This window comes from Electrona antarctica (assembly GCF_951216825.1).
Source record: "Electrona antarctica genome assembly, chromosome: 15".
In the NCBI taxonomy this organism is placed as follows: Eukaryota; Metazoa; Chordata; class Actinopteri; order Myctophiformes; family Myctophidae; genus Electrona; species Electrona antarctica.
Window position 1 is genome coordinate 3875080 of NC_136796.1, and position 72089 is coordinate 3947168.

Sequence of the window (72089 nt, forward strand, 5' to 3'; positions counted from 1 at the left end):
GGCCCTAGCAGCTCTCTCCCTGGGCTGTCAACATGTTGCCTGCCCAAGCATAACTGACTAGCTCTGCCTGCAGTCTCCCTTTTATACTAGGCAAGACTATACCAAGGAACAGTTCTGTAATTGGTAACCCACTTAACTCAACATCTGGCTAACCATGGCCCATGAGTTAACTTACACAATTACCTACTCAAAACAATTCGAATACATTTCAGATACATTACACAACATCAAGATAAATAGAAACCATAACATAAGAGCTCTTGTAAACCAGACAGACACCCCTCCTGCTCTATAGCACTTGGTACCTTCCTCCACTCAGTCAAGAGGATCACCAGTACTGCAGGAGAGCCAGGTGCCAACCAATCATAATTAAACCCAAATGACACCAAACATATACTGTGACAATATTTGCAAAGTACATACTTGTTCTCTTTTACAATTCACTGTGAGCTACAATAATAAAAATAAGCACTCATGTCCATTAACACAGTCTTCCAAGCCGGCCGGCAAAGTTAGGGATGCAACTGTGTAATTTAGGTATGAGCATTGTTCTCCATCAATGTATGTTTATAGGGCGCGGGTTGCCCCGTGACAGGTTTGAATGGGGTTTCTATAGGTGTAAGTATGTAGGACTAGTAGCATGCCAAAGTTTGTGCTATTGCCATTGAGAATGCATTGGGCGTTTAAGTTAAATAACTCAGAAACTACAAATCATTTCAAAGTAAAAAGTTCCAGCATGTGTCTCCACAGTAAGCTGAATTATAAAATGTGTGAATAGAGTTTCTAGGTGAAAGATTCTTTTGACGTGCCATAGAGCTGCCATTGAGCCCCATTATACATTTCTCAAATTTGAAAGCACTATATTTCTAAAACTATGAAACATTTCAAAGATTTATTTTCAGGCAAACATGTCCACCGTAAGATGAACCTAAATAGGTTTGAATGGGGTTTCTAGGTGTAAGTATGTAGGACTAGTAGCATGCCAAAGTTTGTGCTATTGCCATTGAGAATGCATTGGGCGTTTAAGTTAAATACGGGGAGGAAATATGACAGCAAACTGCCTGTCATATTTTCTCCCTATTCCAAAGCCCCCCCAGGTAGGCCTACATTATATATTTAAACTATTTTCAGCAATGGTACACTTATTTTTTCAGTGGGTAGATCTTGTTGAGCTGGTCATTTTGAAAGTAGATCTCACGTCATAAATGTGTGGGCACCCCTGGTATAGAGGGAGGGCGGGGGGTCTGAAGGTTCGGGGACCCCATTTTCGACCTTTGTGGGAGGAGCTATCGCGCGTCAAAGTCTAACCCTAGTTTTCTGAACCACATGACCGTGTGTGGAGGATTCCTCTAAATACACTTCCCCCCCTATGTCAAGTAAGGGAAATCTAATGGTGTTAGATGTCTAGAAGACTTAGAAATGGGTGAAATTGCTGTTTGAAAGTTAAAAAAAAACATATTTTCTCGAATGTTAGTCATTTTGCTCCAAAACTCCTTCTACCCCCACTAAATCAATGGCGCTGAATCAGAATATGTATATCTCAATCCGACAACCAGAAGTGCCTTAATTGACCCCTAGTTGGCTAATTATAGAGTTTGCGTAGAAATGTCGTAGAGAAACGATTGTTCATCTCGACGAGCTCTATAACATATCCAAAGATGGGCTTCTAATATCATTTCCCCATGGAGATATAGCCCCTAGAAGAAAACGGTTGAGAAATGACAGAGTTACCATGTGGGGGTCCCTGGGGTTCGCCAGGGGTCCCCGAACCTTGAGACCCCCAAAAACGCCCCCAGCAGGGTGACACGATTCCAACGAACCCACCCCCGTCCAAAATGCGCGTGCGTGTGTGTGCATACCCCGCGGACCCCCACCTGGGCACGAGACCACCGGGAGCGCGTCCGGGACGGCAGCCCGGTTCGAACGAGATGCCCCCCGTCCGAAGCGGCCGAGGGACGGCCGAGATACCCCGCGGACCCCCACCTGGGCACGAGACCCCCGGGAGCGCGTCCGGGATGGTGGCCCGGTTCGAACGAGATTCCCCCTGTCCGAAACGGCCTAGGGACGGCCGAGATACCCTGCGGACCCCCGTGGACCCCCACCTGGGCACGAGACCCCCGGGAGCGCGTCCGGGACGGCGGCCCGGTTCGAACGAGATTCCCCCCGTCCGAAACGGCCCAGGGACGGCCGAGATACTCCTCGGACCCCCGCGGACCCCCACCTGGGCACGAGACCCCCGGGAGCGCGTCCGGGACGGCGGCCCGGTTCGAACGAGATTCTCCCCGTCCGAAACGGCCCAGGGACGGCCGAGATACTCCGCGGACCCCCGCGGACCCCCACCTGGGCACGAGACCCCCGGGAGCGCGTCCGGGACGGCGGCCCGGTTCGAACGAGATTCCCCCCGTCCGAAACGGCCCAGGGACGGCCGAGATACTCCGCGGACCCCCGCGGACCCCCACCTGGGCACGAGACCCCCGGGAGCGCGTCCGGGACGGCGGCCCGGTTCTAACGAGATTCCCCCCGTCCGAAACGGCCCAGGGACGGCCGAGATACTCCGCGGACCCCCGCGGACCCCCACCTGGGCACGAGACCCCCGGGAGCGCGTCCGGGACGGCGGCCCGGTTCGAACGAGATTCTCCCCGTCCGAAACGGCCCAGTGACGGCCGAGATACTCCGCGGACCCCCACCTGGGCACGAGACCCCCGGGAGCGCGTCCGGGACGGCGGCCCGGTTCGAACGAGATTCTCCCCGTCCGAAACGGCCCAGGGACGGCCGAGATACTCCGCGGACCCCCGCGGACCCTCACCTGGGCACGAGACCCCCGGGAGCGCGTCCGGGACGGCGGCCCGGTTCTAACGAGATTCCCCCCGTCCGAAACGGCCCAGGGACGGCCGAGATACTCCGCGGACCCCCGCGGACCCTCACCTGGGCACGAGACCCCCGGGAGCGCGTCCGGGACGGCGGCCCGGTTCTAACGAGATTCCCCCCGTCCGAAACGGCCCAGGGACGGCCGAGATACTCCGCGGACCCCCACCTGGGCACGAGACCCCCGGGAGCGCGTCCGGGACGGCGGCCCGGTTCGAACGAGATTCTCCCCGTCCGAAACGGCCCAGGGACGGCCGAGATACTCCGCGGACCCCCGCGGACCCCCACCTGGGCACGAGACCCCCGGGAGCGCGTCCGGGACGGCGGCCCGGTTCTAACGAGATTCCCCCCGTCCGAAACGGCCCAGGGACGGCCGAGATACTCCGCGGACCCCCGCGGACCCCCACCTGGGCACGAGACCCCCGGGAGCGCGTCCGGGACGGCGGCCCGGTTCGAACGAGATTCTCCCCGTCCGAAACGGCCAAGGGACGGCCGAGATACCCCGCGGACCCCCGCGGACCCCCACCTGGGCACGAGACCCCCAGGAGTCGGCTTCTCAGTGATCTGTTGCTTTGGTTTGAATGGGTGTTAAATGTAGACCCCGCCCATGAACCCGCCCCATTCCTGTTGATTGACAGACGGCGATGTCGACCATTATTCGGTAAATGGAAGCCATTCTTATGAAAAAGCCATGATTATGAAAAGTCAGCATGAAATAAAAAACACAATGATATATATAACACAGTTAAATAAAAAACTCTATGAAATAAGTAAAGACACAATGATATAAATAAAAAGCACAATTAAATTAAAAACACAACAAAAATAAATAAATGTATTTATTTATTAAATTGCATTTTGTATTTATTTCATTGCGTTTTTTATTCATTTCATTGCAATATTTATTTTTAAATTTTTGGGCCTATGGACTTGATTAAATAGCTAAAAGTGGCATCATGTAATATATATAAGTGGACATTAAAAGTCACAATGAAATAAATAAGAAACACAATGAAATAAATAAGAAACACAAAGAAATAAATAGAAACCCCAATGATATAAAAAACATTACACAATAAATAAATACATTTATTTATAAAATGTATTTTTTATTTATTTAATTGTATTTTGTATTTATATAATTATGTTTTTAATTTATTTCATTGTGGTATTTATTTTTTAATTATTGGGCCTATGGACTTCCATAATTTATAGCAATCCTGTTTGTTCATTATACCGTAAGGTTTCTATAGGGACTTAATTGTCCAATCTAGCTCAATGGTTATGCTTGAATAGCAAGATGGAGGTGAGAGAGACTTAGTCATACAATAGAGTTGTTTAAATGTAATGCAAATGTAAATCACAACAGGACATGCATAATAGTTAGAACCTTTCCCCCATGTCTGTAGCAAAGGCTCAATGTCTGACTTACAGTGTCTTGGTGCCAAAGGATCACTGCATATCAATTATTATTAGAGGGGATGATTGTCCTCCTCTTTGAGGACATTTACACCTGTATTATGATATGCCACTTTTGATCACCCAGGATGCAAATGGTGCACCGGCCCATCGACACCTAGGATGTATTGAAATGTAAAGCCTGCCCAGGTCTATGAAGACGTCTGTTCTGTACAAAACAGTCCTGTGCAGAACCACACCACTGTATTCTAGGTAGGACTAAAAGTGAAATAAATGTAACTATTAGACGTACATTGCAACTTTATTATTATTGTTTTAATTAAATATACGGTAGCCTGTGTACAAATTCTAGATGCAAAGGTTGGTGTTAGTGTACCAGACTGTGTTCATAATTGTCAGGGGGTGGGTGGCAGTTTGTGTCTTGGAAAATAACCAAACAAACTGGTACTTGTTTATTTAATTGCATTGTATTTTGGTATTTTTACATACATATACATATTCAAAGGTTTTGAGGGAAGCTAGCCCCTCCTATATACAGCTTTTTGACCCACACGTCTCAATATTTGCCACTGTGATTGGTGGAGAGATGGTTCTTTGTTCTCTTAGGCCAATCATATCAAAGCAGTTAGTGGTTCCACCTCAGAGTCTCTGGTATAAGAAGACTTGGTCTGTGTCATTTCTCCACAACTCCTCCAGGATATCAATCATTGTTGATCACATCTGACTGTGGACTCCAGACTTCAAGTGAAGATGAACTCTCTTGACCCCACATGGGAAATTTCTGCTGAACAGGAGGAACCCAAAGACCTTGGTATGTTACTTGGTTGTTTTGCCTTAATATTCTCAATAGTCATTATATAATTAATTGCATTCTGAATCTGACCTGCTTTGCTGTAGTGTAGAATCTTTCAGCTTTGCATCACAGCAACAACCAAATATTAACTGTAATGCAAGTGATCCTAGTATTACTTATTACTTGTTTAAAGTAGTATGTTTGTAGTTATATGACATGGATTTGTTGCACAACAACTACTTTTAGTAATGTATGTATTTCTACCTTTCAATAATCTTTCCTTTGTATTGTTTCCAATCCAGTGTTCCAGTCTGACTGCCCTTACCTACCAGAGGTGAATGAACAAAGAAGCTTGGCAAAGAAAAAAACACATTGCTGTGATCAGTGTGGAAAACACTTTTCTCAATTGTGCAACCTTAAAAGCCACCAGAGAATTCACACTGGAGAGAAACCCTATGGATGTGACAAGTGTGGACAACACTTCTCTCATTTTGCCCACCTTAAAAACCACCAGAGAACTCACACTGGAGAGAAACCCTATGGATGTGACGAGTGTGGACAAAACTTTTCTCAATTGTGCAACCTTAAAAGCCACCAGAGAATTCACACTGGAGAGAAACCCTATGGATGTGACAAGTGTGGACAACACTTCTCTCAAATGTCCACCCTTAAAAGCCACCAGAGAATTCACACTGGAGAGAAACCCCATAGATGTGATCAGTGTGGACAACACTTCTCTCGATTGGGCAACCTTAAAAGCCACCAGAGAATTCACACTGGAGAGAAACCCCATGGATGTGATCAGTGCGGACAACACTTCTCTCAAATTGATAGCCTTAAAAGCCACCAGATAATTCACACTGGAGAGAAACCCTATGGATGTGATCAGTGTGGACAACACTTCTCTCAAATATCCACCCTTAAAAGCCACCAGAGAATTCACACTGGAGAGAAACCCCATAGATGTGATCAGTGCGGACAACACTTCTCTCAAATTGATAGCCTTGAATGCCACCTGAGAATTCACACGGCAGAGAAAAGCTGTGAGGGTACACTTGGGAGTCTCTTAGACTTGTTCCAGCTATGTTAAGTTTCTTGTCATTTCAGCGTGATATTTTAACTTTTTTGGATAATGCCAAAACGAATGGTTTCATTTCCAAATGACTTCCGATATTGCCGTCATCCAATAAGCTAATACAATCATTACATAATTTCTGAGGATTGTGGAAATAATACAAAATAATACAAAAATCCCCCCATTTTGTGTTTGTAATTATGAAAAAAATCATTAACAAGATTTTTCAGACCTCTAGTTCTAGGAAACACAGAATGGGGGAACTTTTTTATTATTTCCACACAACAGCTCTAAGGTATATTAATGACATAGTAAAATGTTGAAAATGAGTGGAATGCCCCTTTAAGACAACACTTTTCTCAAATGGCCATCCTTAAAAGCCACCAGAGAATTCACATTGGAGAGCAACCCTATGGATGTGACGAGTGTGGACAGCACTTTTCTCAATTGCCCCACCTTAAACGCCACCAGAGAACTCACACTGGAGAGAAACCATATGAATGTGACAAGTGTGGACAATGATACATCTCTTCACTTAATTGATGGAGTCCATGTCAGAGAGAGAGAGAGATTTATATACCACAGGCCTAGTAATACAAAAATATTTAGGCCTATAGTAAACAGTAGACCAAATAGCAGAGCAGCATACAGTAGAGCAGATGATCATCCTCTTTGAAGGCATTTACACCTGTAAATGGTCAACCTGCCCATCAACACCTAGGATGTATTGAAATGCAAAGCAAAGTGTGACCTGCAGGTCTATGTAGACGGATGGCTGTTCTGAACAAAACAACGACAGCAGGACAGAAGCACCACTGTCATCTAGGTACAAAAACTAGGGGGTTGGTGTCAGTTTGTGTATTGGAAAACATGTATTTGTGTTGTTGTCTTGGTTTTTAATACATATTCAAAGGGAAGATGTTTTTCTCCTGTGGTTTATAGCAATCCTGTTTGTTCATTATAACTTACGGTTTCTATATGGACTTAATTGTCCAATCTAGCTCAATGGTTCTGCTTGAATAGCAAGATGGAGGTGAGAGAGACTTAGTCATACAATAGAGTTGTTTAAATGTAATGCAAATGTAAATCACAACAGGACATGCATAATAGTTAGAACCTTTCCCCCATGTCTGTAGCAAAGGCTCAATGTCTGACTTACAGTGTCTTGGTGCCAAAGGATCACTGCATAACAAACATTCTACCACTATAGAACATAATATTTGTGCCAAAATAAAGAAAATACAGTTCTATAAGATGCTGTCCCACACATGAATAGTGTTGTTTATTGTACATGTACATTGCAGCAGGACATGGAGAGTGGATAGCAGTGACCTTTACAGAAAAATGTGTCATGTGCATCATTCATGATTTAAACCATTTCACTATGACCTGTGTGGGGATTTCACATGTGTGAACCCATGACATGTCAGAGTGGTGTCTTTACTTTACTTTTTGAGACCTCAAAGGCCATAAAGTGAAATTTCCGTTGGCAAAATAAACTGTAGATCTTCACTTCATTGATGGTGTCCATGCGTTTCAGAAGCTACTGGAGTCTATACCTTTTAGTAATAACATGGTTACAAAACAAAATGTTTAAGTATATTAGACATCCTCTCTCTCCTATATTAGAGGGGATGATTGTCCTCCTCTCTGATGACATTTACACCTGTATTATGATATGCCACTTTTGATCACCCAGGATGCAAATGGTGCACCGGCCCATCGACACCTAGGATGTATTGAAATGTAAATTCACACTGCAGATAAAAGCTATGAGGGTACACTTGGGAGTCTTTTAGACTTGTTCCAGCTATGTTAATTTTCTTGTCATTTCAGCGTGATATTTTAACTTTTTTGGATAATGCCAAAACGAATAGTTTCTGTTAAGATATGCTCTTAATTGTATCTTCTATTATGTACAGAGGCAAACTATTATTGTTTTGATGCATGTTTATGCGTAATTGAACACTGATCAGTGCCACCTGCGGTGGGCGTGTATGTGATTATGGGTGTGTCGTGTGTTCAATAAAAAGCCTCACTTGCTGTGAGGACAGCGTCCTGTGGAGCTGTGAACCTAAGCTGTCTGTGTCCGTCTACATTTATTTGATTTCCCTCGTCAGTGTGGTGCTATTACAGTGGTGGTCTACAATGCTGGGGCTGTGATGAACTTTGTTTAACAGTTTAATTTCCAAATGACTTCCGATATTGCCAACATCCAATAAGCTAATACGCTACTACAATCATTAGGGATTCTACATTTTATTAACATAATTTCTGAGGATTCTGATCTACCAGAGGACACTTGGTTACTTGTTGGTTACTAGGCTGATATTGCTGATATGATTGATGAAGTTACCATAAACACAGTTTACATGTTACATAGCGTTACATAGTAGCCTACCCATCAACTGAAATGTCTGATGGCAAAATAAATGATACATCTTCACTTCATTGATGGAGTCCATGTCAGAGAGAGAGAGAGAGAGAGATTTATATACCACAGGCCTAGTAATACAAAAAAAATGTAGGCCTATAGTAAACAGTAGACCAAATAGCAGAGCAGCATACAGTAGAGCAGATGATCATCCTCTTTGAACGCATTTACACCTGTAAATGGTCAACCTGCCCATCAACACCTAGGATGTATTGAAATGCAAAGCAAAGTGTGACCTGCAGGTCTATGTAGACGGATGGCTGTTCTGAACAAAACAACGATAGCAGGACAGAAGCACCACTGTCATCTAGGTACAAAAACTAGGGGGTTGGTGTCAGTTTGTGTATTGGAAAACATGTATCTGTGTTGTTGTCTTGGTTTTTAATACATATTCAAATGGAAGAGTTTTTTTTCTCCTGTGGTTTATAGCAATCCTGTTTGTTCATTTTACCGTAAGGTTTCTATAGGGACTTAATTGTCCAATCTAGCTCAATGGTTATGCTTGAATAGCAAGATGGAGGTGAGAGAGACTTAGTCATACAATAGAGTTGTTTAAATGTAATGCAAATGTGAATCACAACAGGACATGCATAATAGTTAGAACCTTTCCCCCATGTCTGTAGCAAAGGCTCAATGTCTGACTTACAGTGTCTTGGTGCCAAAGGATCACTGCATATCAATTATTATTAGAGGGGATGATTGTCCTCCTCTTTGAGGACATTTACACCTGTATTATGATATGCCACTTTTGATCACCCAGGATGCAAATGGTGCACCGGCCCATCGACACCTAGGATGTATTGAAATGTAAAGCCTGCCCAGGTCTATGAAGACGTCTGTTCTGTACAAAACAGTCCTGTGCAGAACCACACCACTGTATTCTAGGTAGGACTAAAAGTGAAATAAATGTAACTATTAGACGTACATTGCAACTTTATTATTATTGTTTTAATTAAATATACGGTAGCCTGTGTACAAATTCTAGATGCAAAGGTTGGTGTTAGTGTACCAGACTGTGTTCATAATTGTCAGGGGGTGGGTGGCAGTTTGTGTCTTGGAAAATAACCAAACAAACTGGTACTTGTTTATTTAATTGCATTGTATTTTGGTATTTTTACATACATATACATATTCAAAGGTTTTGAGGGAAGCTAGCCCCTCCTATATACAGCTTTTTGACCCACACGTCTCAATATTTGCCACTGTGATTGGTGGAGAGATGGTTCTTTGTTCTCTTAGGCCAATCATATCAAAGCAGTTAGTGGTTCCACCTCAGAGTCTCTGGTATAAGAAGACTTGGTCTGTGTCATTTCTCCACAACTCCTCCAGGATATCAATCATTGTTGATCACATCTGACTGTGGACTCCAGACTTCAAGTGAAGATGAACTCTCTTGACCCCACATGGGAAATTTCTGCTGAACAGGAGGAACCCAAAGACCTTGGTATGTTACTTGGTTGTTTTGCCTTAATATTCTCAATAGTCATTATATAATTAATTGCATTCTGAATCTGACCTGCTTTGCTGTAGTGTAGAATCTTTCAGCTTTGCATCACAGCAACAACCAAATATTAACTGTAATGCAAGTGATCCTAGTATTACTTATTACTTGTTTAAAGTAGTATGTTTGTAGTTATATGACATGGATTTGTTGCACAACAACTACTTTTAGTAATGTATGTATTTCTACCTTTCAATAATCTTTCCTTTGTATTGTTTCCAATCCAGTGTTCCAGTCTGACTGCCCTTACCTACCAGAGGTGAATGAACAAAGAAGCTTGGCAAAGAAAAAAACACATTGCTGTGATCAGTGTGGAAAACACTTTTCTCAATTGTGCAACCTTAAAAGCCACCAGAGAATTCACACTGGAGAGAAACCCTATGGATGTGACAAGTGTGGACAACACTTCTCTCATTTTGCCCACCTTAAAAACCACCAGAGAACTCACACTGGAGAGAAACCCTATGGATGTGACGAGTGTGGACAAAACTTTTCTCAATTGTGCAACCTTAAAAGCCACCAGAGAATTCACACTGGAGAGAAACCCTATGGATGTGACAAGTGTGGACAACACTTCTCTCAAATGTCCACCCTTAAAAGCCACCAGAGAATTCACACTGGAGAGAAACCCCATAGATGTGATCAGTGTGGACAACACTTCTCTCGATTGGGCAACCTTAAAAGCCACCAGAGAATTCACACTGGAGAGAAACCCCATGGATGTGATCAGTGCGGACAACACTTCTCTCAAATTGATAGCCTTAAAAGCCACCAGATAATTCACACTGGAGAGAAACCCTATGGATGTGATCAGTGTGGACAACACTTCTCTCAAATATCCACCCTTAAAAGCCACCAGAGAATTCACACTGGAGAGAAACCCCATAGATGTGATCAGTGCGGACAACACTTCTCTCAAATTGATAGCCTTAAATGCCACCTGAGAATTCACACGGCAGAGAAAAGCTGTGAGGGTACACTTGGGAGTCTCTTAGACTTGTTCCAGCTATGTTAAGTTTCTTGTCATTTCAGCGTGATATTTTAACTTTTTTGGATAATGCCAAAACGAATGGTTTCATTTCCAAATGACTTCCGATATTGCCGTCATCCAATAAGCTAATACAATCATTACATAATTTCTGAGGATTGTGGAAATAATACAAAATAATACAAAAATCCCCCCATTTTGTGTTTGTAATTATGAAAAAAATCATTAACAAGATTTTTCAGACCTCTAGTTCTAGGAAACACAGAATGGGGGAACTTTTTTATTATTTCCACACAACAGCTCTAAGGTATATTAATGACATAGTAAAATGTTGAAAATGAGTGGAATGCCCCTTTAAGACAACACTTTTCTCAAATGGCCATCCTTAAAAGCCACCAGAGAATTCACATTGGAGAGCAACCCTATGGATGTGACGAGTGTGGACAGCACTTCTCAATTGCCCCACCTTAAACGCCACCAGAGAACTCACACTGGAGAGAAACCATATGAATGTGACAAGTGTGGACAATGATACATCTCTTCACTTAATTGATTGAGTCCATGTCAGAGAGAGAGAGAGATTTATATACCACAGGCCTAGTAATACAAAAATATTTAGGCCTATAGTAAACAGTAGACCAAATAGCAGAGCAGCATACAGTAGAGCAGATGATCATCCTCTTTGAAGGCATTTACACCTGTAAATGGTCAACCTGCCCATCAACACCTAGGATGTATTGAAATGCAAAGCAAAGTGTGACCTGCAGGTCTATGTAGACGGATGGCTGTTCTGAACAAAACAACGACAGCAGGACAGAAGCACCACTGTCATCTAGGTACAAAAACTAGGGGGTTGGTGTCAGTTTGTGTATTGGAAAACATGTATTTGTGTTGTTGTCTTGGTTTTTAATACATATTCAAAGGGAAGATTTTTTTCTCCTGTGGTTTATAGCAATCCTGTTTGTTCATTATAACTTACGGTTTCTATATGGACTTAATTGTCCAATCTAGCTCAATGGTTCTGCTTGAATAGCAAGATGGAGGTGAGAGAGACTTAGTCATACAATAGAGTTGTTTAAATGTAATGCAAATGTAAATCACAACAGGACATGCATAATAGTTAGAACCTTTCCCCCATGTCTGTAGCAAAGGCTCAATGTCTGACTTACAGTGTCTTGGTGCCAAAGGATCACTGCATAACAAACATTGTACCACTATAGAACATAATATTTGTGCCAAAATAAAGAAAATACAGTTCTATAAGATGCTGTCCCACACATGAATAGTGTTGTTTATTGTACATGTACATTGCAGCAGGACATGGAGAGTGGATAGCAGTGACCTTTACAGAAAAAGGTGTCATGTGCATCATTCATGATTTAAACCATTTCACTATGACCTGTGTGGGGATTTCACATGTGTGAACCCATGACATGTCAGAGTGGTGTCTTTACTTTACTTTTTGAGACCTCAAAGTCCATAAAGTGAAATTTCCGTTGGCAAAATAAACTGTAGATCTTCACTTCATTGATGGTGTCCATGCGTTTCAGAAGCTACTGGAGTCTATACCTTTTAGTAATAACATGGTTACAAAACAAAATGTTTAAGTACAGAATGAGGCCTCTGTATTTTGTCTATGTTGGTGACCCCTGGTTACGAGATTGCAGTTCTGCTACTTTTTCATGATTTTAGTGTGACGCTGTACTGTGATCAAGTACGCCGCAGATTCACTGGGAATGAAAACACAAAAAGTTTAAAGTAAAGAGGGTTTCTGCCCGAGAGCAACGATTTGACAGTTATTGTTAGTTTGCAGCAGATTTAGAGAATATTGTCTTAAAACTGCTATAAGCAATACCAAATTGTAATGACCTTTTAATTTAAAAAAATGTCGGTATTCAGACAGCCAGCAATGGGTAGAACGCTCCCAAAAAAATGTAGTCTCTGTGACACAACTTATTATCATACAACACATCTCAAGTTAGGGATAGCTCGCCCCCAATTCCCAAAGCGTGGATATCTCGCCCCATGTTTATTTCATGTTTATTTTACCTTATTTCTCATATTAGAACATTTAGAACCAACATTTAGTTGTTGTTGGTCAAATGATGCATGGATAATGAATGGCTCAACCCCCTCCATTGTTCTGGAAATTCCATTCTGGAGAACACTTAGAACCAGTTTGTTGGTCAAATGAAAATGATGCATGGATAATGAATGGCTCACCCCCCTCCATTGTTCTGGAAATTCCATTCTGGAAAGGTGTTCCATTCCTCCATTGTTACTGAAATTAGTTTAAGTAGTCAAACAAATGGTTACATTCCTACAGTTGATCTGTTGTTGTTCTTGTTGTAGTAACGACCCAGCACACTCAAACAAAAGAGGCTGATGACCCCCCCTTGGGCCCCCTCCACTCTCACTATAATAGACACTTTACCTCCTCGTCTCTTTGGGGCGACTGTTCTTCCCGTTGGGGCGAGTTTGAATTGGGTCGAGCAGTCTCGTATTCCTTTTGATCACCCAGGATGCAAATGGTGAACCGGCCCATTGACACCTAAGATGTATTGAAATTTAAAGCCTGACCAGGTCTGTGAAGACGTCTGTTCTGTAACCTACAAAACAACAGTCCTGTGCAGAACCACACCACTGTATTCTAGCTAGGACTAAAAGTGAAATAAATGTAACTATTAGACGTACATTACAATATACGGTAGCCTATGTACAAAGTCTAGATGCAAAGGCTGGAATTTATGAAGACTGTGTTCATAATTGTCAGGGGGTGGGTGGCAGTTTGTGTCTTGGAAAATAACCAAACAAACTGGTACTTATTTATTGTGTTTTGGTCTTTATTTTACATATATACATATTCAAATGCAAGCGAGCTAGCCCCTCAGCTTTTGGACCCACACGTCTCAATATTTGCCATTGACAATGAAAGGATAAATTAGGTCAAATGTCTGCCAAATATGATGTAGGCCTACATTTAACCAACCAATCACATAAATTCAGTTCATGAGATGATGTATGATGATGTATAATTCAGTAACATGACATATCCTACCCTTTAGTAGATAATAACCCTTGTAATGTTAGGTACAGTATAGGCATTGTTAATATTGTTTCTTTACTGTAAGTGTTTTTGTTAGCAGAGGTATCATTGCAGTGTAGGAAGAATCTAGATAGCCTAGGAGCTAGTCTGACATATGGAGGAAATAAACAAGACGAGTAGGCAACAGCTAACATCCACTCCTTCAGTGTCAACACAACTGAAGCCAGCCGTTTATTCAGCAGTTTTATACACATGTTAATAGGCATTTCCTGTTGAACATTTGGAATAAGAGTAGATATATAAAATACAATAAAGATCACATTCCAACAGTTTTCTACAGTTAAATGTCTATAACTTATTGCACATGCATATGCCTCACTGTCCATTTGTATTTACGTTTATGTCCTTGCCCTAATTTTGCTGTGCTGAAATTGACACACTTTAAATCCTTATTTGTTAATATCTTAAGACTAGACAACAGTATTTTGCCTTGGTGTAAAATTCATACCTGGGGGAGGGTGGAGGACAATGTGTTAGACTGTGCTTGGTGGAGAGATGGTTCTTTGTTCTCTTTGGCCAATCATATCAAAGCAGTTAGTGGTTTCACCTCAGAGTCTCTGGTATAAGAAGACTTGGTCTGTGTCATTTTTCCACAACTCCTCCAGGATATCAATCATTGCTGATCACATCTGACTGTGGACTCCAGACTTCAAGTGAAGATGAACTCTCTTGACCCCACCTGGGACATTTCTTCTGAACAGGATGAACCCAAAGACCTTGGTATGTTACTTGGTTGTTTTGCCTTAATATTCTCAATAGTCATTTTTATAATTAATTGCATTCTGAATCTGACCTGTAGATTTGCTGTAGTGTAGAATATGTTGATCATTTCTGCTTTGCATCACAGCAACAACCAAATATCTGGAATGCAAGTGATCTTAGTATTTCTTATTACTTGTGTTTAAAGTAGTATGTTTGTAGTTATACAATGTATTCTGGTTTTTAATGTTAGTTAGGTTTTTTATCTTATAGCTACGGGAAGAGTTTTAAATCTGTGGTTTATAGCAATCCTGTTTGTTCATTATAACTTGGTTTCTATAGGGACTTAATTGTCCAATCTAGATCAATGGTTCTGCTTGAATAGCAAGATGGAGGTGAGAGAGACTTAGTCATACAATAGAGTTGTTTAAATGTAATGCAAATGTAAATCACAACAGGACATGCAGAATAGTTAGAAACTTCCCCCCATGTCTGTAGCAAAGGCTCAGTGTCTGACTTACAGTGTCTTGGTGCCTACATGGCATGGATTTGTTGCACAACAACTACTTTTAGTAATGTATGTATTTCTACCTATCAATAATCTTTCCTTTGTATTGTTTCCAATCCAGTGTTCCAGTCTGACTGCCCTTACCTACCAGAGGTGAATGAACAAAGAAGCTTGGCAAAGAAAAAAACACATTGCTGTGATCAGTGTGGAAAACACTTCCCTCACATATCCACACTTAAAAGACACCAGATGATTCACACTGGAGAGAAACCATATGGATGTGCTCAGTGTGGACAACACTTCTCTCAATTGGGCGACCTTAAAAAACACCAGAGAATTCACACTGGAGAGAAACCATATGGATGTGCTCAGTGTGGACAACACTTCTCTGAAAGTACTACCCTTAAAAGACACCAGAGGATTCACACTGGAGAGAAACCCCATAGATGTGATCAGTGTGGACAGCACTTTTCTCAATTGCACCACCTTAAACGCCACCAGAGAATTCACACTGGAGAGAAACCCCATGGATGTGATCAGTGCGGACAACACTTCTCTCAAATTGATAGCCTTAAATGCCACCTGAGAATTCACACGGCAGAGAAAAGCTATGAGGGTACACTTGGGAGTCTCTTAGACTTGTTCCAGCTATGTTAAGTTTCTTGTCATTTCAGCGTGATATTTTAACTTTTTTGGATAATGCCAAAACAAATGGTTTAATTTCCAAATGACTTCCGATATTGCCGACATCCAATAAGCTAATACGATCATTAACATAATTTCTGAGGATTCTGATCTACCAGAGGACTTACTTGTTGGTTACTAAGCTGATATTGCTGATATGAATGATGAAGTTACCATAAACACAGTTGACATGTTACATAGCGTTTACACAGTAGCCTACCCATCAACTGAAATGTTTGCAAAATAAATGATACATCTTCACTTCATTGATGGAGTCCATGTCAGAGAGAGAGAGAGAGATTTAAATACCACAGGCCTAGTAATACAAAAAAATGTAGGCCTATAGTAAACAGTAGACCAAATAGCAGAGCAGCATACAGTAGAGAGGATGATCATCCTCTTTGAACGCATTTACACCTGTAAATGGTCAACCTGCCCATCAACACCTAGGATGTATTGAAATGCAAAGCAAAGTGTGACCTGCAGGTCTATGTAGACGGGTGGCTGTTCTGAACAAAACAACGACAGCAGGACAGAAGCACCACTGTCATCTAGGTACAAAAAGTAGGGGGTTGGTGTCAGTTTGTGTATTGGAAAACATGTATCTGTGTTGTTGTCTTGGTTTTTAATACATATTCAAAGGGAAGAGTTTTTTCTCCTGTGGTTTATAGCAATCCTGTTTGTTTATTATAACTTAAGGTTTCTATAGGGACTTAATTGTCCAATCTAGCTCAATGGTTCTGCTTGAATAGCAAGATGGAGGTGAGAGAGACTTAGTCATACAATAGAGTTGTTTAAATGTAATGCAAATGTAAATCACAACAGGACATGCATAATAGTTAGTTAGCAGATTTAGAGAATATTGTCTTAAAACTGCTATAAGCAATACCAAATTGTAATGACCTTTTAATTTAAAAAAATGTCGGTATTCAGACAGCCAGCAATGGGTAGAACGCTCCCAAAAAAATGTAGTCTCTGTGACACAACTTATTATCATACAACACATCTCAAGTTAGGGATAGCTCGCCCCCAATTCCCAAAGCGTGGATATCTCGCCCCATGTTTATTTCATGTTTATTTTACCTTATTTCTCATATTAGAACATTTAGAACCAACATTTAGTTGTTGTTGGTCAAATGATGCATGGATAATGAATGGCTCAACCCCCTCCATTGTTCTGGAAATTCCATTCTGGAGAACACTTAGAACCAGTTTGTTGGTCAAATGAAAATGATGCATGGATAATGAATGGCTCACCCCCCTCCATTGTTCTGGAAATTCCATTCTGGAAAGGTGTTCCATTCCTCCATTGTTACTGAAATTAGTTTAAGTAGTCAAACAAATGGTTACATTCCTACAGTTGATCTGTTGTTGTTCTTGTTGTAGTAACGACCCAGCACACTCAAACAAAAGAGGCTGATGACCCCCCCTTGGGCCCCCTCCACTCTCACTATAATAGACACTTTACCTCCTCGTCTCTTTGGGGCGACTGTTCTTCCCGTTGGGGCGAGTTTGAATTGGGTCGAGCAGTCTCGTATTCCTTTTGATCACCCAGGATGCAAATGGTGAACCGGCCCATTGACACCTAAGATGTATTGAAATTTAAAGCCTGACCAGGTCTGTGAAGACGTCTGTTCTGTAACCTACAAAACAACAGTCCTGTGCAGAACCACACCACTGTATTCTAGCTAGGACTAAAAGTGAAATAAATGTAACTATTAGACGTACATTACAATATACGGTAGCCTATGTACAAAGTCTAGATGCAAAGGCTGGAATTTATGAAGACTGTGTTCATAATTGTCAGGGGGTGGGTGGCAGTTTGTGTCTTGGAAAATAACCAAACAAACTGGTACTTATTTATTGTGTTTTGGTCTTTATTTTACATATATACATATTCAAATGCAAGCGAGCTAGCCCCTCAGCTTTTGGACCCACACGTCTCAATATTTGCCATTGACAATGAAAGGATAAATTAGGTCAAATGTCTGCCAAATATGATGTAGGCCTACATTTAACCAACCAATCACATAAATTCAGTTCATGAGATGATGTATGATGATGTATAATTCAGTAACATGACATATCCTACCCTTTAGTAGATAATAACCCTTGTAATGTTAGGTACAGTATAGGCATTGTTAATATTGTTTCTTTACTGTAAGTGTTTTTGTTAGCAGAGGTATCATTGCAGTGTAGGAAGAATCTAGATAGCCTAGGAGCTAGTCTGACATATGGAGGAAATAAACAAGACGAGTAGGCAACAGCTAACATCCACTCCTTCAGTGTCAACACAACTGAAGCCAGCCGTTTATTCAGCAGTTTTATACACATGTTAATAGGCATTTCCTGTTGAACATTTGGAATAAGAGTAGATATATAAAATACAATAAAGATCACATTCCAACAGTTTTCTACAGTTAAATGTCTATAACTTATTGCACATGCATATGCCTCACTGTCCATTTGTATTTACGTTTATGTCCTTGCCCTAATTTTGCTGTGCTGAAATTGACACACTTTAAATCCTTATTTGTTAATATCTTAAGACTAGACAACAGTATTTTGCCTTGGTGTAAAATTCATACCTGGGGGAGGGTGGAGGACAATGTGTTAGACTGTGCTTGGTGGAGAGATGGTTCTTTGTTCTCTTTGGCCAATCATATCAAAGCAGTTAGTGGTTTCACCTCAGAGTCTCTGGTATAAGAAGACTTGGTCTGTGTCATTTTTCCACAACTCCTCCAGGATATCAATCATTGCTGATCACATCTGACTGTGGACTCCAGACTTCAAGTGAAGATGAACTCTCTTGACCCCACCTGGGACATTTCTTCTGAACAGGATGAACCCAAAGACCTTGGTATGTTACTTGGTTGTTTTGCCTTAATATTCTCAATAGTCATTTTTATAATTAATTGCATTCTGAATCTGACCTGTAGATTTGCTGTAGTGTAGAATATGTTGATCATTTCTGCTTTGCATCACAGCAACAACCAAATATCTGGAATGCAAGTGATCTTAGTATTTCTTATTACTTGTGTTTAAAGTAGTATGTTTGTAGTTATACAATGTATTCTGGTTTTTAATGTTAGTTAGGTTTTTTATCTTATAGCTACGGGAAGAGTTTTAAATCTGTGGTTTATAGCAATCCTGTTTGTTCATTATAACTTGGTTTCTATAGGGACTTAATTGTCCAATCTAGATCAATGGTTCTGCTTGAATAGCAAGATGGAGGTGAGAGAGACTTAGTCATACAATAGAGTTGTTTAAATGTAATGCAAATGTAAATCACAACAGGACATGCAGAATAGTTAGAAACTTCCCCCCATGTCTGTAGCAAAGGCTCAGTGTCTGACTTACAGTGTCTTGGTGCCTACATGGCATGGATTTGTTGCACAACAACTACTTTTAGTAATGTATGTATTTCTACCTATCAATAATCTTTCCTTTGTATTGTTTCCAATCCAGTGTTCCAGTCTGACTGCCCTTACCTACCAGAGGTGAATGAACAAAGAAGCTTGGCAAAGAAAAAAACACATTGCTGTGATCAGTGTGGAAAACACTTCCCTCACATATCCACACTTAAAAGACACCAGATGATTCACACTGGAGAGAAACCATATGGATGTGCTCAGTGTGGACAACACTTCTCTCAATTGGGCGACCTTAAAAAACACCAGAGAATTCACACTGGAGAGAAACCATATGGATGTGCTCAGTGTGGACAACACTTCTCTGAAAGTACTACCCTTAAAAGACACCAGAGGATTCACACTGGAGAGAAACCCCATAGATGTGATCAGTGTGGACAGCACTTTTCTCAATTGCACCACCTTAAACGCCACCAGAGAATTCACACTGGAGAGAAACCCCATGGATGTGATCAGTGCGGACAACACTTCTCTCAAATTGATAGCCTTAAATGCCACCTGAGAATTCACACGGCAGAGAAAAGCTATGAGGGTACACTTGGGAGTCTCTTAGACTTGTTCCAGCTATGTTAAGTTTCTTGTCATTTCAGCGTGATATTTTAACTTTTTTGGATAATGCCAAAACAAATGGTTTAATTTCCAAATGACTTCCGATATTGCCGACATCCAATAAGCTAATACGATCATTAACATAATTTCTGAGGATTCTGATCTACCAGAGGACTTACTTGTTGGTTACTAAGCTGATATTGCTGATATGAATGATGAAGTTACCATAAACACAGTTGACATGTTACATAGCGTTTACACAGTAGCCTACCCATCAACTGAAATGTTTGCAAAATAAATGATACATCTTCACTTCATTGATGGAGTCCATGCCAGAGAGAGAGAGAGAGATTTAAATACCACAGGCCTAGTAATACAAAAAAATGTAGGCCTATAGTAAACAGTAGACCAAATAGCAGAGCAGCATACAGTAGAGAGGATGATCATCCTCTTTGAACGCATTTACACCTGTAAATGGTCAACCTGCCCATCAACACCTAGGATGTATTGAAATGCAAAGCAAAGTGTGACCTGCAGGTCTATGTAGACGGGTGGCTGTTCTGAACAAAACAACGACAGCAGGACAGAAGCACCACTGTCATCTAGGTACAAAAAGTAGGGGGTTGGTGTCAGTTTGTGTATTGGAAAACATGTATCTGTGTTGTTGTCTTGGTTTTTAATACATATTCAAAGGGAAGAGTTTTTTCTCCTGTGGTTTATAGCAATCCTGTTTGTTTATTATAACTTAAGGTTTCTATAGGGACTTAATTGTCCAATCTAGCTCAATGGTTCTGCTTGAATAGCAAGATGGAGGTGAGAGAGACTTAGTCATACAATAGAGTTGTTTAAATGTAATGCAAATGTAAATCACAACAGGACATGCATAATAGTTAGTTATGTCTGTAGCAAAGGCTCAATGTCTGACTTACAGTGTCTTGGTGCCAAAGGATCACTGCATAACAAACATTGTACCACTATAGAACATAATATTTGTGCCAAAATAAAGAAAATACAGTTCTATAAGATGCTGTCCCACACATGAATAGTGTTGTTTATTGTACATGTACATTGCAGCAGGACATGGAGAGTGGATAGCAGTGACCTTTACAGAAAAAGGTGTCATGTGCATCATTCATGATTTAAACCATTTCACTATGACCTGTGTGGGGATTTCACATGTGTGAACCCATGACATGTCAGAGTGGTGTCTTTACTTTACTTTTTGAGACCTCAAAGGCCATAAAGTGAAATTTCCGTTATAAATAAACTGTAGATCTTCACTTCATTGATGGTGTCCATGCGTTTCAGAAGCTACTGGAGTCTATACCTTTTAGTAATAACATGGTTACAAAACAAAATGTTTAAGTATATTAGACATCCTCTCTCTCCTCTATTAGAGGGGATGATTGTCCTCCTCTCTGAGGACATTTACACCTGTAGTATGATATGCCACTTTTGATCACCCAGGATGTAAATGGTGCACCGGCCCATCGACACCTAGGATGTATTGAAATGTAAATTCACACTGCAGATAAAAGCTATGAGGGTACACTTGGGAGTCTTTTAGACTTGTTCCAGCTATGTTAAGTTTCTTGTCATTTCAGCGTGATATTTTAACTTGAATAATGCCAAAACGAATGGTTTCTGTTAAGATATGCTCTTAATTGTATCTTCTATTATGTACAGAGGCAAACTATTATTGTTTTGATGCATGTTTATGCGTAATTGAACACTGATCAGTGCCACCTGCGGTGGGCATGTATGTGATTATGGGTGTGTCGTGTTTTCAATAAAAAGCCTCACTTGCTGTGAGGACAGCGTACTGTGGAGCTGTGAACCTGAGCTGTCTGTGTCCGTCTACATTTATTTGATTTCCCTCGTCGGTGTGGTGCTATTACAGTGGTGGTCTACAATGCTGGGGCTGTGATGAACTTTGTTTAACAGTTTAATTTCCAAATGACTTCCGATATTGCCAACATCCAATAAGCTAATACGCTACTACAATCATTAGGGATTCTACATATTTTATTAACATAATTTCTGAGGATTTTGATCTACCAGAGGACACTTGGTTACTTGTTGGTTACTAGGCTGATATTCCTGATATGATTGATGAAGTTACCATAAACACAGTTTACATTACATTACATTACATTACAGTCATTTAGCAGACGCTTTTATCCAAAGCGACTTACAATAAGTGTATTCAACATAGGTAGGGAACAAAAACTACTAATCACCAGAAGTCTTTAGTGCATTTTCTGCAAAAACAAGCAACCAAGAGTATACCTAGCACTAAGGTAAAAGTGCAATATATCAGCTACCTATTTCCTTAACCGGATGAGACAAAATAGCTAAATCAAATGAGCATGAGCTAAAACAATTAAGTGTATCGACTAAACAAGATCCAATAAACAATACAACAATAGAAAACAAACGTTCGTACAACTAGTTAACAACAAGTAGGTCAGGCAGAGAGGAAGGGTAGTGTTTCCTGAAGAGGTGGGTTTTCAACCTGCGGCGAAATATGGGCAGTGACTCTGCTGTCCTAACATCAGTGGGGAGTTCATTCCACCACTGTGGGGCCAGAACAGAAAAGAGTCGTGACCGTGTGGATCGGCCAGAAGGACCCTTGAGTGACGAGGCAATCAGTCGCCCCGAGGTGGCAGACCGAAGTGGTCGGGCAGGGGTGTAGGCATCGACCATAGCCCGGAGATAGGAAGGAGCTGTTCCTTTCACTGCCCTATAGGCTAACACCAGGGTTTTGAACTGGATGCGGGCCGCTACGGGGAGCCAGTGTAGAGAACGGAGAAGGATGGTTGTGTGGGAGAACTTGGGGCGGTTGAACACCAGACGAGCCGCAGCTTTCTGAACAAGCTCCAGAGGTCTGATGGCAGATGCCGGAGCACCAGCAAGGAGGGAGTTGCAGTAGTCCAGGCGGGAGATGACGAGAGCCTGGATGAGCACCTGGGCTGCCTTCTCCGTGAGGAAGGGGCGAATCCTCCTGATGTTGTAGAGGAGGAATCTGCAGGACCTTGTCACTGATGCGATGTTTGCCGAGAACGTCAGTTGATCGTCCAGGGTCACACCCAGATTTTTCGCAGTCCGAGTTGAGGTCACCACAGCATTATCAATGGTGATGGCCATGTCTCGGTGCGGACAGCCCTTCCCCGGGAGGAACATCAGCTCGGTCTTGTCCAGGTTGAGCTTCAGGTGGTTTGTCGACATCCACGCCGAGATGTCAGCCAGACAAGCAGCAATGCGTGCCTCCACTTGGGTATCAGAGGGGGGGAATGAGAGGATCAGCTGGGTGTCATCGGCATAGCAGTGGTAGGAAAAGCCATGGGAGTGGATGACAGCACCCAGAGATGTAGTGTAGAGAGAGAAAAGAAGAGGACCCAGAACCGAGCCTTGGGGAACCCCAGTTGTGAGCCTGTGTGGTTCTGACACAGACCCTCTCAGCATCACCTGGTAGGAGCGACCCGTCAGGTAGGATGCAAACAGGGAGAGTGCAGAGCCTGAGACACCCATCCCCTCGAGGGTGGAGAGGAGGATCTGATGGTTCACCGTGTCGAACGCTGCAGACAGGTCCAGGAGTATCAGGACGGAGGAGAGAGAGTTCGCTCTAGCGGCATGGAGCGACTCCGTCACTGCCAGCAGGGCAGTCTCTGTCGAGTGACCCACTTTGAAACCAGACTGGTTGGAGTCCAGGAGGTTGTTCTGGTGGAGATAGGAGGACAGTTGTTTAAAGACAGCACGTTCGAGAGTTTTAGATAGGAAGGATAGAAGGGAAACCGGTCTGTAGTTCTTGATCTCAGAGGGGTCAAGTGTCGGTTTCTTCAGGAGGGGGGTGACTCTGGCAGTCTTGAAAGTAGAGGGAAAGTAGCCAGATGTCAGAGAGGTGTTAATAAGGTGGGTTAAGAAGGGAAGAAGTTCAGGTGCAATAGACTGCAACAGAGTGGTTGGGACCGGGTCCAGAGAGCATGAGGTGGGGCGACTAGAGGTAACAAGGAGAAGGACCTCGTTAGGGGAGAGGGGAGAGAAGTGGGATAGAGAGGGGATGGGGGGGGGAAGAGGAGTAGATGAAGGTAGAGAGGGGGGGGTGGCAGGCAGACGGGTGTGGGCAGTGCGCAGGGCACCAGCCGGGGGAGGAGGGAAGGAGGATCGGATATCGTTCACCTTCTTGTCAAAGAAGTTGGCGAAATCGTCAGGGAGGAGGGACGAGGAGGGAGGAGGGGGTGGTGGTTGTAGGAGAGAGGAGAAAGTTTCAAAGAGTTTTTTAGGGTTGGAAGCAGAAGCCTGAATTTTAGTGCAGAAAAAAGCAGCTTTAGCAGCTGATAGAGAGGAGGAAAAAGTAGTTACATAGCGTTTACACAGTAGCCTACCCATCACCTGAAATGTCTGTTTGCAAAATAAATGATACATCTTCACTTCATTGATGGAGTCCATGTCAGAGAGAGAGAGAGAGAGAGAGAGATTTATATACCACAGGCCTAGTAATACAAAAGAAAATGTAGGCCTATAGTAAACAGTAGACCAAATAGCAGAGCAGCATACAGTAGAGCAGATGATCATCCTCTTTGAACACATTTACACCTGTAAATGGTCAACCTGCCCATCAACACCTAGGATGTATTGAAATGCAAAGTGTGACCTGCAGGTCTATGTAGACGGATGGCTGTTCTGAACAAACAACGACAGCAGGACAGAAGCACCACTGTCATCTAGATACAAAAACTAGGGGGTTGGTGTCAGTTTGTGTATTGGAAAACATGTATCTGTGTTGTTGTCTTGGTTTTTAATACATATTCAAATGGAAGAGTTTTTTTTCTCCTGTGGTTTATAGCAATCCTGTTTGTTCATTATAACGTAAGGTTTCTATAGGGACTTAATTGTCCAATCTAGCTCAATGGTTATGCTTGAATAGCAAGATGGAGGTGAGAGAGACTTAGTCATACAATAGAGTTGTTTAAATGTAATGCAAATGTAAATCACAACAGGACATGCAGAATAGTTAGAACCTTTCCCCCATGTCTGTAGCAAAGGCTCAATGTCTGACTTACAGTGTCTTGGTGCCAAAGGATCACTGCATATCAATTGTTATTAGAGGGGATGATTGTCCTCCTCTTTGAGGACATTTACACCTGTATTATGATATGCCACTTTTGATCACCCAGGATGCAAATGGTGCACCGGCCCATCGACACCTAGGATGTATTGAAATGTAAAGCCTGCCCAGGTCTATGAAGACGTCTGTTCTGTACAAAACAGTCCTGTGCAGAACCACACCACTGTATTCTAGGTAGGACTAAAAGTGAAATAAATGTAACTATTAGACGTACATTGCAACTTTATTATTATTGTTTTAATTAAATATACGGTAGCCTGTGTACAAATTCTAGATGCAAAGGTTGGTGTTAGTGTACCAGACTGTGTTCATAATTGTCAGGGGGTGGGTGGCAGTTTGTGTCTTGGAAAATAACCAAACAAACTGGTACTTATTTATTTAATTGCATTGTATTTTGGTATTTTTACATACATATACATATTCAAAGGTTTTGAGGGAAGCTAGCCCCTCCTATATACAGCTTTTTGACCCACACGTCTCAATATTTGCCATTGACAATGAAAGGATAAATTAGGTCAAATATCCGCCAAATATGAAGTAGGCCTCAATTTAACCAACCAATCACATACATTCAGTTCATGAGATGATGTATGATGATGTATAATTTCAGTCAGTAACATGACATATCCTACCCTTTAGTAGATAGTAATAACCCTTGTAATGTTAGGTACAGTATCCATTGTTAATATATTGTTTCTTTACTGTAAGTGTTTTCTACAGCTAAATGTCTATAACTTATTGCACATGCATATGCCTCACTGTCCATTTGTATGTACGTTTATGTCCTTGCCCTAATTTTGCTGTGCTGAAATTGACACACTTTAAATCCTTATTTGTTAATATCTTCAGACTAGATGGCAGTATTTTGCCTTGGTGTAAAATTCATACCTGGAGGAGGGTGGAGGACAATGTGTTAGACTGTGATTGGTGGAGAGATGGTTCTTTGTTCTCTTTGGCCAATCATATCAAAGCAGTTAGTGGTTCCACCTCAGAGTCTCTGGTATAAGAAGACTTGGTCTGTGTCATTTTTCCACAACTCCTCCAGGATATCAATCATTGCTGATCACATCTGACTGTGGACTCCAGACTTCAAGTGAAGATGAACTCTCTTGACCCCACCTGGGACATTTCTGCTGAACAGGAGGAACCCAAAGACCTTGGTATGTTACTTGGTTGTTTTTCCTTAATATTCTCAATAGTCATTTTTATAATTAATTGCATTCTGAATCTGACCTGCTTTGCTGTAGTGTAGAATATGTAGATCATGTCTTCTTTGCATCACAGCAACAACCAAATATCTGTAATGCAAGTGAGCCTAGTATTACTTATTACTTGTGTTTAACCCATTTTGGGCGGGAACCCCTTTTGGTGTTTTGCATTATGTTATGCTTTAGCTATTGAAAAATAGCAGATATACAAGCTCATAGTGCGCCACCGAGTGGCGCGCTACGAGCTTGTACGTCTGCTATTTTTGAAAAATCAAAGAACGACTGACATAGAAACATATTTTTCAGAAAACTGTCAGGATGTAGAAGACCTTTTTAGAATCTGATCTCACCTCAAAATGGGTTAAAGTAGTATGTTTGTAGTTATACAATGTATTCTGGTTTTTAATGTTAGTTAGGGTTTTTATCTTATAGCTACATGACATGGATTTGTTGCACAACAACTACTTTTAGTGATCTAAGTATTTTTCTACCTATCAATAATCTTACCTTTGTATTGTTTCCAATCCAGTGTTCCATCAGTCTGACTGCCCTTACCTACCAGAGGTGAATGAACAAAGAAGCTTGAAAAAAGACCATTGCTGTGCTCAGTGTGGAAAACACTTCTCTAAAATATCTCACCTTAAAAGCCACCAGAGAACTCACACTGGAGAGAAACCCTATGGATGTGCTCAGTGTGGACAACACTTCTCTGAAATGTCCACCCTTAAAATGCACCAGAGGATTCACACTGGAGAGAAACCATATGGATGTGCTCAGTGTGGACAACACTTCTCTAGTATGTCTCACCTTAAAAGACACCAGAGGATTCACACTGGAGAGAAACCCCATAGATGTGATCAGTGTGGACAACACTTCTCTCAAATGTCCACCCTTAAAATGCACCAGAGGATTCACACTGGAGAGAAACCCCATAGATGTGATCAGTGTGGACAACACTTTGCTCTATTGTCCACCCTTAAAAGCCACCAGAGAATTCACACTGTAGAGAAACCCCAAAGATGTGATCAGTGTGGACAACACTTCTCTCAAATGTCCATCCTTAAAAGACACCAGAGGATTCACACTGGAGAGAAACCCCATAGATGTGATCAGTGTGGACAACACTTTTCTCGATTGGGAAGCCTTAAAAGCCACCAGAGAATTCACACTGGAGAGAAACCCCATGGATGTGATCAGTGCGGACAACACTTCTCTCGAATTTATAGCCTTAAATGCCACCTGATAAATTCACACGGCAGAGAAAAGCTGTGAGGGTACACTTGGGAGTCTCTTAGACTTGTTCCAGCTATGTTAACCCACCCCCCGCCGAACGCAGAGATCGCGACTTTTTATTTTAATTGATCTGCCTGCCAAACGCGCCTTAGTCGCGAACGGGGGATTCCCCTCTTATATGTCAATTTCAACCCTTGGGCACCCATCGCTGTAAACCCCGAACGTCTACATGAAAAGACACCGCCACAGCACGTGATCAAAAACACCATGCCCAAAGTAGCCAATTGTATCGAGGAAAAGTCAAAACAAACAGCGAGAGAGAAGAGAGAGAAAGAGAGTGCAGTGCGCTCCCTTTCTCTCTCTTCCGTGTGCTCACACGGAAAAGAGATCAGAGCAGTGAAAAGATATACTGACAGTTTTTTTTAGCGTTTTATTTAGTGTTAGGTAGTTAGTGAGTAATTACAGTTTAGCTTTAGTTTTTATAGTTTTCAATTTTAGTTTATAGTATAGTATAGGTGGGAGAAGAGGAGAGGAGAGAGGAGAAGAGAGAGGAGAAGAGAGGCGAAGCCTGTCGGCTCCCTCTGATCTCACACACACACACACACACACACACACACACACACGTCTCACACACACACACACACACACCACACACACACACACACACACCACACACACACACACACGCTTGATTTGTGTTTCGCCATATGACAGTGTTGTACATCGAAAATAGCAGACATACAAGCTGTCGTTAGCTTGTAGACTTTATATTTTCAATGCACAACACCATCAAGGGGCTGAGAGAGGAGAAGAGAGAGGAGAAGAGAGGCGTGAAGCCTGTCGGCTCCCTCTGATCTCACACACACACACACACACACACACACACACACACACACACACACACACACACACACACACACACACACCCCCCACACACACACACGCTTGATTTGTGTTTCGCCGTATGACAGTGGTGTACATCGAAAATAGCAGACATACAAGCTGTCGTTAGCTTGTAGACTTTATATTTTCAATGCACAACACCATCAAGGGGCTGAGAGAGGAGAAGAGAGAGGAGAAGAGAGGCTTCGAAGCTTGTCGGCTCCCTCTGATCTCACACACACACACACACACACACACACACACACACACACACGTCTCACACACACACACACACACACACACACACACACGCTTGATTTGTGTTTCGCCGTATGACAGTGTTGAACATCGAAAATAGCAGACATACAAGCTGTCGTTAGCTTGTAGACTTTATATTTTCAACGCACGACACCATCAAGGGGCTGATCTGACGGAGCATTGGTTCGCATGTACCCGTAAAAATGTGCATCCGCGCCAGAGAACGCTTACACGATGTCATGAAACTGAACCCTGCTCCGGAGAAGAGAGGTGCCTGTGCCCCCCCCCCCCCCAAAGACACCCCGGTTGGCGTCGATCCGTCTCCAGATAAAAATCGCAGAAGCCATCTGTACTTTTTCGGTAGTTGAGCAACAGTTTCAGAGCAGCGAGATGTTTCATTACCTGTTGTACGTGCGCAGCAATAGCAGTCCACTCGGAAAACACCGATACGTCGTTCAAATGTGTTCTGTACATTGATGAAGAAACCGAAAGCGATTGGATGCTGACACCTTCGAAAAAAGTAAAAGTATCCACAAAGTGCGTGCAGCTGTGTGAGTGTGTGCGTGTGCAGATGTCTGTACTCTAACCTGACGGAGTATTGTATTTTGGTATTTTTACATACATATACATATTCAAAGGTTTTGAGGGAAGCTAGCCCCTCCTATATACAGCTTTTTGACCCACACGTCTCAATATTTGCCATTGACAATGAAAGGATAAATTAGGTCAAATATCCGCCAAATATGAAGTAGGCCTCAATTTAACCAACCAATCACATACATTCAGTTCATGAGATGATGTATGATGATGTATAATTTCAGTCAGTAACATGACATATCCTACCCTTTAGTAGATAGTAATAACCCTTGTAATGTTAGGTACAGTATCCATTGTTAATATATTGTTTCTTTACTGTAAGTGTTTTCTACAGCTAAATGTCTATAACTTATTGCACATGCATATGCCTCACTGTCCATTTGTATGTACGTTTATGTCCTTGCCCTAATTTTGCTGTGCTGAAATTGACACACTTTAAATCCTTATTTGTTAATATCTTCAGACTAGATGGCAGTATTTTGCCTTGGTGTAAAATTCATACCTGGAGGAGGGTGGAGGACAATGTGTTAGACTGTGATTGGTGGAGAGATGGTTCTTTGTTCTCTTTGGCCAATCATATCAAAGCAGTTAGTGGTTCCACCTCAGAGTCTCTGGTATAAGAAGACTTGGTCTGTGTCATTTTTCCACAACTCCTCCAGGATATCAATCATTGCTGATCACATCTGACTGTGGACTCCAGACTTCAAGTGAAGATGAACTCTCTTGACCCCACCTGGGACATTTCTGCTGAACAGGAGGAACCCAAAGACCTTGGTATGTTACTTGGTTGTTTTTCCTTAATATTCTCAATAGTCATTTTTATAATTAATTGCATTCTGAATCTGACCTGCTTTGCTGTAGTGTAGAATATGTAGATCATGTCTTCTTTGCATCACAGCAACAACCAAATATCTGTAATGCAAGTGAGCCTAGTATTACTTATTACTTGTGTTTAACCCATTTTGGGCGGGAACCCCTTTTGGTGTTTTGCATTATGTTATGCTTTAGCTATTGAAAAATAGCAGATATACAAGCTCATAGTGCGCCACCGAGTGGCGCGCTACGAGCTTGTACGTCTGCTATTTTTGAAAAATCAAAGAACGACTGACATAGAAACATATTTTTCAGAAAACTGTCAGGATGTAGAAGACCTTTTTAGAATCTGATCTCACCTCAAAATGGGTTAAAGTAGTATGTTTGTAGTTATACAATGTATTCTGGTTTTTAATGTTAGTTAGGGTTTTTATCTTATAGCTACATGACATGGATTTGTTGCACAACAACTACTTTTAGTGATCTAAGTATTTTTCTACCTATCAATAATCTTACCTTTGTATTGTTTCCAATCCAGTGTTCCATCAGTCTGACTGCCCTTACCTACCAGAGGTGAATGAACAAAGAAGCTTGAAAAAAGACCATTGCTGTGCTCAGTGTGGAAAACACTTCTCTAAAATATCTCACCTTAAAAGCCACCAGAGAACTCACACTGGAGAGAAACCCTATGGATGTGCTCAGTGTGGACAACACTTCTCTGAAATGTCCACCCTTAAAATGCACCAGAGGATTCACACTGGAGAGAAACCATATGGATGTGCTCAGTGTGGACAACACTTCTCTAGTATGTCTCACCTTAAAAGACACCAGAGGATTCACACTGGAGAGAAACCCCATAGATGTGATCAGTGTGGACAACACTTCTCTCAAATGTCCACCCTTAAAATGCACCAGAGGATTCACACTGGAGAGAAACCCCATAGATGTGATCAGTGTGGACAACACTTTGCTCTATTGTCCACCCTTAAAAGCCACCAGAGAATTCACACTGTAGAGAAACCCCAAAGATGTGATCAGTGTGGACAACACTTCTCTCAAATGTCCATCCTTAAAAGACACCAGAGGATTCACACTGGAGAGAAACCCCATAGATGTGATCAGTGTGGACAACACTTTTCTCGATTGGGAAGCCTTAAAAGCCACCAGAGAATTCACACTGGAGAGAAACCCCATGGATGTGATCAGTGCGGACAACACTTCTCTCGAATTTATAGCCTTAAATGCCACCTGATAAATTCACACGGCAGAGAAAAGCTGTGAGGGTACACTTGGGAGTCTCTTAGACTTGTTCCAGCTATGTTAAGTTTCTTGTCATTTCAGCGTGATATTTTAACTTTTTTGGATAATGCCAAAACGAATGGTTTCATTTCCAAATGACTTCCGATATTGCCGACATCCAATAAGCTAATACAATCATTAACATAATTTCTGAGGATTCTGATCTACCAGAGGACTTACTTGTTGGTTACTAAGCTGATATTGCTGATATGATTGATGAAGTTACCATAAACACAGTTTACATGTTACATAGCGTTTACACAGTAGCCTACCCATCAACTGAAATGTCTGTTTGCAAAATAAATGATACATCTTCACTTCATTGATGGAGTCCATGTCAGAGAGAGAGAGAGAGATTTATATACCACAGGCCTAGTAATACAAAAAAAAGTAGGCCTATAGTAAACAGTAGACCAAATAGCAGAGCAGCATACAGTAGAGCAGATGATCATCCTCTTTGAACGCATTTACACCTGTAAATGGTCAACCTGCCCATCGACACCTATAGGATGTATTGAAATGCAAAGCAAAGTGTGACCTGCAGGTCTATGTAGACGGATGGCTGTTCTGAACATCTAGGTACAAAAACTAGGGGGTTGGTGTCAGTTTGTGTATTGGAAAACATGTGTTTTTGTCTTGGTTTTTAATACATATTCAAAGGGAAGAGTTTCTTTTCTCATGTGGTTTATAGCCATCCTGTTAATTGTCCAATCTAGCTCAATGGTTCTGCTTGAATAGCAAAATGGAGGTGAGAGAGACTTAGTCATACAATAGAGTTGTTTAACTCTATTGTATGACTTTGCAAATGTAAATCACAACAGGACATGCAGAATAGTTAGAACCTTTCCCCCATGTCTGTAGCAAAGGCTCAGTGTCTGACTTACAGTGTCTTGGTGCCAAAGGATCACTGCATAACAAACAGTGTACCACTATAGAACATATTTGTGCCAAAATAAAGAAAATACAGTTCTATAAGATGCTGTCCCACACATGAATAGTGTTTATTGTACATGTAAATTGCAGCAGGACATGGAGAGTGGATAGCAGTGACCTTTACAGAAAAAGGTGTCATGTGCATTGGGCATCATTCATGATTTAAACCATTTCACTATGACCTGTGTGGGGATTTCACATGTGTGAACCCATGACATGTCAGAGTGGTGTCTTTACTTTACTAAATTTACTAAAAACTGTAGATCTTCACTTCGTTGATGGTGTCCATGCGTTTCAGAAGCTACTGGAGTCTATACCTTTTAGTAATAACATGGTTACAAAACAAAATGTTTAAGTATATTAGACTCCTCTCTCTCCTCTGTTAGAGGGGATGATTGTCCTCCTCTTTGAGCACATTTACACCTGTATTATGATATGCCACTTTTGATCACCCAGGATGCAAATGGTGCACCGCCCATCGACACCTAGGATGTATTGAAATGTAAAGCCTGACCAGGTCTATGAAGATGTCTGTTCTGTACAAAACAACAGTCCTGTGCAGAACCACACCACTGTATTCTAGGTAGGACTAAAAGTGAAATATAACTATTAGACGTACATTGCAACTTTATTATTATTATTATTTTTAATTAAATATACGGTAGCCTGCATGTCTATGCAGACGGATGGCTGTTCTGAACAAAACGACAGCAGGACAGAAGCACCACTGTCATCTAGGTACAAAAATATGCAACAGTGCATAATAACATGTACAGTACAGTAGGCTATATGCACCAAATCTAGATGTGAAGGCTGATGTTAGTTTACTATTTTTTCAGGTGGTTGGTGTCAGTTTGCGTATTGGAAATGACTTCACTGTAGTAATGATAATAAACCATGTAACTGTGACCTGTGTGTGGAAGCTAGTAATTCAGGTGACATGTCATAGGTTCACACATACGCATACCATATGAAAGATAAACCATATTAGTGTAAACACTGTGACAAGAGTTTGTAAGAAAGGATTAGAAACAGAAATAAACAATACTCCTACCAGTGCTCAAAGCTAAGAGCTTAAAATGATTCACTACATCCAGTGTCTGAAATGGTGTATATTGTTCTATCCTTACAATTCCATGGGGTGGTTCCAGTTAATTAGAAACGAATGGTTCGAAGGTTCGCTCGAAAATTCCTGCCGAAGTTCGAGACCTAAAAACAGGGCTAGGGTACAGCCTTACTCATTGGTGGCTGCAGTTCGTTGGAGCGACCTGTCTGCAACGGGAGGAGGAAGTCAAGCGGGATCTTGAAGGCACGCGCCTCTGATTGGCCTATAACCGTTCTTCCGTTTTGCTTCCGCTATATGCTCCACAAGGAATCTCGGGAAAGCTTGCCAATGCATCCCGTTGCCTTCCGTTGAGATACAGACGGCCCAGAGCCAGAATGAGGCCTCTGTATTTTTAAATATCTATGTTGGTGACCCCTGGTTACGAGATTGCAGTTCTGCTACTTTTTCATGATTTTAGTGTGACGCTGTACTGTGATCAAGTACGCCGCAGATTCACTGGGAATGAAAACACAAAAAGTTTAAAGTAAAGAGGGTTTCTGCCCGAGAGCAACGATTTGACAGTTATTGTTAGTTTGCAGCAGATTTAGAGAATATTGTCTTAAAGCTGCTATAAGCAATAATATGTCCAAATTGTAATGACCTTTTAATTTTAAAAAATGTCGGTATTCAGACAGCCAGCAATGGGTAGAACGCTCCCAAAAAAAATACAACACATCTCAAGTTAGGGATAGCTCGCCCCCAATTCCCAAAGCGTGGATATCTCGCCCCACCGCGTGGATATCTCGCCCCATGTTTATTTCATGTTTATTTTACCTTATTTCTCATATTAGAACATTTAGAACCAACATTTAGTTGTTGTTGGTCAAATGATGCATGGATAATGAATGGCTCAACCCCCTCCATTGTTCTGGAAATTCCATTCTGGAGAACACTTAGAACCATGGTTTGTTGTTCAAATGAAAATGATGCATGGATAATGAATGTGTCAGGAATCCTCCCTAGACCTGGCCTCTGTGTTCACGCCCCCCCTGCATTCCTAGCAATCACTGTTCAGCCTATTGCCTGTTTCTACTCACCTGCTGGCTGTTGCTCTAATTAGTTTGAGGCTATTTAAGCAAGTGAACTTCAACCTACCCATTTGTCAGTTTGTCGTCGTAACTCCTGTTTTCTGTTCCAGCCTGAACCTCCTGTTTCCCTGTCTGATCCTGGACTTTGAAGCTGACTGCCAGTTTTTGGAGTTTGCCTTTTGCCTTGCCTTGTTTGCCTTTTATGTGATACCTATGGTATTGACTTTTGTTCTGCCTTTTGAGAAATTAAGTAAAGACTGAGTTATTCTGCATCCTGCCTGTTGCCTGCTATTTTCTGCATTTGAGTCCTCCTGAACACCCTGACAGTACAAACTGACCAAAGATGGACTCAGTAGAAATTGAACAGGTGAGGATGGCTCTGGGTAATCAGGGTGCTATGCTGTCAAGTACGCAACAGAACCTTGCGTTGGTTTCTGATCACTTAGGAAAGTTAAGTGAGACTGTGGCTTCCCTGGCACAGCATGTCCAGGGGATTGTTGCCCATCCCCCTCACCACCAAGCCGACGCTGCTGCACTACCAGGCCAGCAAGATCCCTCTCCACCAGTTCAGCCATCTAGGGAGCCTAGGCTCCCGAATCCTGAAACCTACTCCGGGGAGCCAGGTTCGTGTCGGTCTTTTCTTTCTCAGTGTTCGCTGATTTTTCAACTGCAACCATCTTCATTCCCTAATGATCACTCCAAGATTGCCTACGTCATCACCCTGCTGGCTGGACGGGCTAGAGAGTGGGGGACCGCTATATGGGAGGCCAAGTCTGCTGCGTGCAACACCGTGGACTCTTTTTTCGAGGAAATGAGAAAAGTATTCGACCGGTCAGTCACAGGCAGGGAAGCAGCAAGGGAGCTGCTTCACATGCGGCAAGGTAATAAGACCGTTTCTGACTTTGCCATTGATTTTCGCACTTTAGCTGCTACATGTGGCTGGAACCATGATGCCTTGTATGATGCTTTTCTCAACGGTCTGTCTGAGAGTTTAAAGGATGAGCTGGCCTCTCGGGAGCTACCCTCCAGCTTTGATGGACTGGTGGATTTGGCCATCCGCCTTGATAACAGACTGCGACTCCGCTGGAAGGAGAAGGGGGGCAGTCGTCCTCGTCTGCAGCACCCTCTTCCTTCCCAATATGCAGCAGTCTCGACACCTACAACTGTCACCACGGGTGCCACAGAGCCCATGGAGGTGAACCGGACCAAGCTGTCTGCGGAGGAGCACAAGAGGAGGAGGGATTCGAGGGCTTGCCTATACTGCGGGGAGCCTGGCCACTTCGTTGCTTCCTGTCCTTTAAAAGGGAGAACTCATCAGTAGAGCGAGGGTTACTGGTGAGTGTGACATACAAAAGCCCTCATTTGAACAGGTCCACAATGCATGCTACTCTTAGCTATCTTAACCAACAACTGCCTATTTCAGTTTTGATTGATTCAGGGGCCGATGAGAGTTTTATTGACTCTTCTCTGGCAGAACAGCTTAATCTACAGACTTTTCCTGTGCTGCCCGCTCTCAGGGCTAATGCCCTTGATGGTCGCCTCCTAGCCAATGTAACCCACATTTCTGCCCCTGTAAGTCTGTTAGTCTCCGGCAATCACAGAGAGGATCTAGCCTTACACCTAATTTCCTCACCTCATGTCCCGGTCATTTTAGGCCGACCCTGGCTTGAGAGGCATAACCCTCATATTGACTGGGCCAAGGATGTTATATTAGGCTGGAGTCCGTTTTGTCTCTCCCATTGTCTCAAAGATGCTCAGTGTTCTGTCCCTCCAGCGTCTCCTCCACAGGAGGAATTCCCAGACCTGTCTAAGGTGCCACCGGAGTATTTGGATTTGAAACCAGTTTTCAGTAAATCTCGTGCCACTAGACTACCTCCTCACAGACCTTTTGATTGTGGCATTGAATTGTTGTCGGGTACAGTACCTCCACGAGGGAAGCTGTATTCACTGTCACCTCCAGAAAGGACCGCCATGGACCAGTATATCAGTGACTCTCTGGCTACTGGCATCATCCGCCCCTCTTCATCCCCGGCTGGAGCAGGGTTCTTCTTCGTGGGGAAGAAGGACAAGACTTTACGCCCGTGCATCGACTACAGGGGTTTGAATGACATTACTGTAAAGAACAGGTACCCTCTCCCTCTTTTAGCCTCTGCTTTTGAATTGTTGCATGGTGCCACAGTATTTACTAAATTGGACTTACGCAATGCGTACCATTTGGTCCGCATTAAAGAGGGAGACGAATGGAAGACAGCTTTTAACACGCCACGAGGACACTATGAATATTTGGTGATGCCTTTTGGCCTGACAAATGCCCCCGCTGTGTTTCAAGGCATGGTAAACGACGTTTTGAGAGACATGATCAATAAGTTTGTTTTTATTTATCTCGATGACATTTTGATTTTTTCTTCTTCTCTTGAGGAACACACTAAGCATGTTCGACAGGTCCTGCAACGCCTTTTGGAGAACCAACTTTATGTGAAAGCTGAGAAATGTGAATTTCATTGCCAGACCGTGTCCTTCCTGGGGTTCATCATTAAGGATGGGAGTATTCAGATGGATGACGCTAAAGTCAAGGCAGTGATGGAGTGGCCCGCTCCTACGTCCAAGAAGGATGTGCAACGGTTCCTGGGGTTCGCCAATTTTTACCGTAGGTTCATAAGGAACTACAGCACCCTGGCTTCCCCCCTGTCGGCACTCACCTCCACCAAGGTCCTGTTTGACTGGTCGCCAGCGGCTGAGCAGTCCTTCAAAGAATTGAAGAGGCGCTTTACTTCAGCTCCTATCCTGATTCAGCCAGACCCTGCACTTCAGTTCATCGTTGAGGTTGATGCCTCAGAGGTGGGTGTTGGGGCTATTCTGTCCCAGCGTTCTCCTGTTGATAACAAATTGCATCCTTGTGCCTTCTTTTCATACCGCTTGGATTCCTCTGAACGCAATTATGACATTGGCAATAGAGAACTGCTGGCGGTTAAAAGGGCACTTGAAGAATGGAGACATTGGTTGGAGGGTGCTCAAGTGCCCTTTTTAGTATGGACAGATCATAAGAACCTTGAATACCTACGATCTGCAAAGCGCCTTAACTCCCGGCAAGCACGTTGGGCTCTGTTCTTTTCCAGATTCTCCTTCACCCTGTCCTATCGACCAGGAAGCAAGAATGGTAAACCTGATGCACTCTCCCGTCAGTTTCCCGCTCCAGATCGCCCTGTGCATCCGGACACCATCTTGCCGAAGGACTGTGTGGTGGGGGTTCTACGCCTGATTATTGAGAACACTGTTAGGTCTGCTTTGCAACGGGACCCTGGGCCAGGTAATTGCCCTCCTGATAAACTTTTTGTGCCAGTTTCTGCCCGGTCTCAGGTGCTGCAGTGGGGTCACTCGTCACTGTTGGCCTGTCATCCTGGGGTGCGACGTAGCCTCTCTCTGGTCCAGCAGCGCTTCTGGTGGCCCTCGATGACAAAGGACGTGAAGCAGTTTGTTGCCGCCTGTGTTACCTGTGCTCAAAACAAGACGTCCACTCAACCACCGTCTGGCCTTCTGCAACCACTCCCTATTCCATCTAGACCCTGGGCTCACATAGCCATGGATTTCATTACAGGGCTCCCGCCCTCACGAGGTAACACAGTCATCCTCACAGTGGTAGACAGGTTCTCAAAGGCTGCTCATTTCATTCCATTGCCCAAGCTCCCCTCTGCTAAAGACACTGCTCAACTCATGATAGACCATGTGTTCAGGTTGCATGGTTTACCAGTGGCCATAGTTTCAGACCGGGGCCCACAGTTCACGTCCCGGTTCTGGAGGGCTTTCTGTAAATTAGTGGGAGTCTCTGTATGTTTATCTTCAGGCTTTCACCCTCAGTCAAATGGTCAAACTGAGAGAACTAATCAGGACATTGAAACTATGTTACGGTGTCTCTCCTCTCACAACCAGGCCTCGTGGGCTGAATATCTATCATGGGCCGAATATGCTCATAACTCTCTTCCTGTTGCCTCCACTGGGCTGTCCCCATTTCACTGCTGTCTCGGCTATCAGCCCCCTTTGTTTCCCTCCCAGGAGAAAGAAGCTAATGTGCCCTCTGCCCAGCAGTTCATCCGCCGCTGTCGCAAGGTGTGGCGGGCCGCCCGGTCCTCCTTGCTGCTGTCATCTGCCAGGGTCAAGCACTATGCAGATCGTCGTCGTCGCCCTGCCCCTCCCTACCGTCGAGGCCAGAGACTGTGGTTGTCATCCAGGGACTTGCCACTACAAGTGGAATCACACAAGTTGGCTCCTCGTTTTGTGGGGCCTTTCCCTGTCTCTAAGGTCATCAGCCCCTCAGCCGTCCGTCTCAAGCTCCCTCACCCCCTTCGTCGGATCCATCCATCATTCCATGTCTCCAGAGTCAAACCTGTCAACCAGGGCCCGTACTCCCCGCCCTCCAAACCCCCTCCTCCGCCCAGGTTGGTGGATGGCTCTGAAGTGTACACAGTGCGTCGGCTGCTCAAGGTTCGTCGACGTGGGCGTGGTCTGCAATACCTGGTGGACTGGCAAGGCTATGGTCCTGAGGAGAGGTGCTGGGTTCCTGCCCGGGACATTTTGGACCCGGCTCTTATTCAAGACTTTCGTCGTCGTCATCCTGGGGCGCCTGCTGGGACCCCTGGGGTGGTCCGTGGGGGGAGGGGTACTGTCAGGAATCCTCCCTAGACCTGGCCTCTGTGTTCACGCCCCCCCTGCATTCCTAGCAATCACTGTTCAGCCTATTGCCTGTTTCTACTCACCTGCTGGCTGTTGCTCTAATTAGTTTGAGGCTATTTAAGCAAGTGAACTTCAACCTACCCATTTGTCAGTTTGTCGTCGTAACTCCTGTTTTCTGTTCCAGCCTGAACCTCCTGTTTCCCTGTCTGATCCTGGACTTTGAAGCTGACTGCCAGTTTTTGGAGTTTGCCTTTTGCCTTGCCTTGTTTGCCTTTTATGTGATACCTATGGTATTGACTTTTGTTCTGCCTTTTGAGAAATTAAGTAAAGACTGAGTTATTCTGCATCCTGCCTGTTGCCTGCTATTTTCTGCATTTGAGTCCTCCTGAACACCCTGACAGAATGGCTCACCCCCCTCCATTGTTCTGGAAATTCCATTCTGGAAAGGTGTTCCATTCCTCCATTGTTACTGAAATGTAGTTGAAGTAGTCAAACAAATGGTTACATTCCTACAGTTGATCTGTTGTTGTTGTTGTAGTTGTTGTTGTTGTAGTAACGACCCAGCACACTCAAACAAAAGAGGCTGATGACCCCCCTTGGGCCCCCTCCACTCTCACTATAATAGAAACTTTACCTCCTCCTCTCTTTGGGGCGACCGTTCTTCCCGTTGGGGCGAGTTTGAATTGGGGCGAGCAGTCTCGTATTCCTTTTGATCACCCAGGATGCAAATGGTGAACCGGCCCATCGACACCTAGGATGTATTGAAATTTAAAGCCTGACCAGGTCTATGAAGACGTCTGTTCTGTAGCCTACAAAACAACAGTCCTGTGCAGAACCACACCACTGTAGCTAGGACTAAAAGTGAAATAAATGTAACTATTAGACGTACATTACAATATACGGTAGCCTATGTACAAAGTCTAGATGCAAAGGCTGGTGTTAGTGTACCATTTATGAAGACTGTGTTCATAATTGTCAGGGGGTGGGTGGCAGTTTGTGTCTTGGAAAATAACCAAACAAACTGGTACTTATTTATGTAATTGCATTGTGTTTTGGTCTTTATTTTACATATATACATATTCAAATGCAAGCGAGCTAGCCCCTCAGCTTTTGGACCCACACGTCTCAATATTTGCCATTGACAATGAAAGGACAAATATCCGCCAAATATGATGTAGGCCTAAATTTAACCAACCAATCACATAAATTCAGTTCATGAGATGATGTATGATGATGTATAATTTCAGTCAGTAACATGACATATCCTACCCTTTAGTAGATAATAACCCTTGTAATGTTAGGTACAGTATAGGCATTGTTCATATTGTTTCTTTACTGTAAGTGTTTTCTACAGTTAAATGTAACTTAAATGTAACTTATTGCACATGCATATGCCTCACTGTCCATTTGTATGTACGTTTATGTCCTTGCCCTAATTTTGCTGTGCTGAAATTGACACACTTTAAATCCTTATTTGTTAATATCTTAAGACTAGACAACAGTATTTTGCCTTGGTGTAAAATTCATACCTGGGGAGGGTGGAGGACAATGTGTTAGACTGTGATTGGTGGAGAGATGGTTCTTTGTTCTCTTTGGCCAATCATATCAAAGCAGTTAGTGGTTCCACCTCAGAGTCTCTGGTATAAGAAGACTTGGTCTGTGTCATTTTTCCACAACTCCTCCAGGATATCAATCATTGCTGATCACATCTGACTGTGGACTCCAGACTTCAAGTGAAGATGAACTCTCTTGACCCCACCTGGGACATTTCTGCTGAACAGGAGGAACCCAAAGACCTTGGTATGTTACTTGGTTGTTTTTCCTTAATATTCTCAATAGTCATTTTTATAATTAATTGCATTCTGAATCTGACCTGCTTTGCTGTAGTGTAGAATATGTAGATCATGTCTTCTTTGCATCACAGCAACAACCAAATATCTGTAATGCAAGTGAGCCTAGTATTACTTATTACTTGTGTTTAACCCATTTTGGGCGGGAACCCCTTTTGGTGTTTTGCATTATGTTATGCTTTAGCTATTGAAAAATAGCAGATATACAAGCTCATAGTGCGCCACCGAGTGGCGCGCTACGAGCTTGTACGTCTGCTATTTTTGAAAAATCAAAGAACGACTGACATAGAAACATATTTTTCAGAAAACTGTCAGGATGTAGAAGACCTTTTTAGAATCTGATCTCACCTCAAAATGGGTTAAAGTAGTATGTTTGTACAATGTATTCTGGTTTTTAATGTTAGTTAGGGTTTTTATCTTATAGCTACATGACATGGATTTGTTGCACAACAACTACTTTTAGTGATCTAAGTATTTATACCTAGTAAATACTAAACAGTAGACCAAATAGCAGAGCAGCATACAGTAGAGCAGATGATCATCCTCTTTGAACGCATTTACACCTGTAAATGGTCAACCTGCCCATCGACACCTATAGGATGTATTGAAATGCAAAGCAAAGTGTGACCTGCAGGTCTATGTAGACGGATGGCTGTTCTGAACATCTAGGTACAAAAACTAGGGGGTTGGTGTCAGTTTGTGTATTGGAAAACATGTTTTTGTGTTTTTGTCTTGGTTTTTAATACATATTCAAAGGGAAGAGTTTATTTTCTCATGTGGTTTATAGCCATCCTGTTTGTTCATTATAACTTGGTTTCTATAGGGACTTAATTGTCCAATCTAGCTCAATGGTTCTGCTTGAATAGCAAAATGGAGGTGAGAGAGACTTAGTCATACAATAGAGTTGTTTAACTCTATTGTATGACTTTGCAAATGTAAATCACAACAGGACATGCAGAATAGTTAGAACCTTTCCCCCATGTCTGTAGCAAAGGCTCAGTGTCTGACTTACAGTGTCTTGGTGCCAAAGGATCACTGCATAACAAACATTGTACCACTATAGAACATATTTGTGCCAAAATAAAGAAAATACAGTTCTATAAGATGCTGTCCCACACATGAATAGTGTTTATTGTACATGTAAATTGCAGCAGGACATGGAGAGTGGATAGCAGTGACCTTTACAGAAAAAGGTGTCATGTGCATTGGGCATCATTCATGATTTAAACCATTTAAACCATTTCATGACCTGTGTGGGGATTTCACATGTGTGAACCCATGACATGTCAGAGTGGTGTCTTTACTTTACTAAATTTCCGTTGGCAAAATAAACTGTAGATCTTCACTTCGTTGATGGTGTCCATGCGTTTCAGAAGCTACTGGAGTCTATACCTTTTAGTAATAACATGGTTACAAAACAAAATGTTTAAGTATATTAGACTCCTCTCTCTCCTCTGTTAGAGGGGATGATTGTCCTCCTCTCTGAGCACATTTACACCTGTATTATGATATGCCACTTTTGATCACCCAGGATCCCAGAGCCAGAATGAGGCCTCTGTATTTTTAAATATCTATGTTGGTGACCCCTGGTTACGAGATTGCAGTTCTGCTACTTTTTCATGATTTTAGTGTGACGCTGTACTGTGATCAAGTACGCCGCAGATTTACTGGGAATGAAAACACAAAAAGTTTAAAGTAAAGAGGGTTTCTGCCCGAGAGCAACGATTTGACAGTTATTGTTAGTTTGCAGCAGATTTAGAGAATATTGTCTTAAAGCTGCTATAAGCAATAATATGTCCAAATTGTAATGACCTTTTAATTTAAAAAATGTCGGTATTCAGACAGCCAGCAACGGGTAGAACGCTCCCAAAAAAAAGTGTAGTCTCTGTGACACAACTTATTATCATACAACACATCTCAAGTTAGGGATAGCTCGCCCCAATTCCCAAAGCGTGGATATCTCGCCCCATGTTTATTTCATGTTTATTTTACCTTATTTCTCATATTAGAACATTTAGAACCAACATTTAGTTGTTGTTGGTCAAATGATGCATGGATAATGAATGGCTCAACCCCCTCCATTGTTCTGGAAATTCCATTCTGGAGAACACTTAGAACCAGTTTGTTGTTGTTGGTCAAATGAAAATAATGCATGGATAATGAATGGCTCACCCCCCTCCATTGTTCTGGAAATTCCATTCTGGAAAGGTGTTCCATTCCTCCATTGTTACTGAAATTAGTTGAAGTAGTCAAACAAATGGTTACATTCCTACAGTTGATCTGTTGTTGTTGTTCTTGTTGTAGTAACGACCCAGCACACTCAAACAAACGAGGCTGATGACCCCCCTTGGGCCCCTCCACTCTCACTATAATAGACAATTTACCTCCTCGTCTCTTTGGGGCGACCGTTCTTCGCCGCTTGGGGCGAGTTTGAATTGGGGCGAGCAATCTCGAATTCCTTTTGATCACCCAGGATGCAAATGGTGCACCGGCCCATCGACACCTAGGATGTATTGGAAATTAAAGCCTGACCAGGTCTATGAAGATGTCTGTTCTGTACAAAACAACAGTCCTGTGCAGAACCACACCACTGTATTCTAGCTAGGACTAAAAGTGAAATAAATGTAACTATTAGACGTACATTACAATATACGGTAGCCTATGTACAAAGTCTAGATGCAAAGGCTGGAATTTATGAAGACTGTGTTCATAATGGGTGGGTGGCAGTTTGTGTCTTGGAAAATAACCAAACAAACTGGTACTTATTTATTTAATTGCATTGTGTTTTGGTCTTTATTTTACATATATACATATTCAAATGCAAGCCTATGTACAAAGTCTGAATACGAGACGGCTCGCCCCTTTTCCAACTCGCCCAAAGCGGCGAAGATCGGTCGCCTCAACGGGAAGATCGGTCGCCCCAACGGGAAGAGCGGTCGCCCCTTCAGTCTTGACATACATACAACATGATGTGTGATGATGTTGCTTTGCCTTATTATTGACTCTGAGTTTTGAAAGTAAAGAATAGTTGTGTTTAAGCTGTCATGGTCCACTGATTCACAATAGTAGCCGAAAGATTCCACGTAAATTGCACGCTGCCTTCATGATTTGAGTCATTTTAAAAAATCCACCTGTCTCCACGGCTCGGGGCGAGCCGTCATCACTTTTCGAAATTCTGTGGCGAGCCGTCTTCACTTTTCGAAATTCTGTGGCGAGCCGTCTTCACTTTTCGAAATTCTGTGGCGAGCCGTCTTCACTTTTCGCGGGGGCGAGTTGGAAAAGGGGCGAGACGACCTGGTACCCAAAGTCTAGATGCAAAGGCTGGAATTTATGAAGACTGTGTTCATAATTGTCAGGGGGTGGGTGGCAGTTTGTGTCTTGGAAAATAACCAAACAAACTGGTACTTATTTATGTAATTGCATTGTGTTTTGGTCTTTATTTTACATATATACATATTCAAATGCAAGCGAGCTAGCCCCTCAGCTTTTGGACCCACACGTCTCAATATTTGCCATTGACAATTAAAGGATAAATTAGGTCAAATGTCCGCCAAATATGATGTAGGCCTAAATTTAACCAACCAATCACAGAAATTCAGTTCATGAGATGATGTATGATGATGTATAATTTCAGTCAGTAACATGACATATCCTACCCTTTAGTAGATAATAACCCTTGTAATGTTAGGTACAGTATAGGCATTGTTAATGTTTCTTTACTGTAAGTGTTTTCTACAGTTAAATGTCTATAACTTATTGCACATGCATATGCCTCACTGTCCAATCCTGTTTGTTCATTATAACGTAAGGTTTCTATAGGGACTTAATTGTCCAATCTAGCTCAATGGTTATGCTTGAATAGCAAGATGGAGGTGAGAGAGACTTAGTCATACAATAGAGTTGTTTAAATGTAATGCAAATGTAAATCACAACAGGACATGCAGAATAGTTAGAACCTTTCCCCCATGTCTGTAGCAAAGGCTCAATGTCTGACTTACAGTGTCTTGGTGCCAAAGGATCACTGCATATCAATTATTATTAGAGGGGATGATTGTCCTCCTCTTTGAGGACATTTACACCTGTATTATGATATGCCACTTTTGATCACCCAGGATGCAAATGGTGCACCGGCCCATCGACACCTAGGATGTATTGAAATGTAAAGCCTGCCCAGGTCTATGAAGACGTCTGTTCTGTACAAAACAGTCCTGTGCAGAACCACACCACTGTATTCTAGGTAGGACTAAAAGTGAAATAAATGTAACTATTAGACGTACATTGCAACTTTATTATTATTGTTTTAATTAAATATACGGTAGCCTGTGTACAAATTCTAGATGCAAAGGTTGGTGTTAGTGTACCAGACTGTGTTCATAATTGTCAGGGGGTGGGTGGCAGTTTGTGTCTTGGAAAATAACCAAACAAACTGGTACTTATTTATTTAATTGCATTGTATTTTGGTATTTTTACATACATATACATATTCAAAGGTTTTGAGGGAAGCTAGCCCCTCCTATATACAGCTTTTTGACCCACACGTCTCAATATTTGCCATTGACAATGAAAGGATAAATTAGGTCAAATATCCGCCAAATATGAAGTAGGCCTCAATTTAACCAACCAATCACATACATTCAGTTCATGAGATGATGTATGATGATGTATAATTTCAGTCAGTAACATGACATATCCTACCCTTTAGTAGATAGTAATAACCCTTGTAATGTTAGGTACAGTATCCATTGTTAATATATTGTTTCTTTACTGTAAGTGTTTTCTACAGCTAAATGTCTATAACTTATTGCACATGCATATGCCTCACTGTCCATTTGTATGTACGTTTATGTCCTTGCCCTAATTTTGCTGTGCTGAAATTGACACACTTTAAATCCTTATTTGTTAATATCTTCAGACTAGATGGCAGTATTTTGCCTTGGTGTAAAATTCATACCTGGAGGAGGGTGGAGGACAATGTGTTAGACTGTGATTGGTGGAGAGATGGTTCTTTGTTCTCTTTGGCCAATCATATCAAAGCAGTTAGTGGTTCCACCTCAGAGTCTCTGGTATAAGAAGACTTGGTCTGTGTCATTTTTCCACAACTCCTCCAGGATATCAATCATTGCTGATCACATCTGACTGTGGACTCCAGACTTCAAGTGAAGATGAACTCTCTTGACCCCACCTGGGACATTTCTGCTGAACAGGAGGAACCCAAAGACCTTGGTATGTTACTTGGTTGTTTTTCCTTAATATTCTCAATAGTCATTTTTATAATTAATTGCATTCTGAATCTGACCTGCTTTGCTGTAGTGTAGAATATGTAGATCATGTCTTCTTTGCATCACAGCAACAACCAAATATCTGTAATGCAAGTGAGCCTAGTATTACTTATTACTTGTGTTTAACCCATTTTGGGCGGGAACCCCTTTTGGTGTTTTGCATTATGTTATGCTTTAGCTATTGAAAAATAGCAGATATACAAGCTCATAGTGCGCCACCGAGTGGCACGCTACGAGCTTGTACGTCTGCTATTTTTGAAAAATCAAAGAACGACTGACATAGAAACATTTTTCAGAAAACTGTCAGGATGTAGAAGACCTTTTTAGAATCTGATCTCACCTCAAAATGGGTTAAAGTAGTATGTTTGTAGTTATACAATGTATTCTGGTTTTTAATGTTAGTTAGGGTTTTTATCTTATAGCTACATGACATGGATTTGTTGCACAACAACTACTTTTAGTGATCTAAGTATTTTTCTACCTATCAATAATCTTACCTTTGTATTGTTTCCAATCCAGTGTTCCATCAGTCTGACTGCCCTTACCTACCAGAGGTGAATGAACAAAGAAGCTTGAAAAAAGACCATTGCTGTGCTCAGTGTGGAAAACACTTCTCTAAAATATCTCACCTTAAAAGCCACCAGAGAACTCACACTGGAGAGAAACCCTATGGATGTGCTCAGTGTGGACAACACTTCTCTGAAATGTCCACCCTTAAAATGCACCAGAGGATTCACACTGGAGAGAAACCATATGGATGTGCTCAGTGTGGACAACACTTCTCTAGTATGTCTCACCTTAAAAGACACCAGAGGATTCACACTGGAGAGAAACCCCATAGATGTGATCAGTGTGGACAACACTTCTCTCAAATGTCCACCCTTAAAATGCACCAGAGGATTCACACTGGAGAGAAACCCCATAGATGTGATCAGTGTGGACAACACTTTGCTCTATTGTCCACCCTTAAAAGCCACCAGAGAATTCACACTGTAGAGAAACCCCAAAGATGTGATCAGTGTGGACAACACTTCTCTCAAATGTCCATCCTTAAAAGACACCAGAGAATTCACACTGGAGAGAAACCCCATGGATGTGATCAGTGCGGACAACACTTCTCTCGAATTTATAGCCTTAAATGCCACCTGATAAATTCACACGGCAGAGAAAAGCTGTGAGGGTACACTTGGGAGTCTCTTAGACTTGTTCCAGCTATGTTAAGTTTCTTGTCATTTCAGTGTGATATTTTAACTTTTTTGGATAATGCCAAAACAAATGGTTTCATTTCCAAATGACTTCCGATATTGCCGACATCCAATAAGCTAATACAATCATTAACATAATTTCTGAGGATTCTGATCTACCAGAGGACTTACTTGTTGGTTACTAAGCTGATATTGCTGATATGATTGATGAAGTTACCATAAACACAGTTTACATGTTACATAGCGTTTACACAGTAGCCTACCCATCAACTGAAATGTCTGTTTGCAAAATAAATGATACATCTTCACTTCATTGATGGAGTCCATGTCAGAGAGAGAGAGAGAGATTTATATACCACAGGCCTAGTAATACAAAAAAAAGTAGGCCTATAGTAAACAGTAGACCAAATAGCAGAGCAGCATACAGTAGAGCAGATGATCATCCTCTTTGAACGCATTTACACCTGTAAATGGTCAACCTGCCCATCGACACCTATAGGATGTATTGAAATGCAAAGCAAAGTGTGACCTGCAGGTCTATGTAGACGGATGGCTGTTCTGAACATCTAGGTACAAAAACTAGGGGGTTGGTGTCAGTTTGTGTATTGGAAAACATGTATTTGTGTTTTTGTCTTGGTTTTTAATACATATTCAAAGGGAAGAGTTTATTTTCTCATGTGGTTTATAGCCATCCTGTTAATTGTCCAATCTAGCTCAATGGTTCTGCTTGAATAGCAAAATGGAGGTGAGAGAGACTTAGTCATACAATAGAGTTGTTTAACTCTATTGTATGACTTTGCAAATGTAAATCACAACAGGACATGCAGAATAGTTAGAACCTTTCCCCCATGTCTGTAGCAAAGGCTCAGTGTCTGACTTACAGTGTCTTGGTGCCAAAGGATCACTGCATAACAAACAGTGTACCACTATAGAACATATTTGTGCCAAAATAAAGAAAATACAGTTCTATAAGATGCTGTCCCACACATCTATAGTGTTTATTGTACATGTAAATTGCAGCAGGACATGGAGAGTGGATAGCAGTGACCTTTACAGAAAAAGGTGTCATGTGCATTGGGCATCATTCATGATTTAAACCATTTCACTATGACCTGTGTGGGGATTTCACATGTGTGAACCCATGACATGTCAGAGTGGTGTCTTTACTTTACTAAATTTACTAAAAACTGTAGATCTTCACTTCGTTGATGGTGTCCATGCGTTTCAGAAGCTACTGGAGTCTATACCTTTTAGTAATAACATGGTTACAAAACAAAATGTTTAAGTATATTAGACTCCTCTCTCTCCTCTGTTAGAGGGGATGATTGTCCTCCTCTTTGAGCACATTTACACCTGTATTATGATATGCCACTTTTGATCACCCAGGATGCAAATGGTGCACCGCCCATCGACACCTAGGATGTATTGAAATGTAAAGCCTGACCAGGTCTATGAAGATGTCAGTTCTGTACAAAACAACAGTCCTGTGCAGAACCACACCACTGTATTCTAGGTAGGACTAAAAGTGAAATATAACTATTAGACGTACATTGCAACTTTATTATTATTATTATTTTTAATTAAATATACGGTAGCCTGCATGTCTATGCAGACGGATGGCTGTTCTGAACAAAACGACAGCAGGACAGAAGCACCACTGTCATCTAGGTACAAAAATATGCAACAGTGCATAATAACATGTACAGTACAGTAGGCTATATGCACCAAATCTAGATGTGAAGGCTGATGTTAGTTTACTATTTTTTCAGGTGGTTGGTGTCAGTTTGCGTATTGGAAATGACTTCACTGTAGTAATGATAATAAACCATGTAACTGTGACCTGTGTGTGGAAGCTAGTAATTCAGGTGACATGTCATAGGTTCACACATACGCAAACCATATGAGGTAACCCTTCATTTTACGGTACGGTAATTACCAAGTAACTACCAGGTAATTACCTGGTAATAATAGGTAAGTACCTGGTTACTAGGCTGATATTGCTGATATGATTGATGAAGTTACCATAAACACAGTTTACATGTTACATAGCGTTTACACAGTAGCCTACCCATCACCTGAAATGTCTGTTTGCAAAATAAATGATACATCTTCACTTCATTGATGGAGTCCATGTCAGAGAGAGAGAGAGAGAGAGAGAGAGAGATTTATATACCACAGGCCTAGTAATACAAAAGAAAATGTAGGCCTATAGTAAACAGTAGACCAAATAGCAGAGCAGCATACAGTAGAGCAGATGATCTTCCTCTTTGAACACATTTACACCTGTAAATGGTCAACCTGCCCATCAACACCTAGGATGTATTGAAATGCAAAGTGTGACCTGCAGGTCTATGTAGACGGATGGCTGTTCTGAACAAACAACGACAGCAGGACAGAAGCACCACTGTCATCTAGATACAAAAACTAGGGGGTTGGTGTCAGTTTGTGTATTGGAAAACATGTATCTGTGTTGTTGTCTTGGTTTTTAATACATATTCAAATGGAAGAGTTTTTTTTCTCCTGTGGTTTATAGCAATCCTGTTTGTTCATTATAACGTAAGGTTTCTATAGGGACTTAATTGTCCAATCTAGCTCAATGGTTATGCTTGAATAGCAAGATGGAGGTGAGAGAGACTTAGTCATACAATAGAGTTGTTTAAATGTAATGCAAATGTAAATCACAACAGGACATGCAGAATAGTTAGAACCTTTCCCCCATGTCTGTAGCAAAGGCTCAATGTCTGACTTACAGTGTCTTGGTGCCAAAGGATCACTGCATATCAATTATTATTAGAGGGGATGATTGTCCTCCTCTTTGAGGACATTTACACCTGTATTATGATATGCCACTTTTGATCACCCAGGATGCAAATGGTGCACCGGCCCATCGACACCTAGGATGTATTGAAATGTAAAGCCTGCCCAGGTCTATGAAGACGTCTGTTCTGTACAAAACAGTCCTGTGCAGAACCACACCACTGTATTCTAGGTAGGACTAAAAGTGAAATAAATGTAACTATTAGACGTACATTGCAACTTTATTATTATTGTTTTAATTAAATATACGGTAGCCTGTGTACAAATTCTAGATGCAAAGGTTGGTGTTAGTGTACCAGACTGTGTTCATAATTGTCAGGGGGTGGGTGGCAGTTTGTGTCTTGGAAAATAACCAAACAAACTGGTACTTATTTATTTAATTGCATTGTATTTTGGTATTTTTACATACATATACATATTCAAAGGTTTTGAGGGAAGCTAGCCCCTCCTATATACAGCTTTTTGACCCACACGTCTCAATATTTGCCATTGACAATGAAAGGATAAATTAGGTCAAATATCCGCCAAATATGAAGTAGGCCTCAATTTAACCAACCAATCACATACATTCAGTTCATGAGATGATGTATGATGATGTATAATTTCAGTCAGTAACATGACATATCCTACCCTTTAGTAGATAGTAATAACCCTTGTAATGTTAGGTACAGTATCCATTGTTAATATATTGTTTCTTTACTGTAAGTGTTTTCTACAGCTAAATGTCTATAACTTATTGCACATGCATATGCCTCACTGTCCATTTGTATGTACGTTTATGTCCTTGCCCTAATGTTGCTGTGCTGAAATTGACACACTTTAAATCCTTATTTGTTAATATCTTCAGACTAGATGGCAGTATTTTGCCTTGGTGTAAAATTCATACCTGGAGGAGGGTGGAGGACAATGTGTTAGACTGTGATTGGTGGAGAGATGGTTATTTGTTCTCTTTGGCCAATCATATCAAAGCAGTTAGTGGTTCCACCTCAGAGTCTCTGGTATAAGAAGACTTGGTCTGTGTCATTTTTCCACAACTCCTCCAGGATATCAATCATTGCTGATCACATCTGACTGTGGACTCCAGACTTCAAGTGAAGATGAACTCTCTTGACCCCACCTGGGACATTTCTGCTGAACAGGAGGAACCCAAAGACCTTGGTATGTTACTTGGTTGTTTTTCCTTAATATTCTCAATAGTCATTTTTATAATTAATTGCATTCTGAATCTGACCTGCTTTGCTGTAGTGTAGAATATGTAGATCATGTCTTCTTTGCATCACAGCAACAACCAAATATCTGTAATGCAAGTGAGCCTAGTATTACTTATTACTTGTGTTTAACCCATTTTGGGCGGGAACCCCTTTTGGTGTTTTGCATTATGTTATGCTTTAGCTATTGAAAAATAGCAGATATACAAGCTCATAGTGCGCCACCGAGTGGCACGCTACGAGCTTGTACGTCTGCTATTTTTGAAAAATCAAAGAACGACTGACATAGAAACATTTTTCAGAAAACTGTCAGGATGTAGAAGACCTTTTTAGAATCTGATCTCACCTCAAAATGGGTTAAAGTAGTATGTTTGTAGTTATACAATGTATTCTGGTTTTTAATGTTAGTTAGGGTTTTTATCTTATAGCTACATGACATGGATTTGTTGCACAACAACTACTTTTAGTGATCTAAGTATTTTTCTACCTATCAATAATCTTACCTTTGTATTGTTTCCAATCCAGTGTTCCATCAGTCTGACTGCCCTTACCTACCAGAGGTGAATGAACAAAGAAGCTTGAAAAAAGACCATTGCTGTGCTCAGTGTGGAAAACACTTCTCTAAAATATCTCACCTTAAAAGCCACCAGAGAACTCACACTGGAGAGAAACCCTATGGATGTGCTCAGTGTGGACAACACTTCTCTGAAATGTCCACCCTTAAAATGCACCAGAGGATTCACACTGGAGAGAAACCATATGGATGTGCTCAGTGTGGACAACACTTCTCTAGTATGTCTCACCTTAAAAGACACCAGAGGATTCACACTGGAGAGAAACCCCATAGATGTGATCAGTGTGGACAACACTTCTCTCAAATGTCCACCCTTAAAATGCACCAGAGGATTCACACTGGAGAGAAACCCCATAGATGTGATCAGTGTGGACAACACTTTGCTCTATTGTCCACCCTTAAAAGCCACCAGAGAATTCACACTGTAGAGAAACCCCAAAGATGTGATCAGTGTGGACAACACTTCTCTCAAATGTCCATCCTTAAAAGACACCAGAGAATTCACACTGGAGAGAAACCCCATGGATGTGATCAGTGCGGACAACACTTCTCTCGAATTTATAGCCTTAAATGCCACCTGATAAATTCACACGGCAGAGAAAAGCTGTGAGGGTACACTTGGGAGTCTCTTAGACTTGTTCCAGCTATGTTAAGTTTCTTGTCATTTCAGTGTGATATTTTAACTTTTTTGGATAATGCCAAAACAAATGGTTTCATTTCCAAATGACTTCCGATATTGCCGACATCCAATAAGCTAATACAATCATTAACATAATTTCTGAGGATTCTGATCTACCAGAGGACTTACTTGTTGGTTACTAAGCTGATATTGCTGATATGATTGATGAAGTTACCATAAACACAGTTTACATGTTACATAGCGTTTACACAGTAGCCTACCCATCAACTGAAATGTCTGTTTGCAAAATAAATGATACATCTTCACTTCATTGATGGAGTCCATGTCAGAGAGAGAGAGAGAGATTTATATACCACAGGCCTAGTAATACAAAAAAAAGTAGGCCTATAGTAAACAGTAGACCAAATAGCAGAGCAGCATACAGTAGAGCAGATGATCATCCTCTTTGAACGCATTTACACCTGTAAATGGTCAACCTGCCCATCGACACCTATAGGATGTATTGAAATGCAAAGCAAAGTGTGACCTGCAGGTCTATGTAGACGGATGGCTGTTCTGAACATCTAGGTACAAAAACTAGGGGGTTGGTGTCAGTTTGTGTATTGGAAAACATGTATTTGTGTTTTTGTCTTGGTTTTTAATACATATTCAAAGGGAAGAGTTTATTTTCTCATGTGGTTTATAGCCATCCTGTTAATTGTCCAATCTAGCTCAATGGTTCTGCTTGAATAGCAAAATGGAGGTGAGAGAGACTTAGTCATACAATAGAGTTGTTTAACTCTATTGTATGACTTTGCAAATGTAAATCACAACAGGACATGCAGAATAGTTAGAACCTTTCCCCCATGTCTGTAGCAAAGGCTCAGTGTCTGACTTACAGTGTCTTGGTGCCAAAGGATCACTGCATAACAAACAGTGTACCACTATAGAACATATTTGTGCCAAAATAAAGAAAATACAGTTCTATAAGATGCTGTCCCACACATCTATAGTGTTTATTGTACATGTAAATTGCAGCAGGACATGGAGAGTGGATAGCAGTGACCTTTACAGAAAAAGGTGTCATGTGCATTGGGCATCATTCATGATTTAAACCATTTCACTATGACCTGTGTGGGGATTTCACATGTGTGAACCCATGACATGTCAGAGTGGTGTCTTTACTTTACTAAATTTACTAAAAACTGTAGATCTTCACTTCGTTGATGGTGTCCATGCGTTTCAGAAGCTACTGGAGTCTATACCTTTTAGTAATAACATGGTTACAAAACAAAATGTTTAAGTATATTAGACTCCTCTCTCTCCTCTGTTAGAGGGGATGATTGTCCTCCTCTTTGAGCACATTTACACCTGTATTATGATATGCCACTTTTGATCACCCAGGATGCAAATGGTGCACCGCCCATCGACACCTAGGATGTATTGAAATGTAAAGCCTGACCAGGTCTATGAAGATGTCAGTTCTGTACAAAACAACAGTCCTGTGCAGAACCACACCACTGTATTCTAGGTAGGACTAAAAGTGAAATATAACTATTAGACGTACATTGCAACTTTATTATTATTATTATTTTTAATTAAATATACGGTAGCCTGCATGTCTATGCAGACGGATGGCTGTTCTGAACAAAACGACAGCAGGACAGAAGCACCACTGTCATCTAGGTACAAAAATATGCAACAGTGCATAATAACATGTACAGTACAGTAGGCTATATGCACCAAATCTAGATGTGAAGGCTGATGTTAGTTTACTATTTTTTCAGGTGGTTGGTGTCAGTTTGCGTATTGGAAATGACTTCACTGTAGTAATGATAATAAACCATGTAACTGTGACCTGTGTGTGGAAGCTAGTAATTCAGGTGACATGTCATAGGTTCACACATACGCAAACCATATGAGGTAACCCTTCATTTTACGGTACGGTAATTACCAAGTAACTACCAGGTAATTACCTGGTAATAATAGGTAAGTACCTGGTATTACCTGGTAACAACCAGGTAGTAGTTATAAGTATTTACCCTTTAATTACCTGGTAATTACATGGTAACTTCCAGATACATTACTCAGTAATTACTATGTAATTACCAAGTATTACCCAGTATGTATAACTATTTACTGTATAATCTCCTGGTAATTATATGGAACTTACCATGCTAAATGACACACTGGTTGCCAGGTAATTACCAAGTATGTTCCTGACAATTACCAGGTATTTTTACGTTTTTACTATGTAATTACCAGCTAACTACCCGGTATTTATAAGTATTTACTCTGCAACCAGGCACGATACCCTGTAGGTACTATAGGTATACCAAGTATTTTCAACAACTACCAGGTATTTACTCTGCTACCAGGCAAGTTACCCAGTAGGTACTAGGTCATTACCAAGTATTTTCCTGAAAACTACCAGGTAATAACATGGTAACTGTATTCACTGTGTTTACATGGGTACTACCCATGAAACACGTGGGTAGTAGCCTACCAGGAAATGACCAGTTGTTACTAGGTAATTTCCTGACAACTACCATGTAATTACCTGATAAGTACCCAGTAAGGAACAGTACAGTTCCTCCTTTCTTACTGGGTACCTATCAGGTAATTACATGGTAGTTGTCAGGAAATTACCTAGTAACAACTGGTCATTTCCTGGTAGGCTACCCATGCGTTTACATGGGTAGTACCCATGTAAACACAGTGATTACAGTTACCATGTAATTACCTGGTAGTTGTCAGGAAAATTACCAGTTGTTACTAGGTAATTTCCTGACAACTACCATGTAATTACCTGATAGGTATCCAGTAAGAAAGGAGGAACTGTACTGTGAAAGGAAGTGTGCTCTATTTCCATGATATTACCATGTACCTACCTGGTAATTGTAGATTATAATCCTCCCCATTACCCATCAGGGTGTATTTGACCCTATGGGTAGTACCCATGTAAACGTATTTTTTGTATTTTGAACTTTGAACTTTGAACTTCGAACTTTGAACTGGCAATAACTGTTAATTACCAATTATTTACTGTGTAAATTAACAGGTAAAACCAAGCAAGTTACCGTGTAAGAAAGGTGGAACTGTACTGTGAAAGGAAGCGTGGTTTGTTTCCATAATATTACCCTGTACTTTCACTGTAACAAACCACGCTTCCTTTCACAGTACAATTCCACCTTTCTTACACGGTAACTTGCTTGGTTTTACCTGTTAATTTACACAGTAAATACCTGGTAATTAACAGTTATTGCCAGTTCAAAATTCAAAGTTCAAAGTTCAAAGTTCAAAATACACCCTGATGGGTAATGGGGAGGATTATAATCTACAATTACCAGGTAGGTACATGGTAATATCATGGAAATAGAGCACACTTCCTTTCACAGTACAGTTCCTCCTTTCTTACTGGATACCTATCAGGTAATTACATGGTAGTTGTCAGGAAATTACCTAGTAACAACTGGTGATTTTCCTGACAACTACCAGGTAATTACATGGTAACTGTAATCACTGTGTTTACATGGGTACTACCCATGTAAACGCATGGGTAGCCTACCAGGAAATGACCAGTTGTTACTAGGTAATTTCCTGACAACTACCATGTAATTACCTGATAGGTATCCAGTAAGAAAGGAGGAACTGTACTGTTCCTTACTGGGTACTTATCAGGTAATTACATGGTAGTTGTTAGGAAATTACCTAGTAACAACTGGTAATTCCCTGGTAGGCTACTGCCCACGTGTTTCATGTTAAGTTTCTTGTCATTTCAGCGTGATATTTTAACTTTTTTGGATAATGCCAAAACGAATGGTTTCTGTTAAGATATGCTCTTAATTGTATCTTCTATTATGTACAGAGACAAACTATTATTGTTTTGATGCATGTTTATGCGTAATTGAACACTGATCAGTGCCACCTGCGGTGGGCGTGTATGTGATTATGGGTGTGTCGTGTGTTCAATAAAAAGCCTCACTTGCTGTGAGGACAGCGTCCTGTGGAGCTGTGAACCTAAGCTGTCTGTGTCCGTCTACATTTATTTGATTTCCCTCGTCGGTGTGGTGCTATTACAGTGGTGGTCTACAATGCTGGGGCTGTGATGAACTTTGTTTAACAGTTTAATTTCCAAATGACTTCCGATATTGCCAACATCCAATAAGCTAATACGCTACTACAATCATTAGGGATTCTACATATTTTATTAACATAATTTCTGAGGATTCTGATCTACCAGAGGACACTTGGTTACTTGTTGGTTACTAGGCTGATATTGCTGATATGATTGATGAAGTTACCATAAACACAGTTTACATGTTACATAGCGTTTACACAGTAGCCTACCCATCACCTGAAATGTCTGTTTGCAAAATAAATGATACATCTTCACTTCATTGATGGAGTCCATGTCAGAGAGAGAGAGAGAGAGAGAGAGAGATTTATATACCACAGGCCTAGTAATACAAAAGAAAATGTAGGCCTATAGTAAACAGTAGACCAAATAGCAGAGCAGCATACAGTAGAGCAGATGATCATCCTCTTTGAACACATTTACACCTGTAAATGGTCAACCTGCCCATCAACACCTAGGATGTATTGAAATGCAAAGTGTGACCTGCAGGTCTATGTAGACGGATGGCTGTTCTGAACAAACAACGACAGCAGGACAGAAGCACCACTGTCATCTAGATACAAAAACTAGGGGGTTGGTGTCAGTTTGTGTATTGGAAAACATGTATCTGTGTTGTTGTCTTGGTTTTTAATACATATTCAAATGGAAGAGTTTTTTTTCTCCTGTGGTTTATAGCAATCCTGTTTGTTCATTATAACGTAAGGTTTCTATAGGGACTTAATTGTCCAATCTAGCTCAATGGTTATGCTTGAATAGCAAGATGGAGGTGATAGAGACTTAGTCATACAATAGAGTTGTTTAAATGTAATGCAAATGTAAATCACAACAGGACATGCAGAATAGTTAGAACCTTTCCCCCATGTCTGTAGCAAAGGCTCAATGTCTGACTTACAGTGTCTTGGTGCCAAAGGATCACTGCATATCAATTATTATTAGAGGGGATGATTGTCCTCCTCTTTGAGGACATTTACACCTGTATTATGATATGCCACTTTTGATCACCCAGGATGCAAATGGTGCACCGGCCCATCGACACCTAGGATGTATTGAAATGTAAAGCCTGCCCAGGTCTATGAAGACGTCTGTTCTGTACAAAACAGTCCTGTGCAGAACCACACCACTGTATTCTAGGTAGGACTAAAAGTGAAATAAATGTAACTATTAGACGTACATTGCAACTTTATTATTATTGTTTTAATTAAATATACGGTAGCCTGTGTACAAATTCTAGATGCAAAGGTTGGTGTTAGTGTACCAGACTGTGTTCATAATTGTCAGGGGGTGGGTGGCAGTTTGTGTCTTGGAAAATAACCAAACAAACTGGTACTTATTTATTTAATTGCATTGTATTTTGGTATTTTTACATACATATACATATTCAAAGGTTTTGAGGGAAGCTAGCCCCTCCTATATACAGCTTTTTGACCCACACGTCTCAATATTTGCCATTGACAATAAAAGGATAAATTAGGTCAAATATCCGCCAAATATGAAGTAGGCCTCAATTTAACCAACCAATCACATACATTCAGTTCATGAGATGATGTATGATGATGTATAATTTCAGTCAGTAACATGACATATCCTACCCTTTAGTAGATAGTAATAACCCTTGTAATGTTAGGTACAGTATCCATTGTTAATATATTGTTTCTTTACTGTAAGTGTTTTCTACAGCTAAATGTCTATAACTTATTGCACATGCATATGCCTCACTGTCCATTTGTATGTACGTTTATGTCCTTGCCCTAATTTTGCTGTGCTGAAATTGACACACTTTAAATCCTTATTTGTTAATATCTTCAGACTAGATGGCAGTATTTTGCCTTGGTGTAAAATTCATACCTGGAGGAGGGTGGAGGACAATGTGTTAGACTGTGATTGGTGGAGAGATGGTTCTTTGTTCTCTTTGGCCAATCATATCAAAGCAGTTAGTGGTTCCACCTCAGAGTCTCTGGTATAAGAAGACTTGGTCTGTGTCATTTTTCCACAACTCCTCCAGGATATCAATCATTGCTGATCACATCTGACTGTGGACTCCAGACTTCAAGTGAAGATGAACTCTCTTGACCCCACCTGGGACATTTCTGCTGAACAGGAGGAACCCAAAGACCTTGGTATGTTACTTGGTTGTTTTTCCTTAATATTCTCAATAGTCATTTTTATAATTAATTGCATTCTGAATCTGACCTGCTTTGCTGTAGTGTAGAATATGTAGATCATGTCTTCTTTGCATCACAGCAACAACCAAATATCTGTAATGCAAGTGAGCCTAGTATTACTTATTACTTGTGTTTAACCCATTTTGGGCGGGAACCCCTTTTGGTGTTTTGCATTATGTTATGCTTTAGCTATTGAAAAATAGCAGATATACAAGCTCATAGTGCGCCACCGAGTGGCACGCTACGAGCTTGTACGTCTGCTATTTTTGAAAAATCAAAGAACGACTGACATAGAAACATATTTTTCAGAAAACTGTCAGGATGTAGAAGACCTTTTTAGAATCTGATCTCACCTCAAAATGGGTTAAAGTAGTATGTTTGTAGTTATACAATGTATTCTGGTTTTTAATGTTAGTTAGGGTTTTTATCTTATAGCTACATGACATGGATTTGTTGCACAACAACTACTTTTAGTGATCTAAGTATTTTTCTACCTATCAATAATCTTACCTTTGTATTGTTTCTAATCCAGTGTTCCATCAGTCTGACTGCCCTTACCTACCAGAGGTGAATGAACAAAGAAGCTTGAAAAAAGACCATTGCTGTGCTCAGTGTGGAAAACACTTCTCTAAAATATCTCACCTTAAAAGCCACCAGAGAACTCACACTGGAGAGAAACCCTATGGATGTGCTCAGTGTGGACAACACTTCTCTGAAATGTCCACCCTTAAAATGCACCAGAGGATTCACACTGGAGAGAAACCATATGGATGTGCTCAGTGTGGACAACACTTCTCTAGTATGTCTCACCTTAAAAGACACCAGAGGATTCACACTGGAGAGAAACCCCATAGATGTGATCAGTGTGGACAACACTTCTCTCAAATGTCCACCCTTAAAATGCACCAGAGGATTCACACTGGAGAGAAACCCCATAGATGTGATCAGTGTGGACAACACTTTGCTCTATTGTCCACCCTTAAAAGCCACCAGAGAATTCACACTGTAGAGAAACCCCAAAGATGTGATCAGTGTGGACAACACTTCTCTCAAATGTCCATCCTTAAAAGACACCAGAGGATTCACACTGGAGAGAAACCCCATAGATGTGATCAGTGTGGACAACACTTTTCTCGATTGGGAAGCCTTAAAAGCCACCAGAGAATTCACACTGGAGAGAAACCCCATGGATGTGATCAGTGCGGACAACACTTCTCTCGAATTTATAGCCTTAAATGCCACCTGATAAATTCACACGGCAGAGAAAAGCTGTGAGGGTACACTTGGGAGTCTCTTAGACTTGTTCCAGCTATGTTAAGTTTCTTGTCATTTCAGTGTGATATTTTAACTTTTTTGGATAATGCCAAAACAAATGGTTTCATTTCCAAATGACTTCCGATATTGCCGACATCCAATAAGCTAATACAATCATTAACATAATTTCTGAGGATTCTGATCTACCAGAGGACTTACTTGTTGGTTACTAAGCTGATATTGCTGATATGATTGATGAAGTTACCATAAACACAGTTTACATGTTACATAGCGTTTACACAGTAGCCTACCCATCAACTGAAATGTCTGTTTGCAAAATAAATGATACATCTTCACTTCATTGATGGAGTCCATGTCAGAGAGAGAGAGAGAGATTTATATACCACAAGCCTAGTAATACAAAAAAAAAGTAGGCCTATAGTAAACAGTAGACCAAATAGCAGAGCAGCATACAGTAGAGCAGATGATCATCCTCTTTGAACGCATTTACACCTGTAAATGGTCAACCTGCCCATCGACACCTATAGGATGTATTGAAATGCAAAGCAAAGTGTGACCTGCAGGTCTATGTAGACGGATGGCTGTTCTGAACATCTAGGTACAAAAACTAGGGGGTTGGTGTCAGTTTGTGTATTGGAAAACATGTATTTGTGTTTTTATCTTGGTTTTTAATACATATTCAAAGGGAAGAGTTTCTTTTCTCATGTGGTTTATAGCCATCCTGTTAATTGTCCAATCTAGCTCAATGGTTCTGCTTGAATAGCAAAATGGAGGTGAGAGAGACTTAGTCATACAATAGAGTTGTTTAACTCTATTGTATGACTTTGCAAATGTAAATCACAACAGGACATGCAGAATAGTTAGAACCTTTCCCCCATGTCTGTAGCAAAGGCTCAGTGTCTGACTTACAGTGTCTTGGTGCCAAAGGATCACTGCATAACAAACAGTGTACCACTATAGAACATATTTGTGCCAAAATAAAGAAAATACAGTTCTATAAGATGCTGTCCCACACATGAATAGTGTTTATTGTACATGTAAATTGCAGCAGGACATGGAGAGTGGATAGCAGTGACCTTTACAGAAAAAGGTGTCATGTGCATTGGGCATCATTCATGATTTAAACCATTGCACTATGACCTGTGTGGGGATTTCACATGTGTGAACCACTCTGACATGTCAGAGTGGTGTCTTTACTTTACTAAATTTACTAAAAACTGTAGATCTTCACTTCGTTGATGGTGTCCATGCGTTTCAGAAGCTACTGGAGTCTATACCTTTTAGTAATAACATGGTTACAAAACAAAATGTATATTAGACTCCTCTCTCTCCTCTGTTAGAGGGGATGATTGTCCTCCTCTTTGAGCACATTTACACCTGTATTATGATATGCCACTTTTGATCACCCAGGATGCAAATGGTGCATCGCCCATCGACACCTAGGATGTATTGAAATGTAAAGCCTGACCAGGTCTATGAAGATGTCTGTTCTGTACAAAACAACAGTACTGTGCAGAACCACACCACTGTATTCTAGGTAGGACTAAAAGTGAAATATAACTATTAGACGTACATTGCAACTTTATTATTATTATTATTTTTAATTAAATATACGGTAGCCTGCATGTCTATGCAGACGGATGGCTGTTCTGAACAAAACGACAGCAGGACAGAAGCACCACTGTCATCTAGGTACAAAAATATGCAACAGTGCATAATAACATGTACAGTACAGTAGGCTATATGCACCAAATCTAGATGTGAAGGCTGATGTTAGTTTACTATTTTTTCAGGTGGTTGGTGTCAGTTTGCGTATTGGAAATGACTTCACTGTAGTAATGATAATAAACCATGTAACTGTGACCTGTGTGTGGAAGCTAGTAATTCAGGTGACATGTCATAGGTTCACACATACGCAAACCATATGAAAGATAAACCATATTAGTGTAAACACTGTGACAAGAGTTTGTAAGAAAGGATTAGAAACAGAAATAAACAATACTCCTACCAGTGCTCAAAGCTAAGAGCTTAACATTATTCACTACATCCAGTGTCTGAAATGGTGTATATTGTTCTATCCTTACAATTCCATGGGGTGGTTCCAGTTAATTAGAAACGAATGGTTCGAAGGTTCGCTCGAAGATTCCTGCCGAAGTTCGAGACCTAAAAACAGGGCTAGGGTACAGCCTTACTCATTGGTGGCTGCAGTTCGTTGGAGCGACCTGTCTGCAACGGGAGGAGGAAGTCAAGCGGGATCTTGAAGGCACGCGCCTCTGATTGGCCTATAACCGTTCTTCCGTTTTGCTTCCGCTATATGCTCCACAAGGAATCTCGGGAAAGCTTGCCAATGCATCCCGTTGCCTTCCGTTGAGATACAGACGGCCCAGAGCCAGAATGAGGCCTCTGTATTTTTAAATATCTATGTTGGTGACCCCTGGTTACGAGATTGCAGTTCTGCTACTTTTTCATGATTTTAGTGTGACGCTGTACTGTGATCAAGTACGCCGCAGATTCACTGGGAATGAAAACACAAAAAGTTTAAAGTAAAGAGGGTTTCTGCCCGAGAGCAACGATTTGACAGTTATTGTTAGTTTGCAGCAGATTTAGAGAATATTGTCTTAAAGCTGCTATAAGCAATAATATGTCCAAATTGTAATGACCTTTTAATTTTAAAAAATGTCGGTATTCAGACAGCCAGCAATGGGTAGAACGCTCCCAAAAAAAATACAACACATCTCAAGTTAGGGATAGCTCGCCCCCAATTCCCAAAGCGTGGATATCTCGCCCCACCGCGTGGATATCTCGCCCCATGTTTATTTCATGTTTATTTTACCTTATTTCTCATATTAGAACATTTAGAACCAACATTTAGTTGTTGTTGGTCAAATGATGCATGGATAATGAATGGCTCAACCCCCTCCATTGTTCTGGAAATTCCATTCTGGAGAACACTTAGAACCATGGTTTGTTGTTCAAATGAAAATGATGCATGGATAATGAATGGCTCACCCCCCTCCATTGTTCTGGAAATTCCATTCTGGAAAGGTGTTCCATTCCTCCATTGTTACTGAAATGTAGTTGAAGTAGTCAAACAAATGGTTACATTCCTACAGTTGATCTGTTGTTGTTGTTGTAGTTGTTGTTGTTGTAGTAACGACCCAGCACACTCAAACAAAAGAGGCTGATGACCCCCCTTGGGCCCCCTCCACTCTCACTATAATAGAAACTTTACCTCCTCCTCTCTTTGGGGCGACCGTTCTTCCCGTTGGGGCGAGTTTGAATTGGGGCGAGCAGTCTCGTATTCCTTTTGATCACCCAGGATGCAAATGGTGAACCGGCCCATCGACACCTAGGATGTATTGAAATTTAAAGCCTGACCAGGTCTATGAAGACGTCTGTTCTGTAGCCTACAAAACAACAGTCCTGTGCAGAACCACACCACTGTAGCTAGGACTAAAAGTGAAATAAATGTAACTATTAGACGTACATTACAATATACGGTAGCCTATGTACAAAGTCTAGATGCAAAGGCTGGTGTTAGTGTACCATTTATGAAGACTGTGTTCAGAATTGTCAGGGGGTGGGTGGCAGTTTGTGTCTTGGAAAATAACCAAACAAACTGGTACTTATTTATGTAATTGCATTGTGTTTTGGTCTTTATTTTACATATATACATATTCAAATGCAAGCGAGCTAGCCCCTCAGCTTTTGGACCCACACGTCTCAATATTTGCCATTGACAATGAAAGGACAAATATCCGCCAAATATGATGTAGGCCTAAATTTAACCAACCAATCACATAAATTCAGTTCATGAGATGATGTATGATGATGTATAATTTCAGTCAGTAACATGACATATCCTACCCTTTAGTAGATAATAACCCTTGTAATGTTAGGTACAGTATAGGCATTGTTCATATTGTTTCTTTACTGTAAGTGTTTTCTACAGTTAAATGTAACTTAAATGTAACTTATTGCACATGCATATGCCTCACTGTCCATTTGTATGTACGTTTATGTCCTTGCCCTAATTTTGCTGTGCTGAAATTGACACACTTTAAATCCTTATTTGTTAATATCTTAAGACTAGACAACAGTATTTTGCCTTGGTGTAAAATTCATACCTGGGGAGGGTGGAGGACAATGTGTTAGACTGTGATTGGTGGAGAGATGGTTCTTTGTTCTCTTTGGCCAATCATATCAAAGCAGTTAGTGGTTCCACCTCAGAGTCTCTGGTATAAGAAGACTTGGTCTGTGTCATTTTTCCACAACTCCTCCAGGATATCAATCATTGCTGATCACATCTGACTGTGGACTCCAGACTTCAAGTGAAGATGAACTCTCTTGACCCCACCTGGGACATTTCTGCTGAACAGGAGGAACCCAAAGACCTTGGTATGTTACTTGGTTGTTTTTCCTTAATATTCTCAATAGTCATTTTTATAATTAATTGCATTCTGAATCTGACCTGCTTTGCTGTAGTGTAGAATATGTAGATCATGTCTTCTTTGCATCACAGTAACAACCAAATATCTGTAATGCAAGTGAGCCTAGTATTACTTATTACTTGTGTTTAACCCATTTTGGGCGGGAACCCCTTTTGGTGTTTTGCATTATGTTATGCTTTAGCTATTGAAAAATAGCAGATATACAAGCTCATAGTGCGCCACCGAGTGGCGCGCTACGAGCTTGTACGTCTGCTATTTTTGAAAAATCAAAGAACGACTGACATAGAAACATATTTTTCAGAAAACTGTCAGGATGTAGAAGACCTTTTTAGAATCTGATCTCACCTCAAAATGGGTTAAAGTAGTATGTTTGTAGTTATACAATGTATTCTGGTTTTTAATGTTAGTTAGGGTTTTTATCTTATAGCTACATGACATGGATTTGTTGCACAACAACTACTTTTAGTGATCTAAGTATTTATACCTATCAATAATCTTACCTTTGTATTGTTTCCAATCCAGTGTTCCATCAGTCTGACTGCCCTTACCTACCAGAGGTGAATGAACAAAGAAGCTTGAAAAAAGACCATTGCTGTGCTCAGTGTGGAAAACACTTCTCTAAAATATCTCACCTTAAAAGCCACCAGAGAACTCACACTGGAGAGAAACCCTATGGATGTGCTCAGTGTGGACAACACTTCTCTGAAATGTCCACCCTTAAAATGCACCAGAGGATTCACACTGGAGAGAAACCATATGGATGTGCTCAGTGTGGACAACACTTCTCTAGTATGTCTCACCTTAAAAGACACCAGAGGATTCACACTGGAGAGAAACCCCATAGATGTGATCAGTGTGGACAACACTTCTCTCAAATGTCCACCCTTAAAATGCACCAGAGGATTCACACTGGAGAGAAACCCCATAGATGTGATCAGTGTGGACAACACTTTGCTCTATTGTCCACCCTTAAAAGCCACCAGAGAATTCACACTGTAGAGAAACCCCAAAGATGTGATCAGTGTGGACAACACTTCTCTCAAATGTCCATCCTTAAAAGACACCAGAGGATTCACACTGGAGAGAAACCCCATAGATGTGATCAGTGTGGACAACACTTTTCTCGATTGGGAAGCCTTAAAAGCCACCAGAGAATTCACACTGGAGAGAAACCCCATGGATGTGATCAGTGCGGACAACACTTCTCTCGAATTTATAGCCTTAAATGCCACCTGATAAATTCACACGGCAGAGAAAAGCTGTGAGGGTACACTTGGGAGTCTCTTAGACTTGTTCCAGCTATGTTAAGTTTCTTGTCATTTCAGCGTGATATTTTAACTTTTTTGGATAATGCCAAAACGAATGGTTTCATTTCCAAATGACTTCCGATATTGCCGACATCCAATAAGCTAATACAATCATTAACATAATTTCTGAGGATTCTGATCTACCAGAGGACTTACTTGTTGGTTACTAAGCTGATATTGCTGATATGATTGATGAAGTTACCATAAACACAGTTTACATGTTACATAGCGTTTACACAGTAGCCTACCCATCAACTGAAATGTCTGTTTGCAAAATAAATGATACATCTTCACTTCATTGATGGAGTCCATGTCAGAGAGAGAGAGAGAGATTTATATACCACAGGCCTAGTAATACAAAAAAAAGTAGGCCTATAGTAAACAGTAGACCAAATAGCAGAGCAGCATACAGTAGAGCAGATGATCATCCTCTTTGAACGCATTTACACCTGTAAATGGTCAACCTGCCCATCGACACCTATAGGATGTATTGAAATGCAAAGCAAAGTGTGACCTGCAGGTCTATGTAGACGGATGGCTGTTCTGAACATCTAGGTACAAAAACTAGGGGGTTGGTGTCAGTTTGTGTATTGGAAAACATGTATTTGTGTTTTTGTCTTGGTTTTTAATACATATTCAAAGGGAAGAGTTTTTTTTCTCATGTGGTTTATAGCAATCCTGTTTGTTCATTATAACTTCAGGTTTCAATAGGGACTTAATTGTCCATCTAGCTCAATGGTTCTGCTTGAATAGCAAGATGGAGGTGAGAGAGACTTAGTCATACAATAGAGTTGTTTAAATGTAATGCAAATGTAAATCACAACAGGACATGCAGAATAGTTAGAACCTTTCTCCCATGTCTGTAGCAAAGGCTCAATGTCTGACTTACAGTGTCTTGGTGCCAAAGGATCACTGCATAACAAACATTGTACCACTATAGAACATAATATTTGTGCCAAAATAAAGAAAATACAGTTCTATAAGATGCTGTCCCACACATGAATAGTGTTGTTTATTGTACATGTAAATTGCAGCAGGACATGGAGAGTGGATAGCAGTGACCTTTACAGAAAAAGGTGTCATGTGCATCATTCATGATTTAAACCATTTCACTATGACCTGTGTGGGGATTTCACATGTGTGAACCCATGACATGTCAGAGTGGTGTCTTTACTTTACTTTTTGAGACCTCAAAGGCCATAAAGTGAAATTTCCGTTGGCAAAATAAACTGTAGATCTTCACTTCATTGATGGTGTCCATGCGTTTCAGAAGCTACTGGAGTCTATACCTTTTAGTAATAACATGGTTACAAAACAAAATGTTTAAGTATATTAGACATCCTCTCTCTCCTATATTAGAGGGGATGATTGTCCTCCTCTCTGATGATATTTACACCTGTATTATGATATGCCACTTTTGATCACCAAGGATGCAAATGGTGCACCGGCCCATCGACACCTAGGATGTATTGAAATGTAAATTCACACTGCAGATAAAAGCTATGAGGGTACACTTGGGAGTCTTTTAGACTTGTTCCAGCTATGTTAAGTTTCTTGTCATTTCAGCGTGATATTTTAACTTTTTTGGATAATGCCAAAACGAATGGTTTCTGTTAAGATATGCTCTTAATTGTATCTTCTATTATGTACAGAGGCAAACTATTATTGTTTTGATGCATGTTTATGCGTAATTGAACACTGATCAGTGCCACCTGCGGTGGGCTTGTATGTGATTATGGGTGTGTTGTGTGTTCAATAAAAAGCCTCACTTGCTGTGAGGACAGCGTCCTGTGGAGCTGTGAACCTAAGCTGTCTGTGTCCGTCTACATTTATTTGATTTCCCTCGTCGGTGTGGTGCTATTACAGTGGTGGTCTACAATGCTGGGGCTGTGATGAACTTTGTTTAACAGTTTAATTTCCAAATGACTTCCGATATTGCCGACATCCAATAAGCTAATACGCTACTACAATCATTAGGGATTCTACATATTTTATTAACATAATTTCTGAGGATTCTGATCTACCAGAGGACACTTGGTTACTTGTTGGTTACTAGGCTGATATTGCTGATATGATTGATGAAGTTACCATAAACACAGTTTACATGTTACATAGCGTTTACACAGTAGCCTACCCATCACCTGAAATGTCTGTTTGCAAAATAAATGATACATCTTCACTTCATTGATGGAGTCCATGTCAGAGAGAGAGAGAGAGAGAGAGAGAGAGAGAGAGAGAGAGAGAGAGAGATTTATATACCACAGGCCTAGTAATACAAAAGAAAATGTAGGCCTATAGTAAACAGTAGACCAAATAGCAGAGCAGCATACAGTAGAGCAGATGATCATCCTCTTTGAACGCATTTACACCTGTAAATGGTCAACCTGCCCATCAACACCTAGGATGTATTGAAATGCAAAGCAAAGTGTGACCTGCAGGTCTATGTAGACGGATGGCTGTTCTGAACAAAACAACGACAGCAGGACAGAAGCACCACTGTCATCTAGATACAAAAACTAGGGGGTTGGTGTCAGTTTGTGTATTGGAAAACATGTATCTGTGTTGTTGTCTTGGTTTTTAATACATATTCAAATGGAAGAGTTTTTTTTCTCCTGTGGTTTATAGCAATCCTGTTTGTTCATTATAACGTAAGGTTTCTATAGGGACTTAATTGTCCAATCTAGCTCAATGGTTATGCTTGAATAGCAAGATGGAGGTGAGAGAGACTTAGTCATACAATAGAGTTGTTTAAATGTAATGCAAATGTAAATCACAACAGGACATGCATAATAGTTAGAACCTTTCCCCCATGTCTGTAGCAAAGGCTCAATGTCTGACTTACAGTGTCTTGGTGCCAAAGGATCACTGCATATCAATTATTATTAGAGGGGATGATTGTCCTCCTCTTTGAGGACATTTACACCTGTATTATGATATGCCACTTTTGATCACCCAGGATGCAAATGGTGCACCGGCCCATCGACACCTAGGATGTATTGAAATGTAAAGCCTGCCCAGGTCTATGAAGACGTCTGTTCTGTACAAAACAGTCCTGTGCAGAACCACACCACTGTATTCTAGGTAGGACTAAAAGTGAAATAAATGTAACTATTAGACGTACATTGCAACTTTATTATTATTGTTTTAATTAAATATACGGTAGCCTGTGTACAAATTCTAGATGCAAAGGTTGGTGTTAGTGTACCAGACTGTGTTCATAATTGTCAGGGGGTGGGTGGCAGTTTGTGTCTTGGAAAATAACCAAACAAACTGGTACTTATTTATTTAATTGCATTGTATTTTGGTATTTTTACATACATATACATATTCAAAGGTTTTGAGGGAAGCTAGCCCCTCCTATATACAGCTTTTTGACCCACACGTCTCAATATTTGCCACTGTGATTGGTGGAGAGATGGTTCTTTGTTCTCTTAGGCCAATCATATCAAAGCAGTTAGTGGTTCCACCTCAGAGTCTCTGGTATAAGAAGTCTTGGTCTGTGTCATTTCTCCACAACTCCTCCAGGATATCAATCATTGTTGATCACATCTGACTGTGGACTCCAGACTTCAAGTGAAGATGAACTCTCTTGACCCCACCTGGGACATTTCTGCTGAACAGGAGGAACCCAAAGACCATGGTATGTTACTTGGTTGTTTTTCCTTAATATTCTCAATAGTCATTTTTATAATTAATTGCATTCTGAATCTGACCTGCTTTGCTGTAGTGTAGAATATGTAGATCATGTCTTCTTTGCATCACAGCAACAACCAAATATCTGTAATGCAAGTGAGCCTAGTATTACTTGTGTTTAACCCATTTTGGGCGGGAACCCCTTTTGGTGTTTTGCATTATGTTATGCTTTAGCTATTGAAAAATAGCAGATATACAAGCTCATATTGCGCCACAGAGTGGCGCGCTACGAGCTTGTAGGTCTGCTATTTTTGAAAAATCAAAGAACGACTGACATAGAAACATATTTTTCAGAAAACTGTCAGGATGTAGAAGACCTTTTTAGAATCTGATCTCACCTCAAAATGGGTTAAAGTAGTATGTTTGTAGTTATACAATGTATTCTGGTTTTTAATGTTAGTTAGGGTTTTTATCTTATAGCTACATGACATGGATTTGTTGCACAACAACTACTTTTAGTGATCTAAGTATTTCTACCTATCAATAATCTTACCTTTGTATTGTTTCCAATCCAGTGTTCCATCAGTCTGACTGCCCTTACCTACCAGAGGTGAATGAACAAAGAAGCTTGAAAAAAGACCATTGCTGTGCTCAGTGTGGAAAACAATTCTCTAAAATATCTCACCTTAAAAGCCACCAGAGAACTCACACTGGAGAGAAACCCTATGGATGTGCTCAGTGTGGACAACACTTCTCTGAAATGTCCACCCTTAAAATGCACCAGAGGATTCACACTGGAGAGAAACCATATGGATGTGCTCAGTGTGGACAACACTTCTCTAGTATGTCTCACCTTAAAAGACACCAGAGGATTCACACTGGAGAGAAACCCCATAGATGTGATCAGTGTGGACAACACTTTGCTCTATTGTCAACCCTTAAAAGCCACCAGAGAATTCACACTGTAGAGAAACCCCAAAGATGTGATCAGTGTGGACAACACTTCTCTCAAATGTCCATCCTTAAAAGACACCAGAGGATTCACACTGGAGAGAAACCCCATAGATGTGATCAGTGTGGACAACACTTTTCTCGATTGGGAAGCCTTAAAAGCCACCAGAGAATTCACACTGGAGAGAAACCCCATGGATGTGATCAGTGCGGACAACACTTCTCTCGAATTTATAGCCTTAAATGCCACCTGATAAATTCACACGGCAGAGAAAAGCTGTGAGGGTACACTTGGGAGTCTCTTAGACTTGTTCCAGCTATGTTAAGTTTCTTGTCATTTCAGCGTGATATTTTAACTTTTTTGGATAATGCCAAAACGAATGGTTTCATTTCCAAATGACTTCCGATATTGCCGACATCCAATAAGCTAATACAACCATTAACATAATTTCTGAGGATTCTGATCTACCAGAGGACTTACTTGTTGGTTACTAAGCTGATATTGCTGATATGATTGATGAAGTTACCATAAACACAGTTTACATGTTACATAGCGTTTACACAGTAGCCTACCCATGAACTGAAATGTCTGTTTGCAAAATAAATGATACATCTTCACTTCATTGATGGAGTCCATGTCAGAGAGAGAGAGAGATTTATATACCACAGGCCTAGTAATACAAATAAAATGTAGGCCTATAGTAAACAGTAGCCCAAATAGCAGAGCAGCATACAGTAGAGCAGATGATCATCCTCTTTGAACGCATTTACACCTGTAAATGGTCAACCTGCCCATCAACACCTAGGATGTATTGAAATGCAAAGCAAAGTGTGACCTGCAGGTCTATGTAGACGGATGGCTGTTCTGAACATCTAGGTACAAAAACTAGGGGGTTGGTGTCAGTTTGTGTATTGGAAAACATGTATTTGTGTTTTTGTCTTGGTTTTTAATACATATTCAAAGGGAAGAGTTTTTTTTCTCATGTGGTTTATAGCAATCCTGTTTGTTCATTATAACTTCAGGTTTCAATAGGGACTTAATTGTCCAATCTAGCTCAATGGTTCTGCTTGAATAGCAAGATGGAGGTGAGAGAGACTTAGTCATACAATAGAGTTGTTTAAATGTAATGCAAATGTAAATCACAACAGGACATGCAGAATAGTTAGAACCTTTCTCCCATGTCTGTAGCAAAGGCTCAATGTCTGACTTACAGTGTCTTGGTGCCAAAGGATCACTGCATAACAAACATTGTACCACTATAGAACATAATATTTGTGCCAAAATAAAGAAAATACAGTTCTATAAGATGCTGTCCCACACATGAATAGTGTTGTTTATTGTACATGTAAATTGCAGCAGGACATGGAGAGTGGATAGCAGTGACCTTTACAGAAAAAGGTGTCATGTGCATCATT